At 49.9% G+C, this 71381-nt stretch overlaps 2 protein-coding genes across 3 annotated transcripts in view; both read left to right on the plus strand.

Annotated features, from left to right (window-relative positions):
* The first annotated feature begins 10118 nt into the window (after window positions 1–10118).
* Window positions 10119–58756, plus strand: LOC144612271 (aryl hydrocarbon receptor nuclear translocator 2-like). 2 transcript variants are annotated; one of them, XM_078431831.1, is made up of 20 exons: window positions 10119–10348; window positions 17004–17121; window positions 20220–20270; window positions 21642–21686; window positions 24376–24589; window positions 26530–26743; window positions 27211–27313; window positions 28663–28728; window positions 30239–30324; window positions 31407–31483; window positions 33886–34020; window positions 36967–37041; window positions 38174–38325; window positions 40450–40510; window positions 41582–41696; window positions 44056–44158; window positions 45174–45315; window positions 46309–46471; window positions 49066–49211; window positions 54036–58756. In XM_078431831.1, exons 1-20 carry the CDS (start codon window positions 10327–10329, stop codon window positions 54123–54125), a joined length of 2178 nt encoding a protein of 725 aa, XP_078287957.1. In that variant the 5' UTR covers window positions 10119–10326; the 3' UTR covers window positions 54126–58756. The 2 variants fall into 2 exon arrangements, with proteins under 2 accessions (XP_078287957.1, XP_078287958.1); XM_078431832.1 differs by having other exon boundaries at window positions 46312–46471.
* Window positions 58757–68195: 9439 nt separating this feature from the next.
* Window positions 68196–71381, plus strand: part of hormad1 (HORMA domain containing 1) — a 29897-nt gene continuing 26711 nt past the window's right edge. Inside the window, exons 1-3 of the mRNA XM_078431840.1 lie at window positions 68196–68228; window positions 69739–69883; window positions 71365–71381. The exon at window positions 71365–71381 is cut by the window's right edge and continues 47 nt beyond it. Coding sequence (XP_078287966.1) covers window positions 68196–68228; window positions 69739–69883; window positions 71365–71381 — 195 coding nt within the window. The remainder of the gene's footprint in view (window positions 68229–69738; window positions 69884–71364) is intronic.

The raw sequence follows: 71381 nt of genomic DNA on the forward strand, positions 1-71381 counted from the left end.
CTCCCTCCCTAGGGGATAGATTTAAACCTTAAAATGTGAATAACTTAAAAAATATAACACCGATTTCAATGAAACTTCTTCCATTAGCACCAAAGGGACGACGGTGAGTAAGGTGGGCCTAAGATTGCCGCACTATCGTGTCTGAGCCTTAGAGGGAGTACAGAGAAGGTTCACCAGATTGATCCCTGGGATGGTAGGACTTTCATATGGAGAAAGACTGGATAGACTAGGCTTGTACTCGCTGGAATTTAGAAGACTGAGGGGGGATCTTATTGAAACATATAAAATTCTTAAGGGGTTGGAGAGGCTAGATGCGGGAAGATTGTTCCCGATGTTGGGGAAGTCCAGAACCAGGGGTCACAGCTTAAGGATAAGGGGGAAGTCTTTTAGGACCGAGATGAGGAAACATTTCTTCACACAGAGAGTGGTGAATCTGTGGAATTCTCTGCCACAGAAGGTAGTTGAGGCCAGTTCATTGGCTATATTTAAGAGGGAGTTAGATGTGGCCCTTGTGGCTAAATGGATCAGGGGGTATGGAGAGAAGGCAGGTACGGGATACTGAGTTGGATGATCAGCCATGATCATATTGAATGGCAGTGCAGGCTCGAAGGGCCGAATGGCCTACTCCTGCACCTATTTTCTATGTTTCTATGTTTACCTCTTGTACCCATGCAGAACTTACTGACTTCATACACTTTACTTCCAATTTCCATCCTGCCCTTAAATATGCCTGGACTATCTCCGACATCTCCCTCCCTATGTTCTATGTTTCTCTGTGTACCGTTTTGGCTGTAGGATCAAACAAACCAGAGTTTTAGTATATAGAGGTAGGAAGGAACTGCAGATGCTGGTTTGCACCAAAGATAGACACAAAATGCAGGAGTAACTCAGCGGGACAGGCAGCATCTCTGGATAGAAGGATTGGGTGATGTTTCGGGTCGAGACCCTTTAATGGAATTAGTTGACAGAGGGGGTTGTTGAGGCAGGTACTATAACAACAGTGTAAGGACGACACAAAGTGCTGGACTAACACAGCAGGTCAGGCAGCAACTCAGGAGAATAGGAATAGGTGACTTTTTGAGTCGAGACCCTTCTTCAGACCGAGAGTCAGTGGGAGAGGGAAACTAGAGATGTGAAAGGTGCAGAACAAGTCAGAGCCGGTACCGATGACCAAGGAAAGGTGGAGCCCACAGTTAGGGTTGTCAACTAGTTAGGGTTGTTAAGGGCGGCACGGTGGCACAGCGGTAGAGTTGCTGCCTTACAGCGAATGCAGTGCCGGAGACTCAGGTTCGATCCTGACTACGGGCGCCGTCTGTACGGAGTTTGTATGTTCTCCCCGTGACCTGCGTGGGTTTTCTCTGAGATCTTTGGTTTCCTCCCACACTCCAAAGAGGTACAGGTACGTAGGTTAATTGGCTTGGTAAATGTAAAAATTGTCCGTAGTGGGTATAGGATAGTGTTAATGTGCGGGGATGGCTGGGCAGCGCGGACCCGGTGGGCCGAAGGGCCTGTTTCTGTGCTGTATCTCTAAATCTAAAAAAATCTAAAACTGTCCCATATTAGCCGGGACATCCCCTATTTTGGGCTAAATTGGTTTGTCCCATATTAGGCCCATGAGGCGCTGTAGGCCTTGACACAGTAGGCCCGGACACTGTAGGCCCGGACACTGTAGGCCTGGGGGGGCGCTGTAGGCCCGGACACAGTAGACCCAGACAAAGTAGGCCCTGACACTGTAGGCCCAGGGGCCGCTGTAGGCCCGGACAGTGTAGGCTAACGGAGTGTTTATGGGGAGCGGGGCCGAATGCATTCGCCTAACGGAGGTTGCCTCCTGACCCAGGCGGCCACCATTGGTGGAGCGGGAGCACGTGGCCGCTGGCTGGTTGAGGTCAAGTGGGGCGCGGGCTGTGACGTCACTTTTTGTCCCTTATTGGGAGTGAGAAAGTTGGCAACTGATAGGAGAGGGGAGAAGCCAGAGTGACAGGGGTGAGACTGGTCCTTGATTATGCTGATGGCCTTGCCGAGGCAGCATGAAATGTACGGGGATTGCCACGAAAGCCAGCATAGACCCGATGGACCGAAGGGCTTGCTTCGATGCTGCAAGAACTTTTCTGTGTACGGATTTGAGAAGGTGACGTGATTTGCTTTTATTTACTGAAGTAAACTTTAACATTATTCTGATATTTATTATGACCGCACCTCAGTCTGAAGAAGGGTCTCGACCCGAAACGTCACCCATTCCTTCTCTCCCCAGATGCTGCCTGACCCGCTGAGTTACTCCAGCATTTTGTGTCTACCCTATTTTTAGGTGTGGGTTAAGGGGAATGTCGTCAAACTGGTTCAGAGAACAATGCTGGTTAAAAAAAGAGACGCTAAATGCTGGAGCAATGTAAGAAAATAACTGCAGATGTTGGTACAAATCGAAGGTATTTATTCACAAAATGCTGGAGTAACTCAGCAGGTCAGGCAGCATCTCAGGAGAGAAGGAATGGGTGACGTTTCGGGTCGAGACCCTTCTTCAGACTGATGTCAGGGGGGCGGGACAAAGGAAGGATATAGGTGGAGACAGGAAGATAGAGGGGGAACTGGGAAAGGGGAGGGGAAGAGAGGGACAGAGGAACTCTCTAAAGTTGGAGAAGTCAATGTTCATACCGCTGGGCTGCAAGCTGCCCAAGCAGAATATGAGGTGCTGTTCCTCCAATTTCCGGTGGGCCTCACTATGGCACTGGAGGAGGCCTATGAAAGAAAGGTCAGACTGGGAGTGGGAGGGGGAGTTGAAGTGCTCAGCCACCGGGAGATCAGGTTGGTTGAGGCGGACTGAGCGAAGGTGTTGAGCGAAACGATCGCCGAGCCTGCGTTTGGTTTCGCCGATGTAAAGAAGTTGGCATCTAGAGCAGCGGATGCAATAGATGAGGTTGGAGGAGGTGCAGGTGAACCTCTGTCTCACCTGGAAAGACTGTTTGGGTCCTTGGATGGAGTTGAGGGGGGACGTAAAGGGACAGGTGTTGCATCTCCTGCGGTTGCAGGGGAAAGTGCCCGGGGATGGGGTGGTTTGGGTGGGAAGGGACGAGTGGACCAGGGAGTAGCTGGAGTATCTCAGAGTAGCTCAGAGGATCAGGCAGCATCTCTGGAGAATATAGATAGGTAACTTTTCGAGTCGGGACCCTACAATCAGTCTGAAGAACGGTGTCAACTACCAATATTCTCCAGAGATACTGCCTGACTCGCTGAATTACTCCGGCACTTTGTTTATAAACCAACATCACTGTGCGTCAGGGATAATGATAGATGGAAAGGGGAGGAGTCTGCGAGACTACGTGTCTATGTCTGTGTGGAGTTTGCACGTTCACCCCGTGACCGCGTGGGTTTTTGCCGAGATCTTCGGTTTCCTCCCACTCTCCAAAGCCATACAGGTTTATAGATTCATTGGCTTGGTGTACGTGTAAATTGCCTGTTTCCGCACTGTATCTCTAAACTAAAAAACTTCCTCTATTACGCAACAAAGTCTAAAGTTCAAAGAATCTTTCATTGATTGTAAAGAGTTGTGGGACACCCTGGAGGTTACAGAGGAAATGTATTCACCAGAATGTGAAAAATTTATTTTTAAGTGGTAATAGAGTGGTCCTGAACTGCTATCAACCTCACTAGATAGACCCTCGGACTATCCTTGATTGGACTTTGCCGGCTTTACCTTGCACTAAACGTTTTTCCATACAAGATTCAAGATTCAAGATAGCTTTATTGTAATCCAAATTGGACGAAATTCAGTCACCCACAGTTCAACAACAAAAGCATCAAAATAGGCATTAAAATTACACAACCCCCAAAACACACAAAAGAAACATCCATCAAGAAAACATCCATGACAGTGAGTCTCCTCCAGTCCTCTCCTCACTGTGATGGAAGGCCACAATGTCTTTTCCCTTCTCCTGCTGTCCTCTCCCGCGGTCAGGTTGTTGTGGTTGCAGGCCGCGCCGGACGGTCCGCAGCGGGCCGAGCCTAAGGCGAGTCGCAGCCGCTCCCGCAGCCTCCGAAGACGGCCGGCTCCGCCGATGATAAGTCCGATCCGGGGCGGGCGAACACGCTGCTGCTGCCGCTGTTGCTGCACGTCGGGGCGGTCGTGGCTCCCGACATTGAAGCCCCCGCCCAGCAGAGAAATATCCCGCGGCCTATCTTAGGCCGCGCCGGACGGTGAAATGTCCGCGACCCATGCCCCGCGACCCGGGGCGGGCGAACACGCTGCCGCTGCCGGAGCTCCTGATGTCGGCATCCACGCGGCCCGAGCCTAAGGCGAGTTGCAGCCGCTCCCGCAGCCTCCGAAGACGGCCGGCTCCGGTGATGGTTAGTCCGATCCGCGGGCTCTGCGAACCGGAGCCCTGGAGGCCGCCAGCTCCAGGAGTTGGGCCGATGGTTGGGCCGCAGCAGGAACGGAGACACCGCCCAGAAAACAAAGGTCGGGTCTCCGTTCGGAAGGGACACATATTTACAATTTTACAGTCCCCCCCCACATACACACACAGTACACAAACACAAAAACACCACATCACAACTACAATTAAGACAAAAAAAACAACAAAAACACAAAGACAAATGGACCGCAGGTAAGCCGCAGCTGCTATGGCAGCGCCGCCATTTTGGCACACATTGTAACGTATATTCGCGTGGGCAGCTTGCAGCCCAGCGGTATGAATATTGTTCTCTCTCAGGCATTTATTCACAAAATGCTGGAGTAACTCAGCGGGTCAGGCAGCATCTCAGGAGAGAAGGTATGGGTGACGTTTCGGGTCGAGACCCTTCTTCAGACTGATGTCAGAGGGCGGGACAAAGGAAGGATATAGGTGGAGACAGGAAGATAGAGGGAGAACTGGGAAGGGGGCGGGGGAAGAGAGGGACAGAGGAACTATCTAAAGTGGGAGAAGTCAATGTTCATACCACTGGGCTGCAAGCTGCCCAAGCGAAATATGAGGTGCTGTTCCTCCAATTTCCGGTGGGTCTCACTATGGCACTGGAGGAGGCCCATGACAGAAAGGTCAGACTGGGAGTGGGAGGGGGAGTTGAAGTGCTCAGCCACCGGGAGATCAGGTTGGTTAATGCGGACTGAGTGAAGGTGTTGAGCGAAACGATCGCCGAGCCTGCGTTTGGTTTCGCCGATGTAAAGAAGTTGACATCTAGAGCAGCGGATACAATAGATGAAGTTGGAGGAGGTGCAGGTGAACCTCTGCCTCACCTGGAAAGACTGTTTGGGTCTTGGATGGAGTTGAGGGGGGAGGTAAAGGGACAGGTGTTGCATCTCCTGAAGTTGCTCTTCATCTCACCTCATTGTTCTTCTATATCTCTTGTTTCCCTTATCTCTAACCAGTCTGAAGAAGGGTCTCGACCCGAAACGTCACCCATTCCTTCTCTCCAGAGATGCTGCCTAGGGGTGCCAAATATCGCACTCCCAAATAAGGGCCAAGGTGACGTCACTGCCCCGTGCCCCACGTGACCTCACCCAGCCAGCGGCCACATGCTCCCGCACCACCCACCCAGGCCGGGAGGCGGGTTGCTATGCAACCACCGTTAGGCGGCTCCCGGGCCTCCGAGCCTACACTGTCTGGACCTACAGTGTCCGGGCCTACAGTGTCCGGGCCTAGTGTCCGGGCCTACAGTGTCCGGGCCTACAATGTCCGGGCCTACAATGTCCGGGCCTACAATGTCCGGGCCAACAGCGCCCCCCGGGCCTAATACAGGACAAGGGCCTTCCTTTACGGGACAAACCAATTTAGCCCCAAATGCCCCTAATGCTGCCTGTCCCGCTGAGTTACTCCAGCTTTTTGTGTCTATCTTTGTGTATCTATACACTGTGAATGGCTCGATTGTAATCATGCATTGTCTTTCCCACTTACTGGGGATAGCACATATCAAAAGCTTTTCACTGTACCTCGGTACACGTGACAATAAACTGAACTGTAAACTGTAATTATAAAACATGCCCAAATGGCTGAGAAAACTATAACAGAGAACTTCCTCTGCAAAATATCTAGATAGAATTCCACCCTCCACTAGTGGTGTGACTAATCTTTCTTTGGGTGGCTTCTTAAAGTTGCAAAACATTTTATTGTGGCACGCAAAATGGGCAGGAAGGAACTGCAGATGCTGGTTTACACCGAAGAAAGACAGAAAGTACTGGAGTAACTCGGCGGGTCAGGCAGCATCTCCAGAGAAACGGAATAGGTGATGTTTCGGGTCGAGACCCTTCTTCAGACTAAGAGTCAGGGAGGGGGACACAGGAGGTATGGGAAGTTGGATTGCCAACTATCTCACTCTCAAATAAGGGACAAAGGGTGACGTCACCGCCCCGCGTGACCTCACCCAGCCAGTGGCCACGTGCTCCCGCTCCACCAATGGTGGCCGCCCGGGCCCGGAGGCGGGTTGCTACAGCGTCCGTCCGAGCCTAATTCGGGACAAACCAATTTAGCCCAAAATACGGGATGTCCCGGCTAATACGGGACAGTTTACAACCCTAATGGAAAGATACAGAACAAAGCAGAGCCTGCATCGAGGACTCAAGAAATGTGAAAGCACAGATCAAAGGGCACGATGATCGGGTAAAGATAGAATGGTTCATTATTGAATTCAAATGTAGAATGGTTCAGTCTCGACCCACAATGTCACCCATTCCTTCTCTCCGGAGATGCTGCCTGTCCTGCTGAGCTACTCCAGTATTTTCATATCATATCATATATATACAGCCGGAAACAGGCCTTTTTTCGGCCCACCAAGTCCGTGACGCCCAGTGATCCCCGCACATTAACACTATCCTACACCCACTAGGGACAATTTTTACATTTTACCAAGCCAATTAACCTACATACCCGCACGTCTTTGGAGTGTGGGAGGAAACCGAAGATCTCGGAGAAAACCCACGCAGGTCACGGGGAGAACGTACAAACTCCTTACAGTGCAGCACCCGTAGTCAGGATCGAACCTGAGTCTCCGGCGCTGCATTCGCTGTAAAGCAGCAACTCTACCGCTGCGCCACCGTGCCGCCTTGTATCTATCTTCGGTGTAAATCAGCATCTGCAGTACCTTCCAGCACAAGTCGCCTATCCATGTTCTCCAGAGATACTGCCTGACCTGTTGAGTAACTCCAGCACTTAGTGTCAATCTTTGGTGTCAACTGGCATCTGCAGTTCCTTCCTGCACAAGTCACCTATTATCCATGTCCGACACAAGTCACCTATTATCCATGTCCTACACAAGTCACCAGTCACCTATTGTCCATGTTCTCCAGAGATGCTGCTTGACCTGCTGAGTAACTCCAGGACTTTGTATCTATCTTTGGTGTCAACCATCTGCTGTTCCTTCCTGCACAAGTCAGTTAATATCCATGTCCTGCACAAGTCACCAGTCACCTATTGTCCATGTTCTCCAGAGATGCTGCCTGACCTGTTGAGTAACTCCAGCATTTTGTGTCTATCTTTGGTGTCAACCATCTGTAGTTCCTTCTTACCCAAGTAACCCACTATCCATGTCCTACACAAGTCACCTATTATCCATGTTCTACGGAAGTCACAAGTCACCTATTATCCATGTCGTACACAAGTCACGTATTATCCATGTTCTCCAGAGATGCAGCCTGGCCTAATGAGTAACTCCGGCACTTTGTGTCTATCTTTGGTGTCAACCATCTGCAGTTCCTTCCTACACAAGTCACCTGTTCTCCATGTCCTACACAAGTCATCAGTCACCTATTATCCATGTTCTCCAGAGATGCTGCCTGACCTGTTGAGTAACTCCAGCACTTTGTGTCTATCTTTGGTGTCAACCATCTGCCGTTCCTTCCTGCACAAGTCACCTAATATCCATGTCCTACACAAGTCACCAGTCACCTATTGTCCATGTTCTCCAGAGATGCTGCCTGGCCTGCTGAGTAACTCCATCATTTTGTGTCTATCTTTGGTGTCAACCATCTGCAGTTCCTTCTTACCCAAGTAACCTATTATCCATGTCCTACACAAGTCACCTATTATCCATATCCTACACAAGTCACCTTTTATCCATGTCCTACACAAGTCACCTTTTATCCATGTTCTCCAGAGATGCTGCCTGACCTTTGGTGAGTAACTCTAGCACTTTGTGTCTATCTTTGGTGTCAACCAGCTGCAGTTCCGTCTTACCCAAGTCACCTTTATCCATGTCCTACACAAGTCACCTATTATCCATGTCGTATTCAAATCACCTATTATCCATGTCGTACACAAGTCACCTGTTATCCATGTCGTACACAAGTCACCTATTATCCATGTCGTACACAAGTCACCTATTATCCATGTCGTACACAAGTCACCTATTATCCATGTTCTCCAGAGATGCTGCCTGACCTTTGCTGAGTAACTCCAGCATTTTGTGTCTATCTTTGGTGTCAACCATCTGCAGTTCCTTCTTACCCAAGTAACCTATTATCCATGTCCTATTTAATAGATGACTTGTGTACGACATGGATAATAGGTGACTTGTGTGCGACATGGATAATAGGTGACATGTGTAGGACATGGATAATAGGTGACTTGTGTAGGACATGGATAATAGGTGACTTGTGTCGGACATGGATAATAGACTATTATCCATGTCCTACACAAGTCACCTATTATCCATGTTCTCCAGAGATGCTGCCTGACCTGTTGAGTAACTCCAGCACTTTGTGTCTATCTTTGGTGTCAACCATCTGCCGTTCCTTCCTGCACAAGTCACCTAATATCCATGTCCTACACAAGTCACCAGTCACCTATTGTCCATGTTCTCCAGAGATGCTGCCTGGCCTGTTGAGTAACTCCAGCATTTTGTGTCTATCTTTGGTGTCAACCATCTGTAGTTCCTTCTTACCCAAGTAACCCACTATCCATGTCCTACACAAGTCACCTATTATCCATGTCTTACGCAAGTCACCAGTCACCTATTATCCATGTTCTACGGAAGTCACAAGTCACCTATTATCCATGTCGTACACAAGTCACGTATTATCCATGTTCTCCAGAGATGCAGCCTGGCCTAATGAGTAACTCCGGCACTTTGTGTCTATCTTTGGTGTCAACCATCTGCCGTTCCTTCCTGCACAAGTCACCTAATATCCATGTCCTACACAAGTCACCAGTCACCTATTGTCCATGTTCTCCAGAGATGCTGCCTGACCTGCTGAGTAACTCCATCATTTTGTGTCTATCTTTGGTGTCAACCATCTGCAGTTCCTTCTTACCCAAGTCACCTATTATCCATGTCGTACACAAGTCACCTATTATCCATGTCCTACACAAGTCACCTATTATCCATGTCCTACACAAGTCACCTATTATCCATGTCCTACACAAGTCACCTATTATCCATGTTCTCCAGAGATGCTGCCTGACCTGCTGAGTAACTCCAGCATTTTACGTCTATCTTTCGTGTCAACCATCTGCAGTTCCTTCTTACCCCAGTAACCTATTATCAATGTCCTATTTAATAGATGACTTGTGTAGGACATGGACAATAGGTGACTTATGTAGGACATGGATAATAGGTGACTTGTGTAGGACATGGATATTAGGTGACTTGTGTCGGACATGGATAATAGACTATTATCCATGTCCTACACAAGTCACCTATTGTCCATGTTCTCCAGAGATGCAGCCTGACCTTTGCTGAGTAACTCCAGCATTTTGTGTCTATCTTTGGTGTCAACCATCTGCAGTTCCTTCTTACCCAAGTAACCTATTATCCATGTCCTACACAAGTCACCTATTATCCATGTCCTACACAAGTCACCTATTATCCATATCCTACACAAGTCACCTTTTATCCATGTTCTCCAGAGATGCTGCCTGACCTTTGGTGAGTAACTCTAGCACTTTGTGTCTATCTTTGGTGTCAACCATCTGCAGTTCCTTCTTACCCAAGTAACCCACTATCCATGTCCTACACAAGTCACCTTTTATCCATGTTCTCCAGAGATGCTGCCTGACCTTTGCTGAGTAACTCCAGCACTTTGTGTCCATCTTTGGTGTCAACCAGGGAAGGCCCAAAAAAGTGCTAGCAAGTTTGTATGAGAGTGGGAGGAAGGGGGGGGGGGGGGGGGAGGAGATCCCCAGCAGGTTTGGTTGCGCCGTAGCGAGTGGCCTCCATTTTGTCTGAGCTTCAGCAGCAGCGGCGGAGGCCTTTTCCTTCACCTTCTCCACGCCCGCACGGCAGCCCCGGAGCAGCAGCAACAGCAGCAGCAGCAGCAACCCCGCCGGCGAATGCACCTCCTCCTCCTCCTCCAGCGGACGGGAGGAGGAGGCGACGAGCGCCGCCACCGCCGCCGCCCGCCCATCGATGGCCGCCGCTGTCAACCCGGGTGAGTGTCTGCCTCAAAATGGAGGCCGGGGCTGCAGGCCGACGTGTAGGCCTCAACCGCCGAAACCAGTCAAAACGCCGACGTATTCCGGACGCGTGCAACGTTAATACTATAAATATAACTCCTGCCGTCGCTGCACTCGACAGTAGAAACATAGAAACATAAAAAAAATAGGTGCAGGAGTAGGCCATTCGGCCCTTCGAGCCTGTACGCACCGCCATTCAATGTGATCATGGCTGATCATCCAACTCAGTATCCCGTACCTGCCTTCTCTCCATACCCCCTGATCCCTTTAGCCACAAGGGCCACATCTAACTCCCTCTTAATTATAGCCAATGAACTGGCCTCAACTGTCGTCGCTCACCTAGAGATCCTACTGTATGTTTCATTTTTTTCCCCCCCTTAGTACCTAATCAGATGTACAGCACTTTGGTCAACGTGGGTTGTTTTTAAATGTGCTATACAAATAAAATTGACTTGACTTGACTTGTGGCAGAGAATTCCACAGATTCACCACTCTCTGTGTGAAAAACAACTCGGTCCTAAAAGACTTCCCCCTTATCCTTAAACTGTGTGACCCCCCTTGTTCTGGACTTCCCCAACATCGGGAACAATCTTCCCGCATCTAGCCTGTCCAACCCCTTAAGAATTTTGTAAGTTTCTATAAGATCCCCCCTCAGTCTTCTAAATTCCAGCGAGTACAAGCCGAGTCTATCCAGTCTTTCTTCATATGAAAGTCCTGACATCCCAGGGATCAATCTGGTCAACCTTCTCTGTACTCCCTCTGTGGCAAGAATGTCTTTCCTCAGATTAGGAGACCAAAACTGTACGCAATACTCCAGGTGCAGTCTCACCAATGCCCTGTACAACTGCAGCAGAACCTCCCTGCTCCTATACTCAAATCCCCTCGCTATGAATGCCAACATACCATTCGCTTTCTTCACTGCCTGCTGCACCTGCATGCCTACTTTCAATGACTGGTGCACCACGACACCCAGGTCTCGTTGCATCTCCCCTTCTCCTAATCGGCCACCATTCAGATAATAGTCTGCTTTCCTGATCTTGCCGTCAAAGTGGATAACCTCACATTTATCCACATTATACTGCATCTGCCATGCATTTGCCCACTCACCTAACCTATCTAAGTCAGGTTGCAGCCTCCTAGCATCCTCCTCACAGTAATCGTCGTTGTTACTTCTCTTTTGGCCTCAACTTTGATTGTAATGGGGGGCATTTCCTATGTAAACATACATGTCCCGCTGGGGCTCTGCCCTCCCGCCAGTGAGGGTGATGTTGTCTGCTGCCTGACATTTTTTTTCCCCCCAAAACTTCTTCAGTTATGGGGGTTCGAGAGAGAGTTAGAGTTAACTAGACCAAGTGGACCTGTTGGGGCCCAAACCTCTCCTGCATTAGTGGAGCGCCCTCTCTCCTCCCCCCTCTGTCCTCTCCCCCTCTCCTCTCCTCCTCCCTCTCTCCTCTCCTCCTCCCTCTCTCCTCTCCTCCTCCCTCTCTCCTCTCCTCCTCCCTCTCTCCTCCTCCCTCTCTCCTCTCCTCCTCCCTCTCTCCTCTCCTCCTCCCTCTCTCCTCTCCTCCTCCCTCTCTCCTCTCCCCCTCTCTCCTCTCCCCCTCTCTCCTCTCCCTCTCTCTCCTCTCCCCCTCTCTCCTCTCCCCCTCTCTCCTCTCCCCCTCTCTCCTCTCCCCCTCTCTCCTCTCCCCCTCTCTCCTCTCCCCCTCTCTCCTCCCCCCCTCTCTCCTCCCCCCTCTCTCCTCTCCCCCTCTCTCCTCTCCCCCTCTCTCCTCTCCCCCTCTCTCCTCTCCCCCTCTCTCCTCTCCCCCTCTCTCCTCTCCCCCTCTCTCCTCTCCCCCTCTCTCCTCTCCCCCTCTCTCCTCCCCCCCTCCTCTCCTCTCCTCCCCCTCTCTTCCTCCCCTCCGTCCTCCTCCCCTCCGTCCTCCCCCTCCGTCCTCCCCCCCTCTGTCCTCCGTCCTCCCCCCCTCCGTCCTCCCCCCCTCCGTCCTCCGTCCTCTCCCCCTCCGTCCTCTCCCCCTCCGTCCACCCCCCTCCGTCCTCCCCCCCTTCCGTCCTCTCCCCCCCTCCGTCTCCGCCCCCCCCTCCGTCCTCACCTCCTCTCTGTCCTCACCTCCTCTCCGTCCTCACCTCCTCTCCTCCTCACCTCCTCTCCACCTCTTCCCCACCTCTCCACCTCCCCTCTTTTAGTATCTGAACTGATGTACAGCACTTTGGTCAACGTGGGTTGTGTTTAAATGTGCTATACAAATAAAATTGACTTGACTTGACTCTCCTCTCCCCCCCCCCTCCCCATCACCCTCCTCCCCCCCATCACCCTCCCCCCCTTCCTCCCCCCCCCCGCATCTCCTCCTCCTCCTCCTCCTCCTCCCCACCCCATCCCCCTCAACCCCCCTTATCCAAATTCCTCCCCTCCCTCCCCCCAACCCTTCCACCCCCTCCCTTCCCCCTTTCCATCCTCTCAACCCCCCTCCATCCCCTCAACCCCCCTTATCCACATTCCTCCCCCCTCCCCTCCCCTCTCCTCTCCTCTCCATCCCTCCCCATCGCCTCCCCCTCCCCACTTCCCCTTCCCCCTCTCCATCCCCCTCAACCTCCCTTATCCAAATTCCTAATCCCCTCCCTCTCCCACCTCCCACTCCCCCTCAACCCCCCTCCACTCCGCACCCCCTCCGCCTCCCCGCACCCCCTCCCCCTCTCCATCAACCCCCCTTATCCACATTCCTCCCCCTTCCCCCCCCCCCACTTCCTGCCTTCTTCCTTTAAACCAAGGGTTCCCAACCTGGGATAAATTTTGCCGACCATTATTGTTATTTGAACTTAAAATAATAACGTTAAAAACTGTATAAATTTCCCCTTTGTCGGTTGCTTTATTATGGTAAACTTAAGTTACTGAACTAAACAGGATGGGGGTAAATTTACTTTCGAAAAGTTGCCAGGGGTAAACGGGTGAAAAAAGTTGGGAACCCCTGCCCCTTAACACCCGTACTAATCAAGATTCTGTCAATCTCTGTCTTTAAAATACCCAGCGTTCTGTGGCAATGAATTCCACAGATTCATCACCTTCTGACTAAAGAAATTCCTCCTCGTTTCCTTTCTGAAGCTACGTCCTTTAATTTTGAGGCTGTGCACTCTGGTCCTAGACTCGCCCACTAGTGGAAACATCCTCTCCACGTCCACATGTGTAGGAAAAGAACTGCAGACGCTGGTTTAAATCGAAGGGAGACACAAAATGCTGAAGTAACTGAAGAATCTGAAGTAATCTGAAGAAGGATCTCGACCCGAAACGTCACCCATTCCTTCTCTCCCGAGATGCTGCCTGACCTACTGAGTTACTCCAGCATTTTGTGTCTACTCTCCACATCCACTCTATCCAGGCCTTTCAATGGCTGCTCTGCATAGTATAGTTTAGAGCTACAGTGGGAAAACAGGCCCTTCAGCCCACCGAGTCCACGTCGATCATCGATCACCCCGCACACTAACACTATCCTACCTACATGTAGGGACAGTTTACAATTTTAGCAAGCCAATCAGCCTACAAACCTGCACGTCCTTGGAGCGGGGGAAGAACCCAAAGAAAACCCACGCAGGTCATGGGGAGAAATGACAAACTCTGTAAAGACAGTACCCGTAGTCAGGTTTGAACCCAGGTCCTGGTGCTGTAGGGCAACAACTCTATCGCTGCACCATTGTGCCACCAGTACACAGGGAACTGTAGATGCTGGCTCCCCTTTATGGAATTCCAAGTATGGATGCAAAGACTGAACAGTTAGGGGTGGCATGGTGGCGTGGCGGTATAGCTACTGCCTTACTGCGCCAGAGACCCGCGTTCCATCCTGAATACGGGTGCCGTCTGTACGGAGTTTGTACGTTTCACCAGTGACCTGCGTGGGTTTTCTCAAAGATCTTCGATTTCCTCCCACACTCCAAAGACGTACAGGTTTGTAGGTTAATTGGCTTGGTAGAAATGTAAATTGTCCATAGTGTGTGTCGGATGGTGTTAGTGTGCGGGGGATCGCTGGTCGGTGCGGACTCGGTGGGCCGAAGGGCTTCTTTCTACGCTGTATCTCTAAACCACTCTATCCAGGTATCTCTAAACAAAACAAAATAAACTAAAGTTATTGTAGTAATTTATCGTAAAAACAAGCAGTTCTCTGCACTTGCTGAGGTTCTTCAGCTAGCTCTGACTTCTCAAATTGAGAATGGAAGCAATCCGTCTTTGAACCTGTGGCATAATATAAGAAAATAACTGCAGATGCTGGTACAAATCGATTTATTCACAAAATGCTGGACTCCAGCATTACTCCAGCATTTTGTGAATAAATCGATTTGAACCTGTGGCACTTCAGTGTCAGACAGTGAAGAAGTATTTCACTTCTTTTCCCCTTAATCTTTTATTTTTGCTTTCGAGTCATAGAGTCATTGAGCAGGCCCTTCAACGCCGACCCACTTGCCCCATCTACACTAGTCTCACTCACGTGCCTACGTTTGGGCCATCAAGTCAAGTCAAGTTTATTTGTCACATACACATACAAGATGTGCAGTGAAATGCATATTTCACTCTAAACCAGTGTTTCTCAACTGGGGTTGCTAGGGGTTCCGCGAGAAATAGTGATAAATAGGCTAATCATACGTAAATGTACTTTTCAGCCATTTTTATGTTTGGTATTGTCAATAAACTTGAGAAAAACGTACGTTTTTTTTGCTTAAACCAGTTATCAGAAAAATATATTGTGTTGGCCTTATGAACTTTAAGTTTATGAAACAGAAAGAAAGAGATTGATAAAGATATATAATAATTTTTATGTAGGAGTTCCCTGAGACATGAAAATTATTTCAAGGGTTCCACAAGGGTAAAAAGGTTGAGAAACTGCTGCTCTAAACCTATCCCATTCATGTACCAGTGCCAATGCTTTTTAAACGTTGTTTTTGTCCCTGCCTCAACTACCTCTTCTGGCAGCTCGTAGGTCACGGGGAGAACGTCCAAACTCCGTACGGACCGCGACCGCAGTCAGGATCGAACCCGGGTCTCTACCGCTGCGCCACCGTGCTGCCCGAATATTGGGCGGAATCCTTTGAACTGTGTCCTCTGGCTAGCAACAATTCTGTCATTGTAAATTTGCACTAAAACAAGTGTTTAAGCCACATTCCCCTTTGAGCGATTTTGGTCAGGTGTGAGGTGCACTCTGCGTGGGTTTTCTCCGAGATCTTCGGTTTCCTCCCACAATCCAAAGACGTGCTGACCTGTAGGTTAATTGGCTTGGTGTAAATGCAAATGGTCCCTCGTGTTGTGTGTAGGTCAGTGTACTGGGATCGCTGTATCTCTAAACTAAACTAACTCAGCGGGACAGGCAGCATCTCTGGAGAGGAGGAATGGATGACGTTTCGAGTCGAGACCACTTCTTCAGTCTAGCTTAGATGGTCAGCACGGGTGAGTTGGGCCGAAGGGCCTGTCCCCTGTGCTGTACGACTCCTCTATCTTCAGCAGACACACACCTCTATGGTTTCTAAGAGAAGATCGTGAAAATGCCTTTGCTGCCGGGGAGCTGAATGTACCGTTAAAATCGTTAAATATAAATGGGGGTTTTGCTGTTGTTGTTTGAGACAAAAGTTTGCTGAGGGCAGGATTTGATTCTGCCTTTTTTTTGGAAAGAGAGCTTCCCTGTTGTTGCTGCAGTAACAGTGGTTGGTCCAATGGAGAGTTTTGATCACAGTCCTGTTACCAAGGCAACCCACGTCTCTTTTAATTCAAGATAGGATGTGTGTAGTGGCGATGAGAAAACAAATTGTGGATGTTCAGAGATTCTGGCTCAGTCTCCCTGTGTCTGCTCCATCCCGAAATCCCGTGGTCAGCTTGATTGATTTATGCCCGAGTTTATTTTAGAGATACAATGCCGGAAACAGACCCTTCGGCCCACCGAGCCCGCGTCGACCAGCGATCCCCTTTACACTAGCACACTGGGGACAATTTACAATTATACCAAGCCTGCAAACCTGCACATCTTTGGAGTGCGGGAGGAAACCGGAGCACCCGGTGAAACCCACGCAGGTCACGGGGAGAACTTGCAAACTCCGAGCAGACAGCACCCGTAGTCAGGGTTGATCTGAAGGGGCTGCTCCTCAAGTTCTGGCTCCATTTTAGCCCTACGCTTTTAATTTTTGGGCAGCCGGTATAGAGGGGGGAGGGTCGGGAGGGAGGAGGGGGTCTCCCTGTCGGTCTGCTCCTGGGCCTGGCAGCGGTTAGTCGACGGCCTCACAGAGGTCGACTGCCTGCCCCTGATCCGGGCTTACGTCCGTGCACGCGTGTTCCTGGAGAGGGAACACGCGGTGTCCACGGGGACTCTGGAGGCCTTCCGTGAACGCTGGTCGCCGCGCGGGGGGTCGAATGTATTGTTGACAGGGATGGCGGGATTTTAACGTGAAAATTGTTTATTTTGTAAACTGCCGATACAGGCGGCTTTTGTTTGATCACATTTCACTTTGTATGTTTGTATGTTTTTCTTTGGAATAAAACTTTTATATTAAAAAAAAAAGTAGCCAGGGTCGAATCTGGCCCTGTAAGGCAGCAACACTCCCACTGCGCTACCGAGCCACCTTTAAATGTTTTCATTGCCATTTTTCTTTCTCCAGTTGTAGAGATGGCTTCGGAGATCGGGGGGCCGCTGTCTGTGGATTGCAACGCTGGATCTGCGGCTCAATCCCAGGACGGTGGGGGCATCATGTCCCGAGCACCCAAGAGATGCTCAGGGTAAGGAGATTTGGTCTCTGCGACATTCGAGAAGACTGTCCCCATTGAATGACTCGCACCTGTCAGTTGTAAGGATGCGTCCCAAGGAATTGGGTACCCCGGGCGGCACGGTGGCGCAGCGGTAGAGTTGCTGCCTTACAGCGAATGTAGCGCCGGAGACTCAGGTTCGATCCTGACTACGGGCGCCGTCTGTACGGAATTTGTACGTTCTCCCCGTGACCTGCGTGGGTTTTTTCCGAGATCTTCGGTTTCCTCCCGCACTCCAAAGACGTACAGGTATGTAGGTTAATTGGCTGGGAAAATGTAAAAATTGTCCCTAGTGGGTGTAGGATAGTGTTAGTGTGCGGGGATCGCTGGGCGGCGCGGACCCGGTGGGCCGAAGGGCCTGTTTCTGCGCTGTATCTCTAAATCTAACAGATAGAACTGTTTTATTTATTGGTAGCTAGAACCCCCAAGTTCTAGATGGCACAGCAGTCGAGTTGCTGCCTCATAGCGCCAGAGGCCCGATTCGACCCTGAACACGGGTGCTTGTCTGTACGTTCTCCCCGTGACCGGCGTGGGTTTTCTCTGGGCGCTCCGGTTTCCTCCCACACTCCAAAGACCTGCAGGTTTGTCGGTTAATTGGCTCGGTGAAATTGGATATTGCCCCTAGTGTGTGTGTAGGATTTTTTTTCTTTTTTCTTTTCTGCTGCACAACCGCCAACAGCTGGGCTGTCTCGTGCACTGGCGCATGGGGGGATCGCTGGTCGGCGCGGACTCGGCGGGCCGAAGGGCCTGTTTCCGTGCTGTATCTCTAAACTAAACTAATCTCAGCTCGATGTGGCTTTCAGCTTGGTCTCAGTGGGCTGAAGGGCCTGTTTCCACGTTGTACGTCTAAATTAAACTAAATATTTTGGAAGTTAATCCTACATTTTTAGCCGTTCCTTATCCACTTATGTCGGTAGGAGTGTGTAAGGAAAGGTAAATGTTCTCAGTAAAACAGGATTAAATTAAACCTCAGTGACCTGCCATTAATCCACACTTGGTCAAGTCAAGTCAAGTTTACTTGTCACATACATATACAAGATGTGCAGTGAAATGAAAGTGGCAACACCTGCGGATTGTGTTAAATTACAAAACAGGATAGAATTTTTTTTTAACACAAAATATAAATTAATACAGTAAATTAAATTAGTCCCTGGTGATATGAGAGTTAACAGTCCTGGTGGCCTGTGGGAAGAAACTCCGTCTCATCCTCTCTGTTTGCCTGACCGTAGCAGCTGGAACAGTCCGTTGCTGGGGTGGTAGGGGTCCCCCATAATGTTGCTTGGTTTCGGCTTGGAGTCATTGTCTCCGCTCACTGCTGTGGCTCAGTGCTGCAAGCCCCAGCTAGTTCTTTGGCAGTTGAGGCCTCAATTCTCTTGCCTCGTTCTCTTTCAAATTGTTGCTTAAGCCTACCCTTTCAACAGTGCATGATCTAACCCACGCAGTCTCCCTTGATAATTGACTTTTGTCTGATTTGCGGTGAACTTGTGGCCTGAGAATCGCGTAGCGTCGAAAGAACCCTGTTCACCCCTCGCCCACATATCAGCTCTTGATTGCCCGACTGAACGACACAGCGTGGAAACAGATCTTTCAGCCCACCGAGTCCACGCCGACCATCAATCACCCCCCGCCTCTGTTCACACCAGTTCTATGTTATCCCACTTTCTCATCTACTCTGCACATTAGGGGCAGTTTTACAGAGGACCAAATAGCTTACAAACACAATGCGCAGATGCTGGTTTAAATAGAAGGTAGACACAAAATGCTGGAGTAACTCAGCGGGCCAGGCAGCATCTCTGGAGAGAAGGAATGGGTGACTTTTCGGATCGAGACCCTTCTTCAGTCTGGGGTTAGGAGGGAGAGATAGATCACCTATGATTGAATGGAAGAGTGGACATGATGGGCCGAGTGGCCTAATTCTACTCCTATTCCTTATGACATGTTGGCCGGTGTGGGAAAGTTGGGCTGAAGGGCCTGTTTCCGTGCTGTGTCACTCTATGACTGTATGTAGGAAAACCAACTGCTTTTTTCCTCAATCTGAACTCTTGGCGGATGTAAAAGTGTATTATCAAAACACTTGTATGTTCTCCCACGTGGGTTTTGTCCGGGTGCTCCGGATTCCTCTTACGTTCCAAAAACGTGCAGGTTTATTGGCTTCTGCAAACTGCCCCTAGTATGTAGGGTGCGAAAATGGGATAGCATAGAAATAGTGTACGGGTGACCGATGGTGGGCATGGACTTGGTGGGCCTGTTTGCACCTAAAACGAAACCCAATCTGAAGACAATGTGGCACGGTGGCGCAGCGGTAGAGTTGCTGCCTTACAGCGAAGGCAGTGCCTGAGACTCGGGTTCAATCCCGACTACGGGCGCCGTCTGTACAGAGTTTGTACGTTCTCCCCGTGACCTGCTGGGTTTTCTCCGAGATCTTCGGTTTCCTCCCACACTCCAAAGACGTCCAGGTATGTAGGTTAATTGACTGGGTAAAATGTAAAAATTGTCCCTAGTGTGTGTAGGATAGTGATAAATGTGCGGGGATCGCTGGGCGGCGCGGACTCGTTGGGACTCGGTTTCCGTGCTGTATCTCTAAATAAAATTTAAAGAATTCCGCGCTGTATCTCTAAATAAAATTTAATGAAAATCTAGCTCCCAAGTACAGCCTCACCAACGTCTTGAGCAACTGCAACATAATGACCCAACTTCTATACTCAGTGCCTTTACCGATGAAGGCCACAAAGTGCTGGAGTAACTCAGCATCTCTGGAGAGAAGGAATGGGTGACGTTTCGGATCGAGACCCTTCTTCCGTCTGGGGTTAGGAGGGCCATGATTGAATGGCGGAGTAGACTTGATGGGCCAAATGGCCTAATTCCGCTCCTGTCACCTAAGCCCTTATGAAACCGGGTGGTGAATCTGTGGAATCCGTTGCCACAGAAGGCTGTGGAGTCAAAACCAATGGCTACCTTTAGCCATCTTCACCACGCAGTCTAGCTGTGACATCTTTGCTTCCACCTTTGTTCTACACCAGCCACTGTTAATACATTGTGGCGATCCTTTAAATATTTGTTCTCCTTTCCAGCCTTGATTTTGATGACGATGATGACGGGGAGGGGTGCAGCAAGTTTCCAAGGTTTGTAATCCTCTGCAAGTATTCATTACATTTTACAAAATACAATTAGTCCAAATAGTACAATCCAACTGGTACAAATATCCAATAAGCAACTTTGGGCCCCATTTATAAGGAATGATGTGCAGGCCCTGGAGAGGGTCCAGAGGAGGTTTACAAGAATGAGTGGGTTAACATATGATCAGCGTTTGACAGCACTGGGCCAGTACTCGCTGGAGTTTAGAAGGATGAGGGGGGGGGCCTCATTGAAACTTACCGAATAGTGAAAGGCCTGGATAGAGTGGAGGTGAAGAGGATGAGAGGAGATCTTATCGAAAAAGGATGAGAGGAGATCTTATCGAAACGTATAAGATTATTAAGGGGTTGGACACGTTAGAGGCAGGAAACATGTTCCCAATGTTGGGGGAGTCCAGAACAAGGGGCCACAGTTTAAGAATAAAGGGTAGGCCATTTAGAACTGAGATGAGGAAAAACTTTTTCAGTCAGAGAGTTGTAAATCTGTGGAATTCTATGCCTCAGAAGGCAGTGGAGGCCAATTCTCTGAATGCATTCAAAAGAGAGCTAGATAGAGCTCTTAAGGATAGCGGAGTCAGGGGGTATGGGGAGAAGGCAGGAACGGGGTACTGATTGAGAATGATCAGCCATGATCACATTGAATGGCGGTGCTGGCTCGAAGGGCCGAATGGCCTCCTGCACCTATTGTCTATTGATGCTTCCATTCGTGGGAGAGTCTAGGACTCTCAGAGGTGATAGCCTCAGAATTGAAGGACGTTCCTTTAAGGAATTTCTTTATTCAGAGAGTGGTGAATCTGTGGAATTCTTTGCCACAGAAAGCTGAAGAGACCAAGTCAATGGAAATTTTGAAGGCGGGGATATATAGATTCTTGATTAGTATGGAGTATAAGAGTCGGAAGATTCGAGTTGCTCCCTCTTCAAAGACATGATCTCACCAATCTAGGTTGATGATCCAATGCAAGGTTCAGAGAATGTTGTGTTCTCCCCCTGAACTGTCACCGGGATCGCCGAAGATCGTACAGGTTTGTAGGTTAATTGGCTTGGTATAATTGTAAATTGTCCCTCGTGTGTGTGCGATAAGTGTAAATGTGAGGGGATCGCTGGTCGGCACGGACTTGATGGGCCGAAGAGCCTGTTTCTGTGTGGGAATGGGAAGGGGAGTTAAAGTGTTGAGCGACCGGGAGATCAGGTAGGTTTAGGCGGACCGAGTGGAGGTGTTCAGCGAAATGATCGCCGAGCCTGCGCTTGGCCTCGCCGATAATCGGGAGTATATACTATGTAGCCAAGTAGCTTAGTTGGATAATTCTGTTCCGAGATACTTGGGATTGACATGAATTAACTTTTGGTTTTTACATCTAGATGCGATGATGACCAAGGGTCCAATGACAAAGAGAGATTTGCCAGGTATTGGTGACTTTTTTTTCTGTTCTTGGGGCCATTCTTGGGGAGAAGGCAGGAACGGGGTACTGATTGAGAGTGATCAGCCATGATCGCATTGAATGGCGGTGCTGGCTCGAAGGGCTGAATGGCCTACTCCTGCACCTATTGTCTATTGTCTATTCAATTAGAAAACTATGTTTAAATAAACAAGAAAGGTTTTGAATGTAAGGAGAACATATACAATTAATGGCATGTCCCTTAACAGCACTGATGTACAGAGGGATCTTGGGGTCCAAGTCCATAACTCCCTGAAAATGGCAACACCACTAGATAGATGGTGGCGCAGAGGTAGAGCTACTGCCTAACAGCGCCAGAGACCCGGGTCCCATCCTGACTACCGGTGTTGTATGTACGGAGTTTGTACGTTCTCCCCGTGACCTGCGTGGGTTTTCTCCAAGATCTTCGGTTTCCTCCCACACTCCAAAGACGTACACATTTGTCGTTAATTGGCTTGGTATCATTGTAAAATTGTCCTTAGTGGGTGTAGGGAGGTGTTCATGTGTGGGGATCGCCGGCCGGCGCGGACCCGGTGGGCCGAAGGGCCTCTTTCCGCGCTGTATCCCAAAGCTAAACTAAAGTAGTAAGGAAGGTATACGGTATGCTTGCTTGCGTTGAGTATGAGAGTCAGAAACTCGTGATGCAGCTTTGCTGGACGCCCAGTTATGGTGGCTCCATTGCAGGAAGGATCTGGAGGCTATGGAGAGGGTGCAGAAGAGGTTTCCCAGAATCATCAGTCTGAAGAAGGGTCTCAACCCGAAACGTCACCCATTCCCTCTCTCCTAGATGCTGCCTGACCTGCTGAGCCACTCCAGCATTTTGTGATACCTACGATTTGTACCAGCATCTGCAGTTATTTTCCCCACACAGGTTTCCCAGAATGATAGGTGGACACAAAATGCTGGAGTAACTCAGCGGGTCGGGCAGCATCTCTGGAGACAAGGAATGGGTGGCGTTTCGGGTGGAGACCCTTTTTCAGGCTGATGTCAAGGGGAGGGGTCGGGACCAAGATAGAATGTAGTCGGAGACAGGAAGACTAATGGGAGAACAGGGAAGGGGGAGGGGAAGCAGGGACTAGACTATCTGAAGTTAGAGAAGTCAATGTTCATACCGCTGGGGTGTAAACTGCCCAAGCGAAATATGAGGTGCTGTTCCTCCAATTTGCGCTGGGCCTCACTCGGACAATTTCCAAATTTCCCAGAATGATAGCTGGATTAGCGGATGTTTACCTACAGGGAGAAGGTGGGCAGAGAAGGTGGATTTTTTTTCTCTCTCGAACCCTGGAGGTTGCAGAGAGATCTGGTCGGTAGACATATATTTAAAATGAAAGACATAGGCAGGGTAGACGGTCAGATCTTTCCTGCTGGGGTGGAAAACACAAATGCTGGAGGGTGTAGATTTAAGGTGAGAGAGGTAAAGTGTAAAGGAGATGTGCGGGACAAGTTTCTGTCTCACGGAGGGTAGTAAGTGCCTGGAATGCACTGCCACGCCTGAGTCAGTGCACTCAGGCAGATAGGATTGGGGCATTTTGGAGACTTTTTCTGTCCGTCGTGACTTTGTGGAAAAGACTGGAAATGCCACTGTTTTACTTCATAAGTTATAGGAGAAGAATTAGGCCATTCGGCCCATCGAGTCTACTCTGCCATTCAATTATGGCTGATCTATCTTCCCCCTCCCCCGACATCAGTCTGACAAAGGGTCCCGACCCGAAACGTCACCCATTCCTTCTCCCGAGATGCTGCCTGACCCGCTGAGTCACTCCGGCATTTTGCGCCTACCTTCTGTGATCCCGCACGGTGTTCACCGCCTCCTATTGAGGGCGTGCAGCGTAGGTTTACTGGGTAAATTCCCTGAATGGCGGGACTGTCGTATGTTGAAAGACTGGAGCGACTAGGCTTGTATACACTGGAATTTAGAAGAATGCGAGGGGATCTTATCGAAACATATAAGATTACTAAGGGGTTGGACACGTTAGAGGCAGGAAACATGTTCCCAATGTTGGTGGAGTCCAGAACCAGGGGCCACACAGTTTAAGAATATGGGGGTCGGCCATTTAGAACGGAGATGAGGAAAAACCTTTTCAGTCAGAGAGTTGTGAATCTGTGGAATTCTCTGTCTCAGAAGGCAGTGGAGGCCAATGCTCTGAATGCATTCAAGAGAGAGCTAGATAGAGCTCTTAAGGATAGCGGAGTCAGGGGGTATGGGGAGAGGGCAGGAACGGGGTACTGATTGAGAATGATCAGCCAACGGGCGGCACGGTGGCGCAGCGGTAGAGTTGCTGCCTTGCAGCGAATGCAGCGCCGGAGACTCAGGTTCGATCCTGACTACGGGCGCCGTCTGTACGGAGTTTGTACGTTCTCCCCGTGACCTGCGTGGGTTTTCTCTTTGGTTTCCTCCCACACTCCAAAGATGTACAGGTATGTAGGTTAATTGGCTGGGCAAATGTAAAAATTGTCCCTAGTAGGTATAGGATAGTGTTAATGTGCGGGGATGGCTGGGCGGCGCGGACCCGGTGGGCCGAAGGACCTGTTTCCGCGCTGTATCTCTAAATTTAAAAAAAAATCACATTGAATGGAGGCGCTGGCTCGAAGGGTCGAATGGCCTTCTCCTGCGTCTGTTGCCTATTGTCTATTCTCCTGTCCCCGTGCTGGTGCAGGGAGAACCACAGCGAGATTGAGCGGCGCCGGCGGAACAAGATGACGGCCTACATCACGGAGCTGTCGGACATGGTGCCGACCTGCAGCGCCCTGGCCCGCAAGCCCGACAAGCTGACCATCCTGCGCATGGCCGTGTCCCACATGAAGTCGCTGCGGGGAACGGGCAACACCTCGATCGAAGGCTCTTACAAGCCCTCCTTCCTCACGGACCAGGTGAGTGGCTCCTGTCATCGAGTGGGTTGTGCGCAAGTCAAGTGGCACTCCTCCATTCAATTCACTCATATCCACACTACTGGCGCTTAAAACTCCTGAGTCCTTCATGCAACCAGAGATACTCCACAGTTTTTATAAGAAAATAACTGCAGATGCTGGTATTTTTTTTTCTTCTTTTCACTAGTCTGTCCCCTGTGATGGAGATGGTGAGGTCCAGAAACAGGAGGGAGATGTCGGAGATAGTCCAGGTATATTTAAGGGCAGGATGGAAATTGGAAGTGAAGTGTATGAAGTCAGTGAGTTCTGCATGGGTACAAGAGGTAAACATAGAAAATAGGTGCAGGAGTAGGCCATTCGGCCCTTCGAGCCTGCACCGCCATTCAATATGATCATGGCTGATCATCCAACTCAGTAACTCGAACCTGCCTTCTCTCCATACCCCCTGATCCCTTTAGCCACAAGGGCCACATCTAACTCCCTCTTAAATGTAGCCAATGAACTGGCCTCAACTACCTTCTGTGGCAGAGAATTCCACAGACTCACCACTCTCTGTGTGAAGAAAAACATTCTCATCTCGGTCCTAAAAGACTTCCCCCTTATCCTTAAACTGTGACCCCTTGTTCTGGATGGTGAGGTCCAGAAACGGGAGGGAGATGTCGGAGATAGTCCAGGTATATTTAAGGGCAGGATGGAAATTGGAAGTGAAGTGTATGAAGTCAGTGAGTTCTGCATGGGTACAAGAGGTAGCACCAATGCAGTCGTTTTTTAAATTTTTATTTTTTTAATTACCAGCCTCCATAGTTTTTAGTTCAGTTTATAGGAACGTATAAAATTATAAAAGGAATGGACAGGCTAGATACAGGAAAAATGTTCCCAATGTTGAGGGAGTCCAGAACCAGGGGCCACACACACAGTCTAAGAATAAAGGGGGGGCCGTTTAAAACTGAGGTGAGAAAAAACTTTTTCACCCAGAGAGTTGCGGATTTGTGGAATTCTCTGAGGGCCAAATAGCCTCCTACCGCACCTGTTTTCTACGTTTGGTTCAGTTTGGTTCAGTTCAGATAAGTTCAGTTCAGTTCAATTCAATTTAGAAATACAGCGCATCAACAGGCCCTTCAGCCCACTGAGTCCGCGCTGATTTTAGATTTAGATTTTTTTTTAGATTTAGAGATACAGCGCGGAAGCAGGCCCTTCGGCCCACTGAGTCCGCACCGCCCAGTGTTCCCCGCACATTAACACTATCCTACACACACTAGGGACAATTAACCTACATACCCGCACGTCTTTGGAGTGTGGGAGGAAACCGAAGATCTCGGAGAAAACCCACGCAGGTCACGGGGAGAACGTACAAACTCCGTACAGACGGCGCCCGTGGTCAGGATCGAACCTGAGTCTCCGGCGCTGCATTCGCTGTAAGGCATCAACTGTACCGTCGCGCCACCGTGCCGCTCTGGAGTTTGTACACTGCGGATTGTAATCATTAGATTTAGATATACAGCGCGGAAACAGGCCCTTCGGCCCACCGAGTCCGCGCCGCCCAGCGATCCCCGCACATTAACACTATCCAACACACACTAGGGCAATTTTTACATTTTATCCAGTGAATTAACTTACATACCTGTACGTCTTTGTACAATCATTGATTGTAGTCTCTCCGCCAACTGGTGAGCACGCAACAGTAAACTAAATTAAACTGAAGATAGGCACAAAATGCTGGAGTATCTTAGCGGGTCAGTCAGCATCTCTGGAGAAAAGGAATAGGTGATGTTTTGGGCCTTGACTCGAAAACGTCACCTACTCATTTTCTCCAGAGACGCTGCCTGAATGGATCGGCTGAGTTGCTCCAGCACTCTGTGTCTATCTTTGGTGTAAACCAGTATCTGCAGTTCCTTCCTGGTCTAAGCTGAAGGTGATTCTCTTTGATCGTCGGCCCCCCACAGGAGCTGAAGCACCTGATCCTGGAGGCGGCGGACGGTTTCCTCTTCGTGGTGGCGTGCGAGACGGGCAAGATCATCTACGTGTCGGACTCGGTCACGCCGGTCCTCAACCAGCCGCAGTCGGAGTGGTTCGGGAGCACCCTGTACAGCCAGGTCCACCCGGACGACGTGGAGAAGCTACGGGAGCAACTCTCCACCAACGAGAACGCCATGACAGGTAACGGAGGTCGGTCAGACCCGCCGGCCCATCGCCCCCGATCTCCCTTCCCCCCCCAAGGGGCCACACAGTTTAAGAATAAGGGGTCGGCCATTTAGAACGGAGATGAGGAAAAACTTTTCAGTCAGAGAGTTGTGAATCTGTGGAATTCTCTGCCTCAGAAGGCAGTGGAGGCCAATTCTCTGAATGCATTCAAGAGAGAGCTGGACAGAGCTCTTAAGGATAGCGGAGTCAGGGGGTATGGGGAGAAGGCAGGAACGGGATACTGATTGAGAATGATCAGCCAAGATCACATTGAATGGCGGTGCTGGCTCGAAGGGCCGAATGGCCTCCTCCTGCACCTATTGTCTATTGTAATTTGCGCTGGGCCTCACTCTGACAGTGCAGGAGGCAATGTGAATGTTGGATAGGATCGATACGGTGCGTGAACGAGTTGAATACATTTTTTGTCTTGTTGGAAACGGCAGGTCGCATTTTGGATCTGAAGACTGGGACAGTGAAGAAGGAAGGTCAGCAGACATCCATGAGAATGTGCATGGGCTCACGTCGGTCCTTCATATGCAGAGTGAGGTAATTAACCCATAGAGTCACACAGCATGGAAACAGGGTCCTTCAGCTCAACTTGCCCATGCCCACCAACATAGGCTTGTATTCACTGGAATTTACAAGGATGAGAGGGGATCTTATAGAAACATACAAAATTATAAAACGACTGGACAAGCTAGATGCAGGAAAAATGTTCCCAATGTTGGGCGAGTCCAGAACCAGAGGCCACACAGTCTTAGAATAAGGGGGAGGCCATTTAAAACTGAGGCGAGAAGGAACTTTTTCACCCAGAGAGTTGTGAATTTGTGGCATTCTCTGCCACAGAGGGCAGTGGCAGCCAAATCACTGGATGGATTTAAGAGAGAGTCAGATAGAGCTCTAGGGGCTAGCGGAATCAAGGGATATGGGGAGAAGGCAGGCACGGGTTACTGATTGTGGACGATCAGCCATGATCACAATGAATGGCGGTGCTGGCTCGAAGGGCCGAATGGCCTCCTCCTGCGTCTATTTTCTATGTATTCACAAAAATGCTGGAGTAACTCAGCAGGTCAGGCAGCATCTCGGGAGAGAAGGAATGGGTGACGTTTCGGGTCGAGACCCTTCTTCAGACTCTTCTATTTTCTATGTTTCATTTACCATCTAGTTCATACGTCCTAGGAGCAGAATTTGTCCATTCGGCCCATCAAGTCTACTCCATCATTCAATCATTGATGATCTATCTCTGGAGCCAAGGTGAATGGGAAAGGAGCGTGGGAACTGGCCCCTCCATAAGTGGGGGAAAAAGTGCCTTTTTCCACTACTATTCCCTTAGTTTTCGGGAATCTTATAGACCAGTACTTCATTATGGCGATTTAGTGGAGTTGATCAGTCTGAAGAAGGGTCTTGACCCAAAACGTCACCCATTCCTTCTCTCCTGAGATGCTGCCTGACCTGCTGAGTTACTCCAGCATTTTGTGTCTACCTTTAATGCGATTGATTTGTGACTGATATTCTCCTGCTGTTTTTTAAAAAAAAGTTTATTTAAAAAGAAATCTAATTTGTGTTTTTATCACTTTTATCATTATAAATAAATTCAAGGCACAGAGGTAGAGTTCCCGTCCTACAGCGCTAGAGACCCGGGTGAGATCCTGACTGCGGGTGCTGTCTGTGCGGAGTTTGTACGTTCTTCCCGTGACCGCGTGGGTTTTACCCGGGTGCTCTGGTTTCCTCCCGCACTACAAAGACGTGCGGGTTTTGGTAAAATTGTAAATTGATTGCCCCTAGAGGATAGGATGTACTAATGCACGGGGTGGTCGCTGGTCGGCGTGGGCTTGGTGGGCTGAAGGGCCTGTTTCCGCTCTGTATCTCTAAGGTCTAAAGTCTTATTCTTTCAGATGCGGGAATGCCCCTGTGGATCCAGTGTCCTTGAACAGACTCAGCTTTCTGAGGAACCGTTACAGGTAATAAACTCATCCCTAATACTGTCTTATCAACGCTATCCCCCCCCCCCCCCCCCCCTCTCCCTGCTCCTTCAAAAGTGCTCTATCCATCTTGTGCTGTTATTAAGGGGTTGGACGCATTAGAGGCAGGAAACATGTTCCCAATGTTGGGGGAGTCCAGAACAAGGGGCCACACAGTTTAAGAATAAGGGGTCGGCCATTTAGAACTGAGATGAGGAAAAACTTTTTCACTCAGAGAGTTGTGAATCTGTGGAATTCTCTGCCTCTGAAGGCAGTGGAGGCCAATTCTCTGAATGCATTCAAGAGAGAGCTAGATAGAGCTCTTAAGGATAGTGGAGTCAGGGGTTATGGGGAGAAGGCAGGAACGGGGTACTGATTGAGAATGATCAGCCATGATCGCATTGAATGGCGGTGCTGGCTCGAAGGGCCGAATGGCCTCCTCCTGCACCTATTGTCTATTGTCTGCCCCTTTACAAAAACTGATCCCAGGAATGAGTGGGTTAACGAGAACGATCCCAGGAATGAGTGGTATTTATTCACAAAATGCTGGAGTAACTCAGCAGGTCAGGCAGCATCTCAGGAGAGAAGGAATGGGTGACGTTTCGGGTCGAGACCCTCCTTCAGACTGATGTCAGGGGAGGGGGCGGGAAAAAGATGGAATGTAGCAGGAGACAGGAAGACTAGTGGGAGAACTGGGAAGGGGGAGGGGATGGAGAGGGAAAGCAGGGACTATCTGAAGTTAGGGAAGTCAATGTTCATACCGCTGGGGTGTAAACTACCCGAGCAAAATCAGGAGTAGAATTCAGACTGAAATGTCAACTATCCATGTTCTGCAGGGATGCTGCCTGACCCGCTGAGTTACTCCAGCACTTTATGTCCCTTCTGTTTAATATCATGGATAGCCTTAAAAGACTTCAGCATTGGCATTTATGCAAGAGCCCAGATCTCGAGCCATTGCCACAAGGATGTGGGATGCAGTCCGGAAAAGGACTGGCTAAGATCGATTGGGAGAATGGATTCACAGCTGGCCGCACAACAGAGAAAGTGAGAGGAGTAGAATTGGGCCATTCGGCCCATCAAGTCTGCTCCACCATTCAATCATGGCTGATCGATCTCTCCCTCCTAACCCCATTCTCCTGCCTTCTCCCCATAACCCCTGACACCCGCACTAATCAAAAATCTATCTATCTCTGCCTTAAAAATATCCACTGACTTGGCCTCCACAGCTTTCTGTGGCAAAGAATTTCATAGATTCACCACCCTCTGACTGAAGAAATTCCTCCTCATCTCCTTCCTAAAGGAAGGTCTTTACTTCTGAGGCTGTGCTCTCTTGTCCTAGACTCTCCCACCAGTGGAAACATCCTCTCCACATCCACTCTATCCAGGCCGCTCACTATTCTGTACGTTTCAATGAGGTCCCCCCCTCATCCTTCTAAACTCAGCGAGGTCCCACCTCGAGTCTATCTTGGAGGCCGTTTGTGCAACGCGCCCTGTTTATCTTTGTTTGCAGAAATGGGCTGGGACCTGTGAAGGAAGGAGAGCCTCAGTTTGTGGTGGTGCACTGCACCGGCTACATCAAAGCCTGGCCACCCGCAGGTAAGTGTGTGCGTGCGTGCGTGTGTCTGTATGTATGTGTGTGCGTGCGTGTCTCTGTCTGTTTGTATGTGTGTGTGTGTGTCTGTGTATGTGCGTGCGTGTGTCTGAATCTGTCTCTGTCTATGTGTGTGCGTGCGTGCGTCTGTGTAGGTGCGTGCATGGGTCTGAATCTGTGTCTATGCTTTCAAGAGAGAGCTAGATAGAGCTCTTAAAGATAGCGGAGTCAGGGGGTATGGGGAGAGGGCAGGAACGGGGTACTGATTGTGGATGATCACGGTGAATGGCGGTGCTGGCTCGAAGGGCCGAATGGCCTACTCCTGCACCTTTAGTCTGTTGTCTATTGAATTAAGGAGGGAAGGTTTTAACATTCAAGAAGGAGATGCATTAAGGAGTGTTCTTGGTTTATATAAAGGGGTCTCAGCGGAAGAGTGTCTGTCTCTTGTTGAGTAAAGGACAACATCATCCCTGAGTTTACACAACATGCTGGAGTAACTTAGCGGGTCAGGCAGCATCTCGAGAGAGAGAGAGAGAGAGGGAATGGGTGACGTTTCGAGTCGAGACCCTTCTTCAGACTGATGTCAGGGGAGGGGGCGGGACAGAGAAAGGATGTAGTCGGAGACAGGAAGACTAGTGGGAGAACTGGGAAGGGGGGGGGGGCGATAGAGAGGGAAAGCAGGGACTATCTGAAGTTAGAGTAGTCAATGTTCATACCGCTGGGGTGTGAGCTGCCCAAGCTAAATATGAGGTGCTGTTCCACCAATTTGCGCTGGGCCTCACTCTGACAATGGAGGAGGCCCAGGACAGAGAGGTCAGATTGGGAGTGGGAGGGGGAGTCGAAGTGTTGATCCACCGGGAGATCAGGTAGGTTAAGACGGACTGAGCGGAGGTGTTCAGCGGAACGATCGCCGAGCCTGCGCTTGGTGTCGCCGGTGTAGAGATGTTGACACCTGGAACAGCGGACACAGTAGATCAACCCTGGGTTCCCCTTTTAAAGCTAGTGGGGTTGGTGCAGGGCGACAAATGGGAATGGACTTCTTCATTGGAAGCATGAACAAGGTGGTGGTGTTGTCGTTGTTGTCCAGGTGTGACGTTACCTGATGATGAACCGGACGGGGGTCAGGGAAACAAGTTCTGCTTGGTGGCTATTGGCCGTTTGCAGGTAAGGTCCCACCTCCTTTGACCAAACTTTAGCGATACAGCGCGGGAACGGGCCCATCAGTCCACGCCGACCAGTCCGTACACTAGTACGATCCTACACACGAGGGATAATCATGGTAGGCACGGTAGCGCAGCGGTAGAGTTGCTGCTTTACAGCGAATGCAGCGCCGGAGATTCAGGTTCGATCCTGACTACGGGTGCTGCACTGTAAGGAGTTTGTACGTTCTCCCCGTGACCTGCGTGGGTTTTCTCCGAGATCTTCGGTTTCCTCCCACACTCCAAAGACATACAGGTATGTAGGTTAATTGGCTGGGTAAATGTAAAAATTGTCCCTAGTGGGTGTAGGATAGTGTTAATGTACGGGGATCGCTGGGCGGCACGGACTTGGAGGGCCGAAAAGGCCTGTTTCCGGCTGTATATATATGATATGATGATATGGTATAATCATGATCATCATAATCATAAAATGCTGGAGTAACTCAGCAGGTCAGGCAGCATCTCAGGAGAGAAGGAATGGGTGACGCTTCGGGTCGAGACCCTTCTTCAGACAAGAAGGGTCTCGACCCGTTCCTTCTCTCCCGAGATGCTGCCTGACCTGCTGAGTTACTCCAGCGTTTTGTGAATAAATACCTTCGAATTGTACCAGCATCTGCAGTTATTTTCTTACATCATCATAATCATAATCATTGACTTCTCCAACTTTAGAGAGTTCCTCTGTCCCTCTCTTCCCCTCCCCCTTACCAGTTATCCCTCTATCTTCCTGTCTCCACCTATATCCTTCCTTTGTCCCGCCCCCCTGACATCAGTCTGAAGAAGGGTCTCGACCCGAAACGTCACCCATTCCTTCTATCCTGAGATGCTGCCTGACCCGCTGAGTTACTCCAGCATTTTGTGAAATAAATACCTTCGTTTTGTACCAACATCTGCAGTTATTTTCTTACATAATCATAATCATACTTTATTAGCCAGGTATGTTTTGCAACATACGAGGAATTTCATTTGCCGTACAGTCATAACAATAAAAAGCAACAGGACACACAAAATACATTTTAACATGAACATCCTCCACATTCCTCACTGTGATGGAAGGCGGAAAAAAGTTCAATCTCCTCCCTTCTTTGTCCTCTAGCGGTCGGGGGCCTCGAACCTTCCGTTGACGGGACGATCTTGACTCCCATAGCCGGCAATCTGGCTTTACTTATCGGGGCGATCCAGCTCCTGCATCGGGGGGGAATCTCAGCTTCCCCGCGCCGGGCGATCAGAACCCGGGTCGGGGCTTATCATATCATATCATATATATACAGCCGGAAACAGGCCTTTTCGGCCCTCCAAGTCCGTGCCGCCCAGTGATCCCCGTACATTAACACTATCCTACACCCACTAGGGACAATTTTTTACATCTACCCAGCCAATTAACCTACATACCTGTACGTCTTTGGAGTGTGGGAGGAAACCGAAGATCTCGGAGAAAACCCACGCAGGTCACGGGGAGAACGTACAAACTCCTTACAGTGCAGCACCCGTAGTCAGGATCGAACCTGAGTCTCCGGCGCTGCATTCGCTTGTCGAACTTCGCGCGGCTTTGGAGCTTCCCGACCTCGGTCTCAACCTGAGACTGCGAGCTCCTTGTTGTAAAAGTCCGCTTTTATAATTTCCAATTTTTACCAAAGTTAGATATTGAACTTTGGAAGGCACGGTGGCGCAGCGGTAGAGTTGCGGCCCCTCAGCGCCAGAGACCCGGGTTCGATCCTGATCACGGTTGCTGTCTGGATGGAGTTTGCATGTTCTCCCTGTGACCATGTGGGATTTCCCCAGATGCTCTGGTTTCCTCCCACACTCCAAAGACGTGCAGGTTTGCTGGTTAATTGGCTTCTGTAATTTGTGTGTAGGATAACGCTAGTGTGAATGGGGGATCGATGGGCTCGGTGGGACGGGTCTCCGTGCTATATCTTAGTTTAGTTTAGAGATACAGCGCGGAAACAGGCCCCTTCTGACCACCAAGTCCGTGTCGATCAGCGATCCCCGCACACTTACACATTCTGGGGAGAATTTACAATTATGTTAATTAACCAACAAACCCGTACGCCTTTGGAGCGCGGGGGGGAAACCGAAGCACCCAGTGAAAACACACGCAGGTCATAGGGAGAGCGTGCAAACTCTGTACAGATGTTATCCGTGGTCGGAGGTAGACACAGAATGCTGGAGTAACTCAGCGGGACAGGTAGCATCTCGGGAGAGAGGGAATGGGTGGCGTTTCGAGTCGATACCCTTCTCGAACCCGTGTCTCTGGGGCTCTAAGGCAGCCATCGCGCGGCGCCTGGTGGACGGGTCAGTTTGGTTTGTTAGTGGGAGGACGGGCCAGTTTTGTCGAACCTTTTAACCCTTTCCCTGCCCCGCTCGCAGGTCACCAGCTCACCGAGTTGCGTGGACATGAAAGGCATCAGCCTCCCCACCGAGTTCCTCTCCCGGCACAACACCAGCGGCGTCTTCACCTTTGTCGATCACCGGTGCGTGGGCACCGTGGGCTTCCAACCCCAGGTAGGCACCTGTTGGTATCGGTGTTGGGTCGCGATGGTCTCGTGCACTGAGAAACGGCAAGAACCTTTGTGGGCGCGTCGACCCAAGTCCTTGAGTAACTCCGGCAGCATCCGGAGACCTGACCTTTGTTTTCTGGGTGGTGTCTCCATTCCCGCTGCGGCCTACCATCGGCCAAACACCTGGAGCTGGCGGTCTCCACCTGGGACCACCTGGGCCTCTGGTTCGCAGAGCCCGCGGACCGGACTCACCATCTGCGGAGCTGGCTGCCTTCGGAGGCTGCGGTGGCGCTGCGAGAGCGGCTGCGACTCGCCTTCGGAGGCTTCGGCCTCGGGCCTTGTGGATATCGGAAGCCCGCAGGCCCTGCCCTGGGTGGGGGCCGACATCGGGAGCTCTGGCAGCGGCAGCGTCTTCGGCCCGCTGCGGACCTTTCACCGTCCGGCGCGGCCTGGAATAGGCCGCGGGTTTTTCTCTGCCCGGCGGGGGCTTCAATGTCGGGAGCCCCGACCGCCCCGACGTGGCAACTTCAACAGCCTGACCACGGGAGAAGACGGCAGGGGAAGAGAAAAGACATTCTGGCCTTCCATCACAGTGAGGAGGTGACTGGAGGAGACTCACTGTGATGGATGTTTTTTGTTTTGTTTTGTGTTGGTTTGTGATTGTGTGTTTTATCGCTTATTTTTATTGCTCTTATTGTTGGACTGTGGGCAACGGAATATCGTCCAAAAGACTTGTTTTTTTTGGATGACAGTAAAGGTTATTCTGATTCTGATCTCCAAAGAAAAAGGATGGGTCCCAACCCGAAATGGCACCCATCACTGTTTCATCCGTGATCCAGTGGGTTGTGAGCAAAGATACTAGAGGAACAAGATAGACCACTCGACCCTAAAAACCGTAGTACGTCACGGCGCCATTTTAGTAGGCAGAAACTTGCAGAAACATTTAAAAAGGAAAATAACAAAAATCTGGGAATTGATAAATGAGATATATTCTGCATTTTAATGGTATCATCACACATACTGTTCCCCCAAAACATTGATTACACTGAGAGAGGCAGAGCGAATGGTGGGTTTTGCTTACTAAAATGGCAGACGTTACGCTCCTTTGCGTACTACACTTCAGTATAGGCGATTTCAACGGAGTGGTTCATCTTGCTCCTCTAGTATCTGTGGTTGTGAGGAAGTCAAGTGGCACTCTTCCATTCAATTCATTCATATCCACACTTGTAGTGCTTAAAACTCCTGAGTCCTTAATGCAACCAGAGATACTCCATAGTTTTTAGTAGGAAAATAACTGTAGATGCTGGTTCAAATTGAAGGTAGACACAAAATGCTGGAGTAACTCAGCGGGTCAGGCAGCACCTCGGGAGAGAAGGAATGGGTGACGTTTTGGGTCGAGACCCTTCTTCAGACTCATCATCTGTCCGAAGATGGGTCTCGACCCGAAATGTCACCCATTCCTTCTCTCCTGTGATGCTGCCTGACCCGCTGAGTTACTCCAGCATTTTGTGTCTACCTCCATAGTTTTTTAGTTCAGTTTGGTTCAGTTTATAGAAACGTATTAAATAAATAGATGCAGAAAAAACGTTCCCAATGTTGGGGGAGTCCAGAACCAGGGGCCACAGTCTTAGAATAAAGGGGAGGCCATTTAAAACTGAGGTGAGAAAAATCTTTTTCACCCGGAGAGTTGTGAATTTGTGGAATTCTCTGCCACAGAAGGCAATGGATGAATTTAAAAGAGAGTTAGATAGAGCATTGGGATCAAGGGATATGGGGAGAAGGCAGGCACAGGTTGTGGATGATTAGCCATGATCACAATGAATGGCGGTGCTGGCTTGAAAGGCCAAATGGCCTCCTCCTGCACCTATATTCTATTTTCTATTTCATTGTTCTATTTGGGACATATGACTCTTAATGCTTTTTTTCCCATAGATGTTGCCCGACCCGCTGAGTTACTCCAGCACTTTGTGTCTATCTTTGGTGTAAATCAGCATCTGCAGTTCCTTGTTTCTAAATCAGACTATACATGGGTACAATCAAGCCCTACACAAGTAGTGTAGGACGGGCGGCGCGGTGGTGCAGCGATAGAGTTGCTGCCTCACAACGCCAGAGACCCGGGTTCGATCCCGACAATGGGTGCTGCCTGTACGGAGTTTGTATGTTCTCATGACCATGTGGGTTTTCTCCGGGTGCTCCGGTTTCCTCCTACACTCCAAAGACGTACAGGTTAGAGGGTGAATTGACTTTGGTAAAAATTATAAATGGTCCCCTATTGTGTAGGATAGTGCGAGTGTAGAAACATAGAAAATAGGTGCAGGAGGAGGCCATTTGGCCCTTCGAGCCAGCACTGCCATTATGATCGTAGCTGATCATCCACCGTCAGTAACCCGTGCCTGCCTTCTCCCCATATCCCTTGATTCCTCTAGCCTCGAGAGCTCTATCTAACTCCCTTTTAAATTCATCCAGTGAATCGGCCTCCACTGCCCTCTGCGGCAGAGAATTCCACAGATTCACAACTCTGGGTGAAAAAGTTTTTTTTCTCACCTCAGTTTTAAATGGCCTCCCCTTTATTCTTAGACTGTGTGGTCTCTGGTTCTGGAACGGGGATCGTTGGTCGGCGTAGACGCAGCATCTGTGTGATTTGACTCTGCATCTGTGTGATTTTTCCCTCCTGGGAGCTTCGACTTCTTCCCCACTCCCCAAAGGCAGACGGGGTCGGGTGGGTTAACAGGCCACTGCTGTGAGTTGCACCGTGGTGGGTGCCTGGGTGGTAGAATCTGAGATGGATGTAATGGAATGTGAGCCGTATAAAAGGGACGGTCGATGGTCAGCACGGACTCGATGGGCCGAAGGGCCCGATTCGGTTTCTGATCTCTGTTCTCGTCAGTCAAAAAAGTCCAGCTTTTTGTTTCGCCAACGTGCCTAAAAGTCGACGTTTTTCCTTTGTTAGGAGTTGCTGGGGAAAGATATTGTGGAATTTGCTCATCCCGAAGATAAAGGACTCTTGCGTGACAGCTTTCAGCAGGTAATGGTCCACCTTGCTTAATCCTAATGATTAAAAGGCTTTGTTCTTACACTCTGTACGGGGAGGCACGGTGGCGCAGCGGTAGAGTTGCTGCCTCACAGCGCCAGAGATCCGGGTTTGATGCTGATCACGGGTGCTGTCTGTATGGAGATTGTACATTCTCCCTGTGGCTTATGTGGGTTATCTCCGGTTTCTTCCCACACTCCCACACTCCAAAGACGCACAGATTTGTAGGCTTCAATTAAATTGTCCCTTGTGTATGCAGGCTCGTTTCGCTCAACACCTTCGCTCAGTCCGCCTTAACCAACCTGATCTCCCGGTGGCTGAGCACTTCAACTCCCCCTCCCACTCCCAGTCTGACCTTTCTGTCATGGGCCTCCTCCAGTGCTATAGTGAGGCCCACCGGAAATTGGAGGAACAGCACCTCATATTTCGCTTGGGCAGCTTGCAGCCCAGCGGTATGAATGTTGACTTCTCCAACTTTAGATAGTTCCTCTGTCCCCCTCTTCCCCGCCCCTTCCCAGTTCTCACTCTATCTTCCTGTCTCCACCTATATCCTTCCTTTGTCCCGACCCCTGACATCAGTCTGAAGAAGGGTCTCGACCCGAAACGTCACCCATTCCTTCTCTCCCGAGATGCTGCCTGACCTGCTGAGTTACTCCAGCATTTTGTGAATAAATACCTTCGATTTGCACCAGCATTTGCAGTTATTTTCTTACACTACCTAGTGTGCGTAGGGTAGTTAGTGTGCGGGGATCGCTGGTCGGCGCGGACTCGGTGACTGTTTCCGTGCTGAAGAGCCTGTTTCCTCGCTGTATCTTTAAACTAACGCCTCTGGCAAGGTCCGCGGTTTAATGTGCCTGGACATGCCTGACCAATGCTGCTGCTGGTTCAATCAGTATTTGTTCAGAACGAAATGCTGGAGTAACTCAGCGGGTCAGGCAGCATCTCTGGAGAGAAGGAATGGGTCGAGACTCTTCTTCAGTCTGAAGAAGGGTCTTGACCCATTCCTTCTCTCCCGAGATGCTGCCTGACCCGCTGAGTGACTCCAGAATTGTTTGTCTAACTCTTTGTTCACGCTGCTCCACCGCCGGGCACTGACGCCTCTCCCTTGCTCTCCGGCAAACTGCAGGTGGTCACCCTGAAGGGGCAGGTGTTGTCCGTCATGTTCCGCTTCCAGACCAAGAGCCGAGAGTGGGCGGTGATCAGGACGAGCTGCTTCACCTTCCAGAACCCCTACTCCGACGACATCGAGTACATCGTCTGCACCAACACAAACGTCAAGTACGTATTAAGCCCCCGTAAACCCGGAGGGAACTTTGCCGGCGCCCTTCGTGTGGCGACTCTTTGCATACCTTGGGTTCGCAAAACAAAGAATTTCAATGTGCCTTATCACACATGCCAATGAGGTATTCATTTGTTCATTCGTTCATTCATTCATTCATTCATTCACTCACTCATTCTTTCATTCATTCACTCATTCATTCATCCTTCATTCATTCATTCACTCATTCATTTATTCACTCATGCTTTCATACTATCATATGTTGAAAGACTGGAGCGACTAGGCTTGTATACACTGGAATTTAGAAGGATGAGATATCTTATCGAAACGTATAAGATTATTAAGGGGTTGGACAAGTTAGAGGCAGGAAACATGTTCCCAATGTTGGGGGAGTCCAGAACCAGGGGCCACACAGTTTAAGAATAAGGGGTCGGCCATTTAGAACTGAGATGAGGAAAAACTTTTTCAGTCAGAGAGTTGTGAATCTGTGGAATTCTCTGCCTCAGAAGGCAGTGGAGGCCAATTCTCTAAATGCATTCAAGAGAGAGCTAGATAGAGCTCTTAAGGATAGCGGAGTCAGGGGGTATGGGGAGAAGGCAGGAACGGGGTACTGATTGAGAATGATCAGCCATGATCACATTGAATGGCGGTGCTGGCTCGAAGGGCCGAATGGCTTCCTCCTGCACCTATTGTCTATTGTCTTTCATTCACTGACCATTCATTCACTCCTACTTTCATTCATTCACTCATTCATTCATTCATTCATTCATTCATTCATTCATTCATTCATTCATTCATTCATTCACTCACTCATTCATTCATTCATTCATTCATTCACTCATTCATTCATTCATTCATTCATTCACTCTTTCATTCATTGTCTGTACCTCCGCCTGTCCTTGATGGAACTGGCTTAGTTAAACGCACGATCTGATCTGATCTTGACGTAAGCATACACCAAATGCAGCAATCTGTATCATTCCCTTTGCTCTACCGATCGTACTCGGGTTTAAAAGCCACAAACATTTTGGAGTAACTCAGCGGGTCAGAGTAACTCTCAGCGGGATGGAGTGACTCTTTGAAGAAGGGATTTCCTTACCCTGATGGTTAGCTGGTCTAGAAGGTCAAGGCACAAGGGATCCAAAGCAGGCTGGCTAATTGAACTCTAAAAGACCTTGATGACATTTGAGGAGCACGGTGGTTCAGTGGTAGAGCTGCTTCCTCACGGCGCCAGAGACCCGGGATCGATCCTGACCTCGGGTGCTGTCTGTACAGAGTTTGTACCTTCTCCCTGTGACCGCGTGGGTTTCCCAGGTGCTCTGGCTTTCCCCCCACACTCCAAAGACGTATAGGTTAATTGGCGTCGGTAAAATTGTAAATGGTCCCTAGTGTGGAGGATAGTGCTGGTGTGCGGGGTGAGCGCTGGACGGCAAGAACTCAGTGGGCCGAAGGGCTTGTTTCTGCACTGAATCTCTAAAGTCTACGTCACAAATAAGGGACAAGGTGACGTCACCGCCCCGCGCCCCACGTGACCTCACCCAGCCAGCGGCCATGTGCTCCCGCTCAACCAATGGCGGCCGCCCGGGCTGGGAGGCAGGTTGCTATGCAACCTCCACTAGGTGGCGCCCGGGCCTCTGGACCTACACTGTCCAGGCCTACAGTGTTCGGGCCTACACTGTCCGCGCCTTCGCTGTCCGGGCCTACACTGTCCGGTCCTACACTGTCCGGGCCCACACTGTCCGGGCATACAGCGTCCGGGCCTCAACGCCCCCCGGGCCTAATACGGGTCAAGGGTGGTCCCGTACGGGACAAACCAATTTAGCTCAAAATACGGGATGTCCCGGCTAATACGGGACAGTTGGCGGCCCTAGTCACTGGTCACAGACATCAATCTTTAAACACTGGCCTCTCCCTGCTACTGTCAAGCCAATTTAGGATTCATCTGTTTGAAGTAGGATTCCGACCAGAAACGTCACCTATTCCTTTTCTCCGGAGATGCTGCCTGACCCGCTGAGTTACTCCAGCTTTTTGTGTCTAATCTTTGTCATCGATTACCTTGCGGCTTAATCTTTTTTCCTAGTATTAGATTAATGCGTGTGCGTGATGTTCGACTTTCTCCACAGGCATTTGCAGCAGACGCCCGCTCTCACTGCACCAGAGGAGCTGACTTACGATCACCCGCAGGTAACGTGAAGAATGGCGGAAATCCAGACTGGCAAAGTCCCGACCACCGGCGGCACGGTGGCGCAGCCGGTAGAGTCGCTGCCTCCCAGCGCCAGGGGCCCGGGTTCAACCCTGACCTGGGACGCCGTCTGTACGGAGTTTGCACGTTATCCCCTGAGACCACGTGGGTTTCCCCGGGTGCTCCGGCTTCCCCTCACACTCCAGAGGTTTGTAGGTTAATTGGGTTCGGTAAACATCGAGAAATTGTCCTTAGTGTGCGTAGGATAGTGTTAGTGTACGGGGTGATCGCTGGTTGGCGTGGACTCGGTGGGCCGAAGGGCCTGTTCTTCTAGTAAACCCTGTGTCCCTAAAGGTTTACTAGGCCCGGAAAAGAGGCAGGTCCCTGTGCGGCCGTCGACTACCCGCTGTTTGGACCTGCGATCGGCCATCTTGGCCAGGCAGGTTCTGTAGGAAAATAACTGCAGATGCTGGTACAAATCGACGGTATCACAAAATGCTGGAGTAACTCAGCGGGTCAGGCAGCATCTCTGGAGAGAAGGAGTGGGTGACGTTTCGGGTCTAGACCCTTCTAGACAATAGGTGCAGGAGTAGGCCATTCGGCCCTTCGAGCCAGCACCGCCATTCAATGTGATCGTGGCTGATCAATCTCAATCAGTACCCCGTTCCTGCCCTCTCCCCATACCCCCTGACTCCGCTATCCTTAAGAGCTCTATCTAGCTCCCTCTTGAATGCTTTCAGAGAATTGGCCTCCACTGCCTTTTGAGGCAGAGAATTCCGCAGATTCGCAACTCTGACTGAAAAAGTTTTTCCTCATCTCCGTTCTAAATGGCCGACCCCTTATTCTTAAACTGTGTGGCCCCTTGTTCTGGACTCCCCCAACATTGGGAACATGTTTCCTGCCTCTAACGTGCCCTACCCCTTAATAATCTTATACGTTTCGATAAGATCCCCTCTCATCATTCTAAATCCCCCGGTGTATACAAGCCTAGTCGCTCCAGTCTTTAAGTCTGAACTCCTCTCCCGGTGACGATGTGCGTGTTGTTTTACTCTCCCTGCTGCTTCACGTTTTAGGCCAGCGTTCAGGCCCCGGCCTCGGAACACACGAAGCCCATCAGCAAGACGGAGCCGCACTACAGCCGGGAGGCTGACGCTCGCTACGCCGACATCTACCCCGGCATCGCCACCGGCAAGTAAACCCCGCCTCGTCCGTGCCACTTCCGGTCAAGAACGTCTTACTGTCAGTATGTGTAGGCAAGAACTAGCAGACGCTGGTTTAAATCGAAGGTGGACACAAAATGCTGGAGTAACTCAGCGGGTCAGGCAGCATCTCTGGAGAGACGGTATTTAATCACAAAATGCTGGAGTAACTCAGCGGGTCAGGCAGCATCTCTGGAGAGACGGTATTTATTCACAAAATGCTGGAGTAACTCAGCAGGTCAGGCAGCATCTCGGGAGAGAAGGAATGGGTGACGTTTCGGGTCGAGACCCTTCTTCAGACTGATGTCAGGGGGGCGGGACAAAGGAAGGATATAGGTGGAGACAGGAAGATAGAGGGAGATCTGGGAAGGGGGAGGGGACGGGAGGGACAGAGGAACTATCTAAAGTTGGAGAAGTCAATGTTCATACCGCTGGGCTGCAAGCTGCCCAGGTGAAATATACGGTGCTGTTCCTCCAATTTCCGGTGGGCCTCACTATGGCACTGGAGGAGGCCCATGACAGAAAGGTCAGACTGGGAATGGGAGGGGGAGTTGAAGTGCTCAGCCACCGGGAGATCAGTTTGGTTAATGCGGACCGAGCGCAGGTGTTCAGCGAAGCGATCGCTGTAGAGAAGGGTCTGAAGGAGCCTAGGAACATCACCTTTTCCTTTCCACCAGAGATGCTGCCTGACCCGTTGAGTTACTCCAGCTTTTGGTGTCTATCTTCAGCGCGGACTCAGTGGGCCGAAGGGCCTGTTTCCGCGCCGAATCTCTGAACTAAACTAAACCCTCGGGACAATATACAGAAGCCAATTAACCTACAGTTGAACCATCCTACCAACAACTAGAGAGCAGTCCTGAACTACTATCTTACCTCATTGGAGACCTTCGGGCTATCTGTGATCGGGCTTTACTGGACTTTACCTTGCACTAAATGTTAGTCGCGTTATTCCCTTTCTCGTGCACGCGGTCCTTCTTGCCGCACTAACCAAATACACAGTGATCCAGACACAAAATGCTGGAATGACTCAGCGGGTCAGGCAGCATCTCGGGAGAGAAAGAATGGGTGACGTTTCGAGTCGACTAGGTTTACGAGGTTTACTAGGTTAATTCCCGGAATGGCGGGACTGTCATATGTTGAAAGACTGGAGCGACTAGGCTTGTATACACTGGAATTTAGAAGGATGAGAGTATAGGAGCAGGGAGGTTCTGCTGCAGTTGTACAGGGCATTGGTGAGACCGCACCTGGAGTATTGTGTACAGTTTTGGTCTCCTAATCTGAGGAAAGGCATTCTAGCCTTAGAGGGAGTACAGAGAAGGTTCACCAGATTGATCCCTGGGATGGCAGGACTTTCATATGAAGAAAGACTGGATAGACTATGCTTATACTTGCTGGAATTTAGAATACTGAGGGGGGATCTTATAGAAACATATAAAATTCTTAAGGGGTTGGAGAGGCTAGATGCAGGAAGATTGTTCCCGATGTTGGGGAAGTCCAGAACCAGGGGTCACAGCTTAAAGATAAGGGGGAAATCTTTTAGGACTGAGATGAGAAAACATTTCTTCACACAGAGTGGTGAGTCTGGAATTCTCTGCCACAGAAGGTAGTTGAGGCCAGTTCATTGGCTATATTTAAGAGGGAGTTAGATGTGGCCCTTGTGGCTAAAGGGATCAGGGGATATGGAGAGAAGGCAGGTACAGGTTACTGAGCTGGATGATCAGCCATGATCATATTGAATGGCGGTGCAGGCTCGAAGGGCCGAATGGCCTACTCCTGCACCTATTTTCTATGTTTCTATCTTATCGAAACGTATAAGATTATTAAGGGGTTGGACACGTTAGAGGCAGGAAACATGTTCCCAATGTTGTGGGAGTCCAGAACGAGGGGCCACAGTTTAAGAATAAGGGGTCGGCCGTTTAGAACGGACATGAGGTAAAACTTTTTCAGTCAGAGAGTTGTGAATCTGTGGAATTTTCTGCCTCAGAAGGCAGTGGAGGCCAATTCTCTGAATGCATTCAAGAAAGAGCTAGATAGCGCTCTTAAGGATAGCGGAGTCAGGGGGTATGGGGAGAAGGCAGGAACGGGGTACTGATTGAGAATGGTCAGCGATGATCACATTGAATGGTGGTGCTGGCTCGAAGGGCCGAATGGCCTATGCCTGCACCTATTGTCTATTGTTGAGACCCTTCTTCAGACAGATGCTGCCTGCCTCGCTGAGTTACTCCAGCGTTTAGTTTCTACCTTCGATTTAAACCAGCATCGGCAGTTTTTGTTTTCCTAACTATAGTGATGCGTGTACTGTTGTTGTGGGAGACAACGGTGTGAATGTGGTACTTTGTGTTGTGCAGCTGACCAGAACAAGGCAGTTTCGTCGAGCCCGGCTGCTGGGAACCAGCAGATCTACCAGCAAGGGGCCTCCTTCCAGTCGGCACGCCCAGCGCAGAGTTTCAGGTACGTCCACCCTCTTCTGTAGACCTGCTCAGACCGCCGGAGCCCAAGGCCGTCAAATAACCAACGATTCAACCATCCCTTTACCTCCCCCCCCCCCCTCGACTCCATCCAAGGACCCAAACAGTCTTTCCAGGTGAGGCAGAGGTTCCAGATGAGGTCCTCCAACCTCATCTACTGTATCCGCTGTTCCAGGTGTCAACTTCTCTACATCGGCGAGACCAAGCGCAAGCTCGGCGATCGTTTCGCTCAACACCTTCGCTCAGTCCAACCTGATCTCCCGGTGGCTCAGCATTTCAACTCCCCCTCCCACTGCCAGTCTGACTTTTCTGTCCTGGGACTCCTCCATTGTCAGAGTGACGCCCACTGCAAATTGGAGGAACAGCACCTCATATTTCGCTTGGGCAGCTTACACCCCATCAAAGGATATGGGGAAAACGCAGGCACGGGTTACTGATTGTGGACGATCACCTCCTCCTGCACCTATTTTCTATGTTTCTATTACATAGAAACATAGAAAACAGGTGGATGCGGAGGCCATTTGGCCCTTCGAGCCAGCACCGCCATTCATTGTGATCATGGCTGATCATCCACAATCAGTAACCCGTGCCTGCCTTCTCCCCATATCCCTTGATTCCGCTAACCCATAGAGCTCTATCTAACTCTCTTTTAAATCCATCCAGTGATTCGGCCTCCACTGCCCTCTGTGGCAGAGAATTCCACAAATTCACAACTCTTTGGGTGGAAAAGATTTTTCCTCATCTCCGTTCTAAATGGCCTACCCCTTATTCTTAAACTGTGTGGCCCCTGGTTCTGGACTCCCCCAACATTGGGAACATGTTTCCTGCCTCTAACGTGTCCAACCCCTTAATAATCTTATACGTTTCGATAAGAGGTACGGTGAAAAGCTTTCGTTGCCTTTAGTTGACTCTGGGCCTACTCGGCGGGCTTGGTTAATCCCTTTCTTCCACGCGGTTGCTGATGGTCCTCTCCTCTCTCTCCTCTCTCGTGCCGGCAGCACCGGGATGTCTCCGTCGGTCAACGTGGTGCAGCAGCCCGGCTCGGCGGGACAGATCCTGGCCCAAATATCTCGGCAGTCGTCCGGCGCCCAGGTGACCGGGAATGCCTGGAGCGGAAGCCGCCCCCCGTTCCCGGCACAGGTACTCGCACTGCCGCGCGCGGACTTTTGACGTTCAATATCTCTCAGGCGGTCGGTCCGCCTACTTTTTATCTCCCACCCCCCCCACGTCCCCCCTGTTTAGTTTTAGTTCAGAGATGCAGCGCGGAAACTGACCCTTCGGCCCACCGAGTCCGCGCCGACCAGCGATCACAGTGGCACAGCGATAGAGTTGCTGTCTTACAGCAAATGCAGCGCCGGAGACCCGGGTTCGATACCGACTACGGGCGCTGCCTGTACGGAGTTTGTACGTTCTCCCCGTGACCTGCGTGGGTTTTCTCCGAGATCTTCGGTTTCCTCCCACACTCCAAAGACATACAGGTGTGTAGGTTAATTGGCTTGGTGTAAGTGTAAATTGTCCCTGGTGTTTGAAGGATAGTGTTCATGTGCGGGGATCACCCATTCCTTCTCTCCAAAGATGCTGCCTGTCCCTCTTAGTTTCTCCAATATTTTGTGTTTATCTTGAGAGAGGTTGTTGTCTCGACAGCAGCACACGAGGTTCCCGATCTCCTTCCTGTACTCCGTCTGTTTATTTGATGTCCGGCCCACAGCGGTGGTCGGGTTGCCAGCTTCCTCACTCCCAAATACGGGACAAGGTGACCTCACCCACCCAGCCAGCGGCCACGTGCTCCCACTCTACCAATGGTGGCCGCCCGTGCTGGGAGGCGGGTTGCTAAGCAACCTAGGTTAGGCGGTGCCTGGGCTTCCGGGCCTACAGAGTCCAGACCTACAATGGCCCCCGGGCCTACAGTGTCCTGGACTACACTGTCAGGGATTGCAGCGGCCCCCGGGCTAGTGTCCGGGCCTACAGCGTCCGGGCTTACAGCGCCATCCGGGCCTAATACGGGGCAAGGGCGGTCTCGTGCGGGACAAAACAATTTAGCCCAAAATACGGGATGTCCCGGCTGATACGGGACAGTTGGCAACCCTAAGCGGTGATGACGTTTGCAAATGTTTTTTCTTTGTGCTTGTCCAGCAGATGGGGATGCAGGGAGTGAAGACGCAGTCGCCTCCGTTTGGAATGGGCGCGAGCCACAACTTCACGGCCAACGCGGCTTCCTTCAGCCCCCTCGCCGGCCTCGCGTCTACGGCCAGAGGCACCGCGTACCCGCCCCTCGCCAACCGCACCCCTGCTTTCGGTGGGTAGCCATCTTGTCATCACTCCCCCGCGCCTAGTTCAGTTTGGTTTAGAGATACAGCGCGGAAAACAGGCCCTTCGGCCCACCCGAGTCTGCACCGACCCGGCGATCACCCCGCACACTTACGCTATCCTACACACCAGGGCCAATTCACAATTTTTACCGAAGCCAATTAGCCTACAAATCTGTACGTCTTTGGAGTGTGGGCGGAAACCGAAGTTCTCGGAGAAAACCCACGCAGGTCACGGGGAGAACGTGCAAACTCCGTACAGACAGCACCCGTAGTCGGGATCGAACCCGGGTCTCCGGCGCTATAAAGCAGCAACTCTACCGCTGCGCCACCGTGCCGCTCTCTATTGATAATCATTGTTAGTGAATGGGTAATTAAAAAAAAAACATTTTTTAATCTGGGCCCAATTCAATTGAAGTTCTTTTTGGCTTTGAATGTCTCTCTAGAGATCTAAAGATCTGCTCTTTAACATAGAAACATGGAAAATAGGTGCAGGAGTAGGCCATTCGGCCCTTCGAGCCAGCACCCACCATTCAATATGATCATGGCTGATCGTCCAAAATCAGTACCCCGTTCCGGCTTTTTCCCCCATATCCCTTGATTCCATTAGCCCGAAGAGCTAAATCTAACTCTCTCTTGAAAACATCCAGTGAATTGGCCTCCACTGCCTTCTGTGGCAGAGAATTCCACAGATTCACAACTCTCTGGGTGAAAAAGGTTTTCTTCATCTCAGTCCTAAGTGGCCTACCCCTTATTCTTAAACTGTGTGACCCCTGGTTCTGGACTCCCCCAACATGGGGAACATTTTTCCTGCATCTACCCTGTGCAATCCTGTAAGAATTTTATATGTTTCTATAATAGACAATAGACAATAGGTGCAGGAGTAGGCCATTCAGCCCTTCGAGCCAGCACCGCCATTCAATGCGATCATGGCTGATCACTCTCAATCAGTACCCCGTTCCTGCCTTCTCCCCATACCCCCTCACTCCGCTATCCTTAAGAGCTCTATCCAGCTCTCTCTTGAAAGCATCCAACGAACTGGCCTCCACTGCCTTCTGAGGCAGAGAATTCCACACCTTCACCACTCTCTGACTGAAAAAGTTCTTCCTCATCTCCGTTCTAAATGGCCTACCCCTTATTCTTAAACTGTGGCCCCTTGTTCTGGACTCCCCCAACATTGGGAACATGTTTCCTGCCTCTAATGTGTCCAATCCCCTAATTATCTTATATGTTTCAATAAGATCCCCCCTCATCCTTCTATATTCCGGTGTATACAAGCCTAATTGCTCCAGCCTTTCAACATACGACAGTCCCGCCATTCCGGGAATTAACCTAGTGAACCTACGCTGCACACCCTCAATAGCAAGAATATCCTTCCTCAAATTTGGAGACCAAAACTGCACACAGTACTCCAGGTGCGGTCTCAGCAGGGCCCGGTACAACTGTAGAAGGACCTCTTTGCTCCTATACTCAACTCCTCTTGTTATGAAGGCCAACATTCCATTGGCTTTCTTCACTGCCTGCTGTACCTGCATGCTTCCTTTCAGTGACTGATGCACTAGGACACCCAGATCTCGTTGAACATCCCCTCTCGTCCTTCTAAATTCCAGCGAATACAAGCCCAGTCGACCCATTCTTTCATCGTATGTCAGTCCCGCCATCCCGGGAATTAACCTGGTGAACCTACAAGCCTAGTCGCTCCAGTCTTTCAACATATGACAGTCCCGCCATTCCGGGAATTAACCTAGTAAACCTACGCTGCACGCCCTCAATAGCAAGAATATCCTTCCTCAAATTAGGAGTCTAAAGTTGCACACAATACTCCAGGTGCAGTCTCACCAGGGCCCTGTACAACTGCAGTAGGACCTCCTTGCTCCTAAACTCAAATCCTCTCTCAATGAAGGCCAACATGCCATTGCCGTTCTTCACTGCCTGCTGTACTTGCACGCTTACTTTCAGTGACTGGTGTACAAGGACACCCAGGTCTCGTTGCACTTCCCTTTATCCTAATCTGACACCATTGGGGTAATAATCTGCCTCTTTGTTCTTGCCGCCAAAGTGGATAACCTCACATTTATCTACATTATACTGTATCTGCCCCGCATCTCCCCTCTCACTCAACCTGTCCAAGTCACCCTGCAACCTCCTAGCATCCTCTTCGCAGTTCACACCAAAGATAATAGAGCAGAGCAAGATAGACCACTCGACCCTAAAAACCGTAGTACGTCACGGCGCCATTTTAGTAGGCAGAAACTTACAGAGACATTTAAAAAGAAAAATAACAAAAATCTGTGAATTGACAGATGAGATATATTCTGCATTTTTATGGTATCATCACACATACTGTTCCCCCAAAACACTGATTACACTGCAAGAGGCAGAGCGAACGTCGGATTTTGCTTACTAAAATGGCGGGCATTCCGCTCCTTTGCGATTTACACTTCATTATAGGCGATTTGGACGGAGTGGTTCATCTTGCTCCTCTAGTATCTTTGGCGCTCCCTGCGACCCAGCTTTGTGTCCTCTGCAAATCTGCTCGTGTTACTTTTAATTCCGCCGTCCAAATCATTAATATGTATTGCAGCGGAAGCCGGGCAGACAGGCGCGCAGTTCCAGGGTCCACCTGTGGAGGGAGCGTCGGTGTGGCCGCAGTGGCAAGGGCAACATCACGGGCAAACATCTACCGAGCAGCACGCACATCAGCCCCAGAGCCAGCCCGAGGTCTTTCAGGTGAGCCCAGGTCACCCCTGCTTCTGCCGAAGATGGACATAAAACACGCTGGAGTAACTCTGTGGGACAGGCGGCATCTCTGGATAGAAGACATTCTTGCCATAGAGGAAGTACAGAGAAGGTTCACCAGATTGATTCCTGGGATGGCAGGACTTTCATATGAAGAAAGACTGGATAGACTCGGCTTGTACTCGCTGGAATTTAGAAGATTGAGGAGGGATCTTATAGAAACTTACAAAATTCTTAAGGGGTTGGACAGGCTAGATGCAGGAAGATTGTTCCCGATGTTGGGGAAGTCCAGAACCAGGGGTCACAGTTTAAGGATAGGGGGAAGTCTTTTAGGACCGAGATGAGAAAGTTTTTTTTCACACAGAGAGTGGTGAATCTGTGGAATTCTCTGCCACAGAGGGTAGTTGAGGCCAGTTCATTGGCTATATTTAAGAGGGAGTTAGATGTGGCCCTTTTTGCTAAAGGGATCAAGGGGTATGGAGAGAAGGCAGGTACAGGCTACTGAGCTGGATGATCAGCCATGATTATATTGAATGGCGGTGCAGGCTCGAAGGGCTGAATGGCCTACTCCTGCACCTATTTTCTATGTTCCTAAGGGGCGGGTGACGTTTCCGGTCAAGACCCTTCAGGACTGAACGGCAGGGAGTTACAGAGATGAGGGAGTGTAAGAGATCACTCGGCGAGACCATCGCAGGCTCGGCGATCGTTTCACTGAACAACTCCGCCTGAAGCTACTTGACCTCCAGGTTGCGAGGCACTTTAACTCCCCCCTCCCATTCCCACATCCACCGTTCTGTCCTGGGCCTCCTCCACTGTCAGAGTGAGGCCCAGCGCAAATTGGAGGAACAGCACCTCATATTTCGCCTGGGCACCTGACAACCCAGCGGTATGAACATTGACTTCTCCAACTTCAAGTAACCCGTGCTTTTCCCCTCTGACTGCATCCCTCCCCATGCTAGTTCACAGACTAGTTTGACTGTCCTCCTGATTAGATTGCATCTCTGTTTGCTTAGTCACTTTCTCCGAGCTAACAATGATCTATTCTACATTTTCCTTGACCCTCATCTCTTTTGGTCTCTGACACTTCTTTATCTCTGTATCGCCCTCTCCCCTGATGCTCAGTCTGAAGAAGGGTCTCGACCCGAAACGTCGCCCATTCCTTTTCTCCAGAGATGCTGCCTGACCAGCTGAGGTACTCCAGCACTTTGTGTCTATTTTCAGTGTAAACCAGCATCTGCAGTTCCTTCCCACATCCTGCTTCTGCCCTTCTCCTTGCCTGCCCTTCCCACTTCCCTGGGGCAGAGGTTAAAACAAGATCGTCCAATCCTGCAGATGAGGTTAAGACGAGGTTTAATCAAGACCATCCAATCCAGCACATGAGGGGAAGACGAGGTTTAATCAAGACCATCCAATCCATGCAGATGAGGTGAAGACGAGGTTTAATCAAGGCTATCTAATACGGCAGATGAGCTTAAGATGAGGTTTAATCAAGGCCATCTAATCCTGCAGATGAGGTTAAGTCGAGGTTTAATCAAGGCCATCTAATACGGCAGATGAGGTTAAGTCGAGGTTTAATCAAGGCCATCTAATACGGCAGATGAGGTTAAGACGAGGTTTAATCAAGACCATCCAATCCAGCAGATGAGGTTTAATCAAAGCCATCCCCAATCCGGCAGATGAGGTTAAGACGAGGTTTAATCAAGGCCATCTAATACGGCAGATGAGGTTAAGACGAGGTTTAATCAAAGCCATCTAATACGGCAGATGAGGTTAAGATGAGGTTTAATCAAGGCCATCTAATACGGAAGATGAGGTTTAATCAAGACCATCTAATATGGCACATGAGGTTAAGACGAGGTTTAATCAAGGCCATCAAATCCGGCAGATGAGGTTAAGACGAGGTTTAATCAAGGCCATCTAATATGGCACATGAGGTTAAGACGAGGTTTAATCAAGGCCATCTAATACGGCAGATGAGGTTAAGACGAGGTTTAATCAAGGCCATCTAATACGGCAGATGAGGGGAAGATGAGGTTTAATCGAGGCGCTCCAATCCGGCAGACATCATTATGGCGAGATTTAATTGAGATTTCCCAGTAGGTGACAATGAGGTTTAATCGCTGCTTTCCATCCAGCAGAGGAGGTCTTGGATGGAGCTGTTCCTAAACCAAGCTGTAATGCATCCCGATTAAATGCTTTCTAAGGCGCATCTATAGAAGTTGGTAAGAGCTGCTGAACCTCCGAAGCCTTCTGAGGAAGTAGCCGTTGGTGTGCTTTCTTGGCCATTACTTTGATAGGACTCGTCCAGCTTTAAGAGTCTTAACACAGGCCCTTTGACCCAACTCATCCATGCCAACTAAGATGCCCCATCCAATCTAGTCCTGTTTGCCCATGCCTGGCCCATAACCCTCCAAACATTTCTTATCCATGTACCTGTCCAAATATCTCGCACGTGGTTACTGTACCTGCCTCAACTATATGGAGACGTACAGATTGGAAGCCTAACTTTCCCACACCGACCAAAGTGCCCCATCCACACTAGTCCCACCTGCCCCATAACCATCTAAACCTGTAGGAAAAAAAACTGCAGATGCTGGTTAAAATCGAAGGTAGACACAAAATGCTGGAGTAACTCAGCGGGTCAGGCAGCATCTCGGGAGAGAAGGAACGGGTGGCGTTTCGGATCGAGAAGAAGTCTGAAGAAGGGTCTCGACCCGAAACGTCACCCGTTCCTTCTCTCCCGAGATGCTGCCTGACCCGCTGAGTTCCTCCAGCATTTTATGTCTTCCATCTAAACTGGTCCTATCCACATACTTGTCCAGTTGTGTGAAAAGTTATGCCTCAGCTACCTCCTCCAGTATCTCGTTCCATATATATATATATATATATATATATATATATATATATATAAACATTTCTAGAAATGTGGCAAGTTAACTTGGGGGCCTAAGACCCAGCCATTTAATGGAAACAAAAAGCTGGAGTAACTCAGCGGGTCAGACAGTCTGAAGAAGGGTCTCTACCCGAAACGTCACCTATTCCTTCTCTCCCAAGATGCTGCCTGACCCGCTGAGTTACTCCAGCATTTTGTGTCTACCGTCGGGTCAGGCAGCATCTCTGGAGAAAAGGACGAGGTGACGTTTCGGGTCGAGACCCTTCTTCAGACTGAGAGTCTCCACCCAGAAACGTCACCTATTCCTTTTCTCCAGAGATGTTGCCTGACCTGCTGAGTTACTCCAGTTTTTTTTTGTGTCTCTCTCTCTCTGAGGTGTTAAACCAACATCTGCAGTTCCTTCCCACCCGGCTCGTTTAATAAACGCAGCAGCCGACTACCCCCAACGGTCATAGAAACATAGAAAATAGGTGCAGGAATAGGCCATTCGACCCTTCGAGCCTGCACCGCCATTCAATATGACCATGGCTGATCATCCAGCTCAGTAACCTGTACCTGCCTTTTCTCCATACCCCCTGATCCCTTTAGCCACAAGGGCCACATCTAACTACATCTTAAATTTAGCCAATGAACTGGCCTCAACTACCTTCTGTGGCAGAGAATTCCACAGACTCACCACTCTCTGTGTGAAGAAATGTTTTCTCATCTCGGTCCTAAAAGACTTCCCCCTTATCCTTAAACTGTGACCCCTGGTTCTGGACTTCCCCAACATCGGGAACAATCTTCCCGCATCTAGCCTGTCCAACCCCTTAAGAATTTTATAAGTTTCTATAAGATCCCCCCTCAGTCTTCTAAATTCCAGCAAGTACAAGCCGAGTCTATCCAGTCTTTCTTCATATGAAAGTCCCGCCATCCCAGGGATCAATCTGGTGAACCTTCTCTGTACTCCCTCCAAGGCAAGAATGTCTTTCCTCAGATTAGGAGACCAAAACTGCACACAAAACTCCAGGTGTGGTCTCACCAAGGCCCTGTACAACTGCAGCAGAACCTCCCTGCTTCTATACTCAAATCCTCTTGCTATGAATACAGAATACAGAGCTTTATTTTTCATTCGGTACCGAGGTACCGAACGAAATTACGTTACCAGCAGTCACACAAAAAAAAGAAACACAAGACACATAACCCCAACACAAACATCCATCACAGTGACTCCAAACACCCCCTCACTGTGATGGAGGCAACAAAACTTCCGCTCTCTTCCCCACGCCCAAGTCCCCGCGGCCGAGCCGCACCGGGCGCTGAAACATCCCGCGGCCGAGCCAGGCGATGGAAGGCCCCGCGGCCGTACCGTGCGCAGCTAAGTCCCCCAGCCGGGCCGGGCGATGGAAGGCCCCGCGGCCGAGCCGCACCAGCGATGTAAAGTCCCGCGGCCGAGCCGCGCCGGGCGATGTTAGGTCCCGCGGCCGAGCCGCGCCGGGCGATGGAAGGCCCCACGGCCGAGCCGCACCAGTGATGTAAAGTCCCGCGGCCGAGCCGCACCGGGCAATGGAAGGCCCCGCGTTTAATTTTTTTTTTTTTTAGCGCAAACGGAGATACGACTCGGAAAGGGTCGCATCTCCGTTGAGGAAGAGATTTTTTAAAAGGTTTCCCCCACCCCCCCCCCACCACCCCCCACATATACACAGCTAAAGATAGACTATTTCATACATCTAACACTAACAAATAGACAAAGAAAGAAGAAAGACAAACAGACTGCCGGCGAGCCGCAGCTGCAGGGCAGCGCCGCCACTTCCGCTATGAATGCCAAGGTCAGGGGCGGGGATGGGCCGAGCGGCCTGTCTGGGCTCGTTGAGGGGGGCTGGATGGCCTGTAACGTTTCCCCTTTTGTTCCTAATCTTGCCTTGTGCTTAAACCTCCCGCAGGATATGCTGTCCATTTACGAGGAACCGAACACCACTTACAACAGCGACGAGTTCTCCGAGCTGCCCATGTTCCCGCCGTTCTCGGAATAGCCCGGAAGCGCGGGCGAGGGAAACTCACCTCGTCTGTATTTTTTTCTGCTCAAAACAACACCCCACTCTCCCCTTGACGAAGCGTGTGCGTGCGAGCGTGCATGTGTGTGTGATTGTGTGCTGCAAATGTATCTTGGCACAACCCACCCACCCCGGACCCGGACCGTGTCGTCGAGACTTGAAAATGGCGCACGGGCCGCCCTAATCCGTGCTCCCTAACTTGCGTGTTGGGGCCTTTGGCCGCGCCGAACCGGGAGAAACGTCGTGGCAAACGGTGTCTTGGCTCGCCGCCCCGCGGAGCCGGTTAGAATGTCCGTCCCCCCCCTCCCTCGGGGGGTTTAGCCGCCCGCCCTTCGACAGACTCGATCCCCTCGTGTTGTAGAGTCAGCGTCGCGCAGCACGGAAACGGGCCCCTTCAGCCCAGCTGGCGGCACGGTGGCGCAGCGGTAGAGTTGGTGCCTTACAGCGAATGCAGCGCCGGAGACCCGGGTTCGATCCTGACTACGGGCGCCGTCTGTACGGAGTTTGTACGTTCTCCCCGTGACCTGCGTGGGTTTTCTCCGAGATCTTCGGTTTCCTCCCACACTCCAAAGACGTGCAGGTGTGTGGGTTAATTGACTGGGTAAATGTAAAAAAGAAAATTGTCCCTAGTGTGTGTAGGATAGTGTTAGTGTGCGGGGATCGCTGGGCGGCACGGACTCGGTGGGCCGAAGGGCCTGTTTCCGCGCTGTATCTCTAAATCTAAAATCTAAATCTAAACTCGCCCACGCCGTGGCCCGCGTGGGTTTTCTCCGGGATCTCTGGTTTCCTCCCACGCTCCAGAGACATGGCGCAGCGGTAGAGTTGCCGCCTTACAGTGAATGCAGCGCCGGAGACCCGGGTTCCATCCCGTTTATGGGCGCCGTCTGTACGGAGTTTGCACGTTCTCCCCGTGACCTGCGTGGGTTTTCTCCGAGATCTTCGCTTTCCTCCCACACTCCAAAGACGTTCAGGTTTGTAGGTTAATTGGCTGGGTAAAATTGTTACCTAGCCGTGTGTAGGATAGTGCTGGTGTATAAGTCGAAGCAGACTCAGTGGGCCGAAGGGCCTGTTTCCACGCTATAAAACCAAAACTAAAATCAGTAGAGTATTGGCATACCTCAGCACATCCCCGATTAGCAAGTGTACAGAAATAAGTTTACTGATCCCGCATGCAAGAGGCGCCAAATTCAAAGTCCAGTCTGTGATATGATCTTTGTGTGCGGTGGCCGTTCCAGACAAGCCCCAGCCTTAAACAGCCTCAGATTCCAAAGCCATTGAAAAGATGTCAGGGGAAGGGCGGTCACGGTGGCACAGCGGTAGAGTTGCTGCCTTACAGCGAACACAGCCTCGGAGACCCGGGTTCGATCCCGACTACGGGCGCTGTCTGTGTGGAGTTTGTGCGTTCTCCCCGTGATCTGCATGGGTTTTCTCCGAGATTCGGTTTCTTCCCACACTCCAAAGACGTTCAGGTTTGTAGTTTAATTGGTTTGGTAAATGTAAAGATTGTCCCTAGTGGGTCTAGGGTAGTGTTAATGTGCGGGGATCGCTGGTCGGCGCGGACCCGGTGGGCCGAAGGGCCTGTTTCCGCGCTGCATCTCTCAACGAAACTAAACTAAAGGGTCCCAACCAGAAGCATCAGCCATCCTTTTTTTTCCAGGGATGCTGCCTGACCTGCTGAGTTACTCCAGCACTTTGCGTCCGTCTTCGAAAAGAACGGATCGTCGGGGATTGTTTTGGCTCGTCCCTTCTGTGACACGGGTCCTTTTCAGTCTTTTTTTAGCAAGGGGGCAACACTTGCGGTAGAGTTGCTGCCTCACAGCACCAGGGGCCGGGGTTTGATCCTGACCACGGGTGCTGTCTTTACGGAGTTTGCATGTTCTCCTTGTCACTGCATGGGCTTTCCTCAGGTGCTCCGGTTTCCACCAGGGACCCGGGTTCCATCCCGACTACGGGTGCTTGTCTGTACGGAGTTTGTACGTTCCACCCGTGACCTGCGTGGGTTTTCCCCACGGGGGGGGGGCTCCGGTTTCCTCCCGCCCTCCAAAGACGTGCGGGTTTGTGGGTTAATTGGCCTGGTATAAATGTAAAATTGTCCCTGGTGTGTGTAGGATGGCTGGCTGGCGCGGACTCGGTGGGCTGAAGGGCCCGTTTCTGCGCTGTATTTCTAAACTAAATTTTAATTCTACGCAAGTGGCACGTTCACTTCTGTGCCAGCCACAAGAGTTTTGTATGTTTGCAGATCAAGGCTGTGTTTTTACTTTGTTATGAAGCGTGTCAGCGTATGCATGTGGCGGGTGTGTGTGTGTGTGTTTTTTAATGTTGAAAGTTGTACCATAGATCTATATTGAATACCCCAAGAGTTGATTGACTTCACGACTTTCGCTAACCCTTTAAAGAGTCATTGTATTTTCGCTCTTTTTTTTTTTTCTAATTAGGACTGATTTGTAAATAAATGCAAAGTATTGGGGGCGGGTGGGAGGGGAATGGGGAAGCGGGGACATTTTAAATAACTTTTTATGAAAAAAATGTACATATATATATATGTGTGATATATATATCTAGTTTTATTGTGAAGCAGCGATGGAAACGGCAGCAGAGATGGAAATGGTTGCCTGCTATCTCGGAGTGGGCTAGGGTGGTGCTAATACCTTTGTATGACCCACCTGTATGACCCACTCTACCGCCTGTACACTTCGAGATGGCAAGGAGTCCCGATGACGAGTGCGGCCACTGTTTTAAGAGGTACGGCTGTAATTCGGGACTGGATCCTGTTGCCCTGTTAAACGAATCTAGCAGGGTATCTGTTCCTGACAGAGTCTGCCCTCTTTTCCTTTCTTAATTTCTTTCCTTCCGATCTTGGCAACCTGCCCGTTGATTGTCACGGGTATGCAGGGGTTGCCAACTATCTCGCTCCCAAATAAGGGACAAAAGGTAACGTCACCGCCCCGCGCCCCACGTGACCGCCCACCCAGCGGCCACGTGCTCCCGCTCCACCAATGGCGGCCGCCCGGGCCGGGAGGCGGGTTGCTACGTAACCTCTGTTAGGCGGCGCCCGGGCCTCCGGACCTACAGTGTCTGGGCCTATACTGTCTGGACCTATACTGTCTGGACCTACACTGTCTGGACCTACACTGTCCGGAACTACACTGTCTGGGCCTACAGCTTCCCCATGGCTTAATACGGGACAAGGGCGGTCCCATACGGGACAAACCAAGTTAGCCCAAAATACAGGATGTCCCGGCTAATACGGGACAGTTGGCAACTCTAAGGGTATGTGGTGCAAACGTGCCGACTTCCCCTCCCCCATCTCACTGTTTGGATAGAGTGATACAGCGTGGTAACGAGCTCTTTGACCCAACTTGCCATGTTGACCAACATGCCCCATCTGCACTAGTCCCACATGCCTAACTTTGACCCGCCAAATTACTCCAGCACCTTCTTTTTGCAGTAAACTAGCGTCTGCAGTTCCTTGTTTCTCCTCCACAGATGCTGCCTGACCCGCTGAGTTTTTTTTTGTAAAACAGTTGGCCCTTCAAAAATGTCCCCTCTGGTTCCTATTAAATCTTTCCCTCCCCTCTCACCTTAAACCTATGCCCTCTAATCCTTGATTCCCCAACTCCGGGTAAAGGACTGTGTGGCAAATCGTGGATCTAGGGCAACACTGTGGCGCAGCATTAGAGTTGCTGCCTCACAGCGCCAGAGACCTGGGTTTGATCCTGACCACGGGTGCTGTCTTTACGGAGTTTGCATGTTCTCCTTGTCACTGCATGGGCTTTCCCCAGGTGCTCCAGTTTCCTCCCATACTCAAGACGTGCAGGTTTGTGGCTTAATTGGCTTCGGTAAAAGCGCAGAAACAGGCTCTTCGGCCCACTGGGTCCGCGCCGACCAGCCATCCCCGCGCACTAACACTATCCTACACACATTAGGGACAATTTTTACATTTACCAAGTCAATTAATCTACATACCTGCACGTCTTTGGCGTGTTGGAGGAAACCGGAGATCTCGGAGAAAACCCACGCAGGTCACGGGGAGAACGTACAAACTCCGTACAGGCAGCGCCCGTAGTCAGGATCGAACCCGGGTCTCCGGCGCTGCAAGGCAGCAACTCTACCGCTAGTGTTCAGGATAGCGCTAGCGTTCGGGAGTGATCGCTGGTCGGCGTGGACCCGACGGGCCGAAGGGCCTGTTTCCGCGCTGCAAAGTAAAGGCTAAAGATTCCGCATTGTCCCGCGAAAACACCTTCGCCGTGCAGAGCCTGCACTTGCAGAGTGAGGGTGGAGGAAGATGCTGGGTTTACACCGAAGATAGACACAAACAGCTGGAGTAACTCAGCGGGCCAGGCAGCATCTCCGGAGAGAAGGAATAGGTGACGTTTTAGGTGGAGACCCTACGGGTGAGTCTGCAATACCTCCCTTGGACAGGTGGTGGGACTATAAAATGGCCATTAACTGGTTGTGTTTAAAAGCCATAGATCTGGATTTCGCTGAGCTGACTTTCTTTTCTTGATGACCCTCTGTGTCTCGAATCTCCTGTACATGTTTTTATTTCACTTATTTATTCAGATTAATATGTTATTAATCGTCTCATTGCATTAATAAAGAGGAAAGAGAATCCATTTTTGATTACTTGTCTCGTGTCCAATGCTGTGTTGTTTTCCTTGAAGCTGGGACGCAGAATATGACTCTTCATTAGGGACAGGAGCAGAATCTGCCCACTCGGCCCATCAAGTCTACTCCACCATCCAATCATGGCTGGTCTATCTCTCCCTCTCGACCCCATTCTCCTGCCTTCTCCCCATAACCCCTAACACCCGTATTAATCAAGAATCTGTCAATCTCCGCCGTTAAAATATCTATTGACTTGGCCTCCAAACGCGTTCTGAGGCAATGAATTCCACAGATTCACCACCTGAAGAAATATCTCCTTTCTAAAGGTACGTCCTTTTGTACCAAGGCTCTTGATTAGTACGGGTGTCAGGGGTTATGGGCAGAAGGCAGGAGAATGGGGTCGAGAGGGAGAGATAGATCAGCCACGATTGAATGGCGTAGTAGACGATGGGCCGAATGGCCTAATCTGTGCCAATGCCCCGCATTACTTTCCCATTTGCCAGATATTTGATTCCAAGCACATTAGGGCCATAATGTGGATATGTGGTCTAAAAAGGGGGTTGATGGAAAGTGAAAGACAATAGATTGCTGCAGAGAATCAAGAAGGGAATTGGATAGATGAGATACAATAGACTGGTTGTGGACTCCCCCAACATTCCCAACACTCCAAAGACGTACAGGTATGTAGGTTAATTGGCTGGGTAAATGTAAATGTAAAAATTGTCCCTAGTGGGTGTAGGATAGTGTTAATGTACGGGGATCACTGGGCGGCACGGACTTGGAGGGCCGAAAAGGCCTGTTTCCGGCTGTATATATATGATATGATATGATAACATTGGGAACATGTTTCCTGCCTCTAGCCTGTCCAATCCCTTAATAATCTTATATGTTTCAATAAGATCCCCTCTCATCCTTCTAAATTCCAGCGTATACAAGCCCAGTCGCTCCAGTCTTTCAACATACGACAGCCCCGCCATCCCGGGAATTAACCTAGTGAACCTACGCTGCAGTCCCTGCACAACAATGTTAGTCCTTACAGATATACTAAATAACTACCATACAACTATGTACCTCTCTAACACCACCCGGGCACGGACGTAACCCGCGGAAAAGGGGCAAGCATCTGGCACGGGCAAAGCCCTCTTCCGCGTGGCGCCGTGACTCGTGGATGGCCAGCTTTGGCCAGGCCCAGGAGCAAACTCAAACCAGGACATCTCCGGCCCCCTACCCTCTCCCCTAAGCACGGGGGGTGTCCAAAGATGAGGACGGGTGGGGATGATTCAGTGAGCCAGCATAGACTCGATGGGCCAGAATGGCGTCCGCTTGTCGGTTGGAAAGGATTGGCGGAGTCGGTGGTTGCGGCCCGCGGGCAGCAGGAGCGCAGGTACGGGTCGGCGGTGGCGGCAGTAGGTCCGGCCTTGGGGAGTGGCATCGGCGGCCATCACCAAAATCCGTCTGCTATAACCGAAATCCGTTATAAAGGCATCTGAAAAGACGATTGGTTGTAACCAGGGCAGCGGTAGAGTTGCTGCCTTACAGCGAATGCGGTGCCAGAGACCTGGGTTCGATCCCGACCACGGGTGTTGTCTGTACAGAATTTGTACGTTCTCCCTGTGACCCGCGTGGGTTTCCTCCGGGTGCTCCGGTTTCCTCCCACAATCCAAAGACGTACAAGTTTAGACAATAGGTGCAGGCGGAGGCCATTCGGCCCTTCGAGCCAGCACCGCCATTCAATGTGATCATGGCTGATCATTCTCAATCAGTAACCCGTTCCTGCCTTCTCCCCATACCCCCTGACTCCGCTATCCTTAAGAGCTCTATCCAGCTCTCTCTTGAATGCATTCAGAGAATTGGCGTTCACTTCCTTCTGAGACAGAGAATTCCACAGATTCACAACTCTCTGACTGAAAAAGTCTTTCCTCATCTCAGTTCTAAATGGCCTACCCCTTATTCTTAAACTGTGGCCCCTTGTTCTGGACTCCCCCAACATTGGGAACATGTTTCCTGTCTCTAACGTGTCCAACCCCTTAATTGTAGGTTAATTGGCTTCTGTAAATTGTCTGACCCAGTGTGTGCCGGTTAGAACTAGTGCACGGGGATCGCTGGTCGGCAGGGACCCATGTTGTATCTCCAAAGTAAAGTCTGAAGTGTATCTGTGGTGAATCTGACCGACTGTGCTCTTTGGAGACAACAGTGTCAGATTGCTGGTAGGCACAAAATGCTGGAGTACCTCAGCGGGTCAGGCAGCATCTCAGGAGAAAAGGAATGGGTGACGTTTTCGGTCGAGACCTTTCTTCAGACTCTGTAGAAGGGTCTCGACCCAAAACGTCACCGATTCCTTCTCTCCCGAGATGCTGTCTGACCCGCTGAGGTACTCCAGCATTTAGTGTCTATCTCCTTTCCATCGACTCCATCTACACCTCCAGCTGTCTACCTTTGATTTAGACTAGCATCTGCAGTTTTTTTTCCTACAGTGTCAGATTTCTGTGGGGACATTACACAAAAAAACAGGTTTTTACCGCCTAGACTTATTTTTCTGGAGATAGCTTTTATCTGCTTATCAATTTGAAAAATGACTATTAACTGGTTCCAATTGTAACCAATATTATACAGTCTGAAGAAGGGTCTCGACCCGAAACGTCACCCATTCCTTCTCTCCCGAGATGCTGCCTGACCTGCTGAGTTACTCCAGCATTTTGTGAATAAATCGATTTGTACCAGCATCTGCAGTTATTTTCTTATACTATATATCTTATTATACAAATGGTGTTCCCTAATTTGTTAATCATGTTATATCCAATCCATGTTTAGAGTTTAGAGATACCGGGTTGAAATCGAAGGTAGACACAAAATGCTGGAGTAACTCAGTGGGACAGGCAGCATCTCTGGAGAGAAGGAATGGGTCGAGACCCTTCTTCAGAATCTTGTGATGTGAACTCTGCAGTTGTACAGGGCCCTAGTGAGACCGCACCTGGAGTACTGTGTGCAGTTTTGGTCTCCAAATTTGAGGAAGGATATTCTTGCTATTGAGGGCGTGCAGCGTAGGTTTACTAGGTTAATTCCCGGAATGGCAGGACTATCATATGTTGAAAGACTGGAGCGACTAGGCTTGTATACACTGGAATTTAGAAGGATGAGAGGAGATCTTATCGAAACGTATAAGATTATTAAGGGGTTGGACACGTTAGAGGCAGGAAACATGTTCCCAATGTTGGGGGAGTCCAGAACAAGGGGCCACAGTTTAAGAATAATGGGTAGGCCATTTAGAACTGAGATGAGGAGAAACTTTTTCAGTCAGAGAGTTGTGAATCTGTGGAATTCTCTGCCTCAGAAGGCAGTGGAGGCCAATTCTCTGAATGCATTCAAGAGAGAGCTGGATAGAGCTCTTAAGGATAGCGGAGTCAGGGGGTATGGGGAGAAGGAAGGAACGGGGTACTGATTGAGAATGATCAGCCATGATCACATTGAATGGCGATGCTGGCTCGAAGGGCCGAATGGCCTCCTCCTGCACCTATTGTCTATTGTCTATAATATTTCCTACCTAAAATTCATTTCCTCCCGCCTGGTCTACTGCAACTCCTCATACACTGGGATCAGCCAATCATCCCCGTCCCGCCAGCAATTGGTCCAAAACGCCGCAGCGAGACTCCTGACGGGTCCTGTAAAAGGGACCACATCACCCCGATTCTGGCCTCTCTCCACTGGCTCCCAGTACAGTACAGAATCAACTTCAAGCTCCTCCTATTCACATACAAAGCCCCAAACGGGCTTGCCCCCCCCCCTATATAAAAAATCTAACCCACCACTCTATCTCCAGGTCCCTCAGGTCGGCCGATTTGGGGCTACTCACTATCCCGCGGTCTAGGCTTAAGCTCAGGGGTGACCGCGCTTTTGCGGTTGCAGCTCTTAGACTGTGGAACAGCATCCCTCTCCCCATCAGAACTGCCCCCTCCATCGACTCCTTTAAGTCCAGGCTCAAAACCTATTTCTACTCCCTAGCGTTTGAGGCCCTCTGAGGGGGCGCTGTGAACTGTTTATGTATGTGCTGTTATGTTTGTGTGCCATTGTATGTTCGTTTCTTAGTACCTGAACTGATGTACAGCACTTTGGTCAACGTGGGTTGTTTTTAAATGTGCTACACAAATAAAATTGACATGACTTGACTTGACTAAATATTCCGACTATCTTGAATTCAATATATCTCTTGTTTCCCTATCCCCGGACTAGTCTGAAGAAGCGTCTCGACCCGAAACGTCGCCCATTCCTTCTCTCCAGAGATGCTGCCTGTCCTGTTGTGAGTTACCCCCAGCATTTTTGTGTCTACCTTTTGGCCTTTTGTGACCATATTGTGACCATTGAGGCCAGATCCTGGCAAGGTGGAGGTTGCCTGCCTCAAAGATGGCGGCGCCCATGTGCCCCGTGATCGTCACACTCGGCGCTGATTGGTCGGTCTCCGGGGCGTGGCCCACGTGATCGCTTCTTTTGGCGGCAAGAAGCCGGTCGTCGAGTTCGAGGGAGAAACGGCGGCGGCGACCGGTAACTAGCGATAGTTAGCGGGTTATCCTTAACTAGCGCCCGCTCTGGCGCTGGTTATGAACATTATCTATCTACAGTTAAGGTATTCACCGAGTAACTAGGTGGTAAACCGCTTTACCAGTTAACCATGTCGTTAACCAGCGTCCACTGTTATTAACTAACACTTAACCTATCCACAGTTAACGTATTCACCGAGTAACTAGGCGGTAGACAGCTTTACCAGTTAACCATGTCGTTAACCAGCATCCACTGTTATTAACTAACATTTAACCATCTATTAGGGTATTCACAGAGTAACTAGGCGGTAAACCGCTTTACCAGTCAACCATGCCGTTAACCAGCGTCCACTGTTATTAACTAACACTTAACCTATCTATTGTTAGGGTATTCACAGAGTAACTAGGCTGTAAACCATTTTACCAGTTGACCATTCCGTTAACCACCTCCCACTGTTATTAACTAACACTTAATCTATCCACAGATAGCGTATTCACCGAGTAACTAGGCTATAAACCACTTTACCATTCAACCATGCCATTAACCAGCTCCTGCTGTTATTAACTAACACTTAACCTATCTATTGTTAGGGTATTCACCGAGTAACTAGGCTGTAAGCCACTTACCAGTTGCTTTACCAGTTAACCATGCCATTAACCAACGCCATTTGCTATTAACTAACACTTTAGCGATCCACAGTTAGCATATTCACCGAGTAACTAGGCTGTAAACCACTTTACCAGTTAACCATGCTGTTAATAACAATGGGCATTGGTTAACTAACACTTGACCTATCTTTCATCAGGGTACTCACAAACTAGGATGTAAACCACGAACCAGTTACTTTACCAGTTAACCGTGTCCTTAACCAGCACCCACTGTTATTAACTAACACTTTACCTATCTATTGTTAGAGGATTCACTGAGTATCTAGGCTGTAAACCACTAACCAGCAGTTTACCAGTTAACCATACCGTTAACCAATGCCCATTGCTATTAACTAACACTTAACCTATCCACAGTTAGCATATTCACCGAGTAACTAGGCTGTAAACCACTTTACCAGTTAACCATGATGTTAATAACAGTGGGCGCTGGTTAACTAACACTTAACCTATCTATTGTTAGGGTATTCACAAACTAGGCTGTAAACCACTAATCAGTTGCTTTACCAGTTAACCATGTCCTTAACCAGTGCCCACTGTTATTAGCTAACACTTAAGCTATCCACGGTTAGTTTATTCACCGAGTATTTAAGCTGTAAACCACTAACCAGCACTTTACCAGTTAACTATGCTGTTAACCAGCACCCACACCTATTAACTAACACTTAACCATTTACTCATCTTCGATTATTAATAGTTTACAATTTGAAACCAATGTTTACTGATTAACTAATTAAATAACCACAAAAAGGTGGTGTTCAGTGATGTAACTGACCACTTACTGGATAACTAACGTGTTAATGATTACCAGGTGTAAGTATTATTAATATTACCAGTGTATGCATCATATAATAATTGTCTTACTATATATTATTAATACATTATACATATACATTACACATTTATACATATACAGTATAATGTACAATGTAAGTATTATTACCAGTGTATGCATCATATAACAATTGTCTTACTATGTATATTATTAACACATTATACATATACATTATACATATACATATGTCTGAAGAAGGGTCTCGACCCGAAACGTCGCCCATTCCTTCTCTCCCGAGATGCTGCCTGACCTGCTGAGTTACTCCAACATTTTGTGAATAAATACCTTCGATTTGTACCAGCATCTGCAGTTATTTTCTTACACTACTTATACATATACAGTATATGTATTATTAATATTACCCAGGAAATGCATATTACCAGTATCTTACCAGTGTATATACTATTAATATTACCGGCATCTTACCAGTATACTTATTATTAATATTACCAGTATATATTATATTACCGAAGGTAGACATAAAATGCTGGAGTAACTCAGCGGGACAGGCAGCATCGCTGGAGAGGAGGAATGGGTGACGTTTGGGTCGAGACACTGCTTCAGACTGGTTTTAACCAGGTTACCCTGACCACAGCGTACCCATACAATAGTCCTCGCCCCACCCCCCCACCCCTCTCTGAACCTCCACCAGACCTCGCCTCGGCCTCCATCCACTCCCCTGCCCTCGTCTGACCCTAACCCCCACCCTTGCCGTGCCTTCACCATCCCCCCTGACTTCTCCCTTTCCGATACGGAACGGTGTGTCCTCGACAGAGGCCTCACCTTCATTCCCCTCCGCCCTCACTTCAGCGAGTTGCGGGTCCGCCACAACGTAGTGCTTCTCCTCCGTCGCCTCTGCCTCCGTGCCTTTCTCTATGGGAAGGAGTCCTCACCACCCAGTGATGACCTCTTCTCCCGTCACCACCGGTCCCCCTCCTCTTGGACACTCCCGGGCGGCCTTCTACCCTCTTTAGACCTCTTTGTTTCCAACTGCCGACGTGACATCAATCGTTGCAACTTTCCCACTCCCTTCACCTACTCTAACCTCACCCCTTCTGAACGTACAGCCCTCTGCTCCCTCTGCAGCAACCCCGACATTATCATCAAGCCCACCGACAAGGGGGGTGCCGTAGTAGACTGGCGCGCTGACCCATACCGCACTGAGGCCATGCGCCAGCTCTCGGACACCTCTCCTGTTCGATTCGTAGAAACATAAATAGATGCAGGAGGAGGCAATTTGGCCCTTCGAGCCAGCACCGCCATTCATTGTGATCATGGCTGATCATCCACAATCAGTAACCCGTGCCTGCCTTCTCCCCATATCCCTTGATTCCGCTAGCCCCTAGAGCTCTATCTAACTCTCTTTTAAATTCATTCAGTGAATCGGCCTCCACTGCCCTCTGTGGCAGAGAATCCCACAAATTCACAACTCTCTGGGTGGAAACGTTTTTTCTCACCTCAGTTTTAAATGGCCAGCTCTTTGTTCTTAGACTGTGTGTAGCCCCTGGTTCTGGACTCGCCCAACATTGGGAACATTTTTCCTGCATCTAGCTTGTCCAGTCCTTTTATAATTTTATACGTCTCTATAAGATCCCCTCTCATCCTTCTAAATTCCAGTGAATACACGCCCAGTCTTTCCAATCTTTCCTCATGTGACAGTCCCGCCATCACGGGGATTAACCTGGTGAACCTAAGCTGCACTGCCTCAATAGCAAGGATGTCCTTCCTCAAATCCGGAGACCAAAACTGCACACAATACTCCAGATGTGCTCTCACCAGGGCGCTGTACAACTGCAGAAGGATCTCTTTACTCCTATACTCAAATCCTCTCGTTATGAAGGCCAACATGCCATTCAGCTCTACCCCATTGCGGACATTGGACTTGTGGTGCAGTCTCTGGTACTGATGTGCTACAATGCTGAGAACTATATTCTGCACTCAGTATCTTCCTCTCCGCTTCCTATTGTACTTGAGTTTGACTTGATAATATTTATGTACAGTATTATCTAATCTGTTTGGATAGCACGCAAAATAACGTTTTTCACTTGACAATAATAAAACTAAAAATCCCCCAAAATTATCAAATGCTGCCTGACCCGCTGACTTCCTCCTGTGCTTTGTGTTTTGCTCAAGATTTCAATATCTGCAGTCTCTTGTGTCTCCATAATTAACCTACAAACAAACCTAAGGTAGACACATAATGCTGGAGTAACTCAGCGGGTCAGGCAGCACCTCGGGAGAGAAGGAATGGGTGACGTTTCCCGAAATGTCACCCATTCCTTCTGTCCCGAGATGCTGCCTGACCCGCTGAGTTACTCCAGCATTGTGCGTCTACCTTCGATTTTAACCAGCACCTGCAGTTTTTTTTACAAACCTACATGTCTTTGGGTCGTGGGAGGAAACTGGAGCACCCGGGGGGAAACCCACGCGGTCACGGGGAGAACGTGTAAGCTCCTCACACAGACAGTGGCCAAGGTCAGGATCGAACCTAGGTCTCTGGCGCTGTGAGGCAGCAACTCCAGCGCTGCGCCACTGAGTCGCCCTCTATGCTAGGATGTTTCGTAGAAAGAAGGAAAGAAAGGAAAAGAGGGCCGAAACCCTCTTGAGGAAGGATATTCTTGCTATTGAGGGCGTGCAGCGTAGGTTTACTAGGTTAATTCCCGGAATGGCGGGACTGTCATATATTGAAAGACTGGAACGACTAGGCTTGTATACACTGGAATTTAGAAGGATAAGAGGAGATCTTATCGAAACGTATAAGATTATTAAGGGGTTGGACACGTTAGAGGCAGGAAACATGTTCCCAATGTTGGGGGAGTCCAGAACCAGGGGCCACAGTTTAAGAATAAGGGGTAGGCCATTTAGAACTGAGATGAGGAAAAACTTTTTCAGTCAGAGAGTTGTGAATCTGTGGAATTCTCTGCCTCAGAAGGCAGTGGAGGCCAATTCTCTGAATGCATTCAAAAGAGAGCTAGATAGAGCTCTTAAGGATAGCGGAGTCAGTGGGTATGGGGAGAAGGCAGGAACGGGGTACTGATTGAGAATGATCAGCCATGATCACATTGAATGGTGGTGTTGGCTCGAAGGTTCCGAATGGCCTCCTCCTGCACCTATTGTCTAAACCCACGTGGTCACGGGGAGAAGGTGTAAACTCCATGCACAGACTGTGCCCGAGGTCAGGATGGAACCCGGGTCTCTGGCACTGTGAGGCAGTAACTCTACCAGCTGCGCCACTGTGTGCTGCCGCATTTGACGGTGAATGCGCGTTGCATAAAATGGGGTTGGTGTAATTGGTGGGTTTGGGCTGAGGGGCCAGTTCCTGAGCTGTGTTGTTGGCTATGTTTGCAGGTGTTCCACAGTCGCAAAGGCTTCTAAAATCATACTCGTGAGGCAGACCTCCACGCAACAATGGCAGTTGTCCAGACGACTAAGAATGCTGTGGTACAGTTTAAATTTTATTGATTCAAAGCCACTGCTCACAGGTTTGTAAGCTCCGATATAAGAGACAAGAAATCAGTCCTCCCATGTGTAAGTCTGAAGAAGGGTCTCGACCCCATTCCTTCTCTCCTGAGATGCTGCCTGACCTGCTGAGTTACTCCAGCATTTTGTGAATAAATACCTCCCATGTGTAAGGTGGAGCAGCGGGAGAGTTACTGCCTTACAGCGCCAGAGACCCGGGTTCGACCCTGACTATGGGGACTATCTGTGCTGCGTTTGTACGTCTTCCCCCTGACCTGCGTGGGTTTTCTCTGGGATTTCCCACTTTTCTTCCATACTCCACAGACGCACAGGTTTGTAGGGTTATTTGGTGTGGTATCATTGTAAATTGTCCCTAGGTATCACAAAATGCTGGAGTAACTCAGTGGGCCAGGCAGCATCTCTGGAGAGAAGGAATGGGTGAGGGTCTCGACCTGAAACGTCACCCATTCCTTCTCTCCAGAGATGCTGCCTGACCCGCTGAGTTACTCCAGCATTTTGTGATACCTCCGATTTGTAGCAGCATCTGCAGTTATTTTCCTACGTAAATTGTCCCCTAGTGCGTGTAGCGCGCGGGGATCTTTGGTTGCCGCGGACACGGTGGGCCGAGGGGGCCTACATTCGCGCTGTATCTCTAACATAATAGCGAGGTATATCTCGGTGTATTACTTCAGAGCTACAGCGCAAAAACATGAGCTTCGGCCCACTGAGTCCGCACCAACCAGCGATCACTAGCACTATCCTACACAAGAGACAATTTACAATTTTACCGAAGACATTTAATCTTTAAGAGTGTGGGAGGAAACCAGAGCACCCAGGGGAAAACCCACGAGTCACAGAGAGAACGTACAAACTCCGTACAGGACTTAGCCAGGATCGATACGGGAGATACAGGATGATCTTATAGAGGTGTATAATTGATCTTATGGAGGTGTATATTGCCAGGACCAGAGGGTGTGAGCTATAAGGAGAGGTTGAGTAGGCTGGGACTCTATTCCATGGAGCGCAGGAGGATGAGGGGAGATCTTATAGAGGTGTACAAAATCATCAGAGGAATAGATTGGGTAGATGCACAGTCTTTTACCCAGAGTAGGGGAATCGTAGACCGGAGGACATAGGTTTAAGGTGGAGGGGAAAAGATTTAATAGGAATCTGAGGGGTAACTTTTTCACACAAGGGTGATGGGTGTATGGAACGAGCTGCCGGAGGAGGTAGTTGAGGCTGGGACTATCCCAACATTTAGGAAGCAGTTAGACAGGTACATGGATAGGACAGGTTTGGAGGGATATGGATCAAACACGGGCAGGTGGCACTTGTGTAGCTGGGACATGCTGGCTGGTGTGGGCAAGTTGGGCCAGAAGGGCCTGTTTTCACACTGTTACACTCTGACTGGAGAAGGGGATAACATTTAGTGGTTATAAGGCCCCGCTAACATGATCGTCATTCTCATGTTTGTTTTACATCTGTGTGGAAGAGTGCAGCCATGTTCCCCAGCAAAGTAGGCACGGAGCATCAGTCACTTGTCCTCGTGAAACGCCTGCTGGCAGTGGCAATCTCCTGCATCACCTACCTTAGAGGACTATTTCCTGAGCATGCCTACGGCACGCGATACCTGGAAGGTAAGCAGCGGAGGTTATGGGGTGATTAGATTGAAACGTTCATGGCATTAAGACATTCTGAAGAAGGGTATCGACCCCAATCATCAACTATCCATCTTCTCCCCGGATGCTGCCTGACCCGCTCAGTTACTCCAGCACTTTGTGTCCTTAACTTCAGGTCGTCCCTGCTTTCCCTCTCTATCCCCTCCCCCTTCCCAGTTCTCCCACTTGTCTTCCTGTCTCCGACTACATTCTATGATCAGCCATGATCACATTGAATGGTGGTGCTGGCTCGAAGGGCCGAATGGCCTACTCCTTCACCTATTGTCTATTGTCTATCTTTGACCCGCCCTCTCCCCGACATCAGTCTGAAGAAGGGTCTCGACCCGAAACGTCACCCATTCCTTCTCTCCCGAGATGCTGCCTGACCCGCTCAGTTACTCCAGCAGTTTGTGTATACCTTCGATTTAAACCAGCATCTGCAGTTTCTTTTCCTACATACTTTGTGTCCTTTTGTGTATTAACCAGCATTTGCAGGCTGTCTAAACAAGAGTCTTGACCCGAAACGTAACCTACCCCTGTTCTTCACTGATGCTACCTGACCCGCTGAGTTGCTCCACACTTTGTGACTTTTTGAATACCCACGTTTAAATCTGATATCAAGACGTTTTGTTAACTAACGTATTAAGGGATATGGATATAAAAGAGGGTTGATAATCAGAACAAGGCTGCACTGTGGCGCAGCAGTAGAGTTACTGCCTTATAGCGCCAGAGACCCGGGTTCAATCCTGACTATGGGTGCTGTCTTTACAGAGTTTGTACGTTCTCCCCGTGACCCCGTGGGTTTTCCCCAGGTGCTTTAGTTTCCTTCCACATCCCACAATCCAAAAGACGTACAGGTTTGTAGGTTAATTGGCTTGGTATAATTGTAAATGGTCCCTCGTGTGTATGAGATAGCAATCGTGTGCGGGGATCGCTGGTTGGCGTGGAATCGGTGGGCCAAAGGGCCTGTTTCCGCGCTGTTTTTCTAAACCAAACTAAATAGGATTGAGAGGCTAATTTTTTTTTGGATTATTTTAGATTTAGATTTAGAGATACAGCGCGGAAACAGGCCCTTCGGCCCACCGAGTCCGCGCCGCCCAGCGATCCTCGCACACTAACACTATCCTACACACACTAGGGACAATTTTTACATTTACCCAGTCAATTAACCTACATACCTGTACGCCTTTGGAGTGTGGGAGGAAACCGAAGATCTCGGAGAAAACCCATGCAGGTCGCGGGGAGAACGTACAAACTCCGTACAGACGGCGCCCGTAGTCAGGATCGAACCTGAGTCTCCTGCGCTGCATTCGCTGTAAGGCAGCAACTCTACCGCTGCGCCACCGTGCCGCACAAGGCAACAGACCACCGAAGGGTTCAACTTGTTTTATTCTCTTGCTCATTAATTTTTCCAGTGCTACTGTTGGTCTAAACATGTTCTTTGTTAATTTTCTCCTCAGACCTTTGTGTAAAAATC

This window comes from Rhinoraja longicauda, chromosome 44 (genome assembly GCF_053455715.1).
Source record: "Rhinoraja longicauda isolate Sanriku21f chromosome 44, sRhiLon1.1, whole genome shotgun sequence".
Classification (NCBI taxonomy): Eukaryota; Metazoa; Chordata; class Chondrichthyes; order Rajiformes; family Arhynchobatidae; genus Rhinoraja; species Rhinoraja longicauda.

Bases quoted from the DNA above. Each gene is read 5' to 3' on its own strand.
- LOC144612271 (XM_078431831.1), top strand. From the start codon at position 10,327: ATGGCCGCCGCTGTCAACCCGG. The intron at 31,484-33,885 runs GTAAGGTCCCAC...CCCCGCTCGCAG, and splicing joins TGGCTATTGGCCGTTTGCAG to GTCACCAGCTCACCGAGTTG. The intron at 49,212-54,035 runs GTGAGCCCAGGT...AACCTCCCGCAG, and splicing joins GCCAGCCCGAGGTCTTTCAG to GATATGCTGTCCATTTACGA.